At 51.9% G+C, this 70992-nt stretch overlaps 1 protein-coding gene and 1 long non-coding RNA gene across 5 annotated transcripts in view; both read left to right on the forward strand.

Annotated features, from left to right (window-relative positions):
• The window catches only part of LOC137310093 (uncharacterized), a 7319-nt gene extending 4266 nt beyond the window's left edge, over positions 1–3053 (forward strand). Inside the window, exon 4 of the long non-coding RNA XR_010960048.1 lies at positions 332–3053. This is a non-coding gene — a long non-coding RNA (uncharacterized lncRNA). The remainder of the gene's footprint in view (positions 1–331) is intronic.
• Positions 3054–4440: 1387 nt separating this feature from the next.
• On the forward strand, positions 4441–29640 carry LOC137310096 (protein spinster homolog 1-like). 4 transcript variants are annotated; one of them, XM_067978052.1, is made up of 10 exons: positions 4441–4791; positions 6699–6803; positions 8509–8627; positions 13292–13439; positions 17072–17255; positions 18053–18278; positions 23398–23591; positions 25492–25576; positions 26170–26367; positions 29031–29640. In XM_067978052.1, exons 1-10 carry the CDS (start codon positions 4574–4576, stop codon positions 29195–29197), a joined length of 1644 nt encoding a protein of 547 aa, XP_067834153.1. In that variant the 5' UTR covers positions 4441–4573; the 3' UTR covers positions 29198–29640. The 4 variants fall into 4 exon arrangements, with proteins under 4 accessions (XP_067834153.1, XP_067834154.1, XP_067834155.1 ...); XM_067978053.1 differs by having other exon boundaries at positions 17093–17255; XM_067978054.1 differs by lacking the exon at positions 6699–6803 and having other exon boundaries at positions 29031–29638.
• Positions 29641–70992: the final 41352 nt, after the last annotated feature.

Consider the following 70992-nt stretch of genomic DNA (forward strand, 5'->3'; position numbering starts at 1 on the left):
GCCCATCATTTGAAGAAATGCTTCCTGACATCACCCTGCCAACGGCCTAGCTCTAATTTTAAGCTTGTTCTGGACTCCCCGGTGTCGTCCTTTCTCTGTGAGATGAAGGAGCTGATGTGTCCTCACACTGCTGTCCCCGGCTACACCAGCCGCCCTCTGCCCTCCTGCTGAGATTGTGGGCTTAATGCTGACCAGGAGCAGTTTTGTGTTCCTGATCTCTGCCTTTTAGAGTCCGTCCAGACTCCATGCTGGAGCTGTGGGATAAGGGGGGTATGTTATGACTTTTATTGGTGGTGTTTGCCTCACTGACTCTCTGCCCGTTCTGTTGCAGACGTTGTGATCTCCACAGCCTGTCACCCAACAGAGAACATCATTGCATCAGCAGCACTGGAGAACGACAAGACAATCAAACTGTGGAGGAGTGACTGTTAGAAAGCAGCGTCTCCGCTTTGCGAACTGTATGGTGCCCTGTCCCAGCCTGCCTGACACAGGGACGGACCCCTCGTACTCCCGACGTCTGAGACCGTGCCGACCCTGCCCGAAGCAGTGACACGGAAATACGGACCTAGTGGGAGCATCGGAACAAATCCCGTTTTTACTGCGGATTCATAACACTTGGCAAATTATTGTACGCTCAAATACACACACACCTGACTAAAGTTTTTTTTTTTAAGTGACCAAATCACTTGTGGCTTTTCCCCTTCCTCCATTCTTGTGAAAACTCCTTTTTTTAAAAGCAGATTTAGTTGTTGTTAGTGGAATGTTTTTGTAAAGTTGGTGTTGATGGCTGGCTGAGAGTTTAAATTAGCCAGTCAGCCATCTTTTGTCTTTTAAATTCCCATTTTTTGTGTCTTTGTCTCCAGAAGCCCCTCCTTCCCCCAATGCTGCTCTGGCCATGGCCCAGGGTGACTGACTCTTGACCTCCGACAGTCCTGCTGCCAGTGTCTGGTTTGCCAAGCCCTGCCTCAGCTAAGATAGAGTGTGCTAAACATACCCTCCCCGCTGATTGTGGACAAATCTCTCCCACCAGTATTCAACCCCCGCAGCAGTATGACCAACGCTCCCGCTATCCTGGGAGTGACCTGTGGGCGGAGTATTTTCGGGAGTTGGTGCTACAGGCGTTGAAGGCTGGCCACTGCCGAGGGTCCCTACTGGACGCCCCGGCTTCTGTCCAGACAGGCGTCTGGTTTCATCCCCCACCCCTTGTACAGTGTTGATAGAGGTTCAGTTGTAAGGCTGCCCGCCACAGGTCCCCAGGGTAGGGGAGCTCGATGCTACCAGTAGACCTAAGCGACCAAAGGGAGGACTTCCGACATCCCCAGCTCTCTTGCCTGTGTCGCGTGTGATGAGTTCTCCAGCACTAATTCCTGTAACAGTCGGCATTTCTCCGCGTGGTTCTGTCTCTCCCCTCCCCTGTGATAGGTTACAGCACCCAGTGATGCAGGTGGCCCTTTCACCAGAGGTCAGGGGTCAGACCTGCTCTGCTCTGTGCCCCCGTTTCGATGTGTATGCGAATAATTGTGATCTGATCTCCAGAGTGTAGCCCCTAATGAGCAAAGCCAGCTTCACCCAGCAAGTATTCCCTGACACTCCCTTGAAGGGGAGAGGTAATTACATTTTTAATTCAGTGACGGCCTGATTTTAGCGTTCCAGGTCAGTACTTTGGATGTTTTGGTGGGTCGGTGCAGCTCCCAGTGTGGTACTGAGTAACACAGAGCAGCAGGCCCCAGGTTCAGTCCCCACTCTGTTCGCTGATCGTGGGTGAGATCGGAATTGTGGCTACGATTCACCTACGTGTCCCTGAGCTAAGGAAGGAAATAAGTCAGGCAGGGTTCCTGCTGCTGAGCAGAGCCTTCAACTCCCGCAAAGTTCATCTGTGGAGGTTGGGTGAGGATAGAGCTCAGTAATGAGAACTCCTAGAGTTAAATAACCTGCTCACATATCTCCCCTTTGTGACTAATGGTGGCCTCGGTGAGGTAACGGAGGGGACCTGTGGGACCCGCACCCCAGTGGGAGTCGGTGCCTGTGGGACCCGCACCCCAGTGGGAGTCTGTGCCTGTGGGACCCGCACCCCAGTGAGAGTCGGTGCCTGTGGGACCCGCACCCCAGTGGGAGTCGGTGCCTGTGGGACCCGCACCCCAGTGGGAGTCGGTGCCTGTGGGACCCGCACCCCAGTGGGAGTCGGTGCCTGTGGGACCCGCACCCCAGTGGGAGTCGGTGCCTGTGGGACCCGCACCCCAGTGGGAGTCGGTGCCTGTGGGACCCGCACCCCAGTGGGAGTCGGTGCCTGTGGGACCCGCACCCCAGTGGGAGTCTATTTTTCTTTCCCTTGAGAGCCTTTGTCTTCTGAAACTGACTTTGGTGCCGGTGCATGGTTCCAATTACACCGACCACTCTCCCATATAAACCTTTATGGTGATCAGAACAAGCATCCCCGATAGCCCTGGTCCTGTCCACACACACTCTGTCGATGGAATCACCAGGTAGAGTTGACAAGCACGGATCACTGGTTGGGTTTCCCTCTGAGCCCAGGGGTGCAGGACCTTTGAAATCAGCTAACGTCACAGTGCAGGACCTGGGAGCTTCCTGGTCTGTCCATCTCGTTGAGCAAACTGGTGCAGCCACTGGGGGAGATTTATTGCAGCCTCTGAATTGGTGGAAGTTGAGTGTTTGAATGCAGGAAGATATCGGGAGTGAATTGGGAGATTGCAAAGGCTGGGTGGAAATTAATGCTGAAATGTCATTTTCCCGAACCTTTCCCTCTGATCTCCAGCGATGACCACGTTCCCTGGACATGCCTTGTACAGGGCCTTGCAACTGTGGAGCCAGTATCTTACAATATTTCAGTTTGTTTGAGTTACTGACAGTACTGTGTAATAAATAGACTCTGTGGAAATACTTCCCATTACCTCTGAATAGTGTAATAGTAGTGATGGTTTCTTCTGGAGTATTCGAGTCAAAGACCTTTCAGTTGTTTGAGGTTTTGGTGTAATTTCCGCCCCCACCCCCACCCCGATTCCCTGTTAATACAAGAGGTTTGAACATAATAAAAACCCCGTGTTGTTTGTATTTTTTGGGTTGGGGGCGCAGCAACGTTTCAACTGGAAGCTGAGATTGCAGGACATCGTGTAATGGAACATCAAACTCCCAACACCCTCTTCAAATTCCTATCAACACCCACTATTGTCAGCAAAAAGCATTTTGAACTGTATAACACTGGGGTACAGTACTGGTGGGTCCAGGTCTGTCACTGTATGACACTGGGGTACAGTACTGGTGGGTCCAGGTCTGTCGCTGTATGACACTGGGGTACAGTACTGGTGGGTCCAGGTCTGTCACTGTATGACACTGGGGTACAGTACTGGTGGGTCCAGGTCTGTCGCTGTATGACACTGGGGTACAGTACTGGTGGGTCCAGGTCTGTCGCTGTATGACACTGGGGTACAGTGTACTGATGTCTCCCAGGCAGCAATGACTGGGCTCAGAGCTTCCTGGAGTCGGACTGCAGCTTGACTAAATCTATGGGGTGGGAGATGAGGTCCATTTGTCACTGCTGCTCCCCACTCTGATGGCAGACTGAGAGTCTGACCCCTCCAGGAATCGCAGGATGGAGCCTGTCCGTGACTGAGAGTTGTGTAAAATGATGGGGGCAGTGGGTGTTATGGGTTAGTAAAAGGTCTGGAGGATAAGAATATAAGAAATAGGAGCAGGAGTAGGCCATTCGGCCCCTCGAGCCTGCTCTGCCATTCAATCAGATCATGGCTGATCTTCGATCTCAACTCCACTTTCCTACCCAATCCCCATATCCCTTGATTCCCCTAGTGTCCAAAAATCTATCGATCTCAGCCTTGAATATACTCAACGACTGAGCACCCACAGCCCCCTGGGGTAGAGAATTCCAAAGATTCACAACCCTCGGAGAAGAAATTCCTCCTCATCTCAGTCTTAAATGGCCGACCCCTTATCCTGCGACTTTGCCCCCTAGTTCCAGACTCTCCAGCCAGGGGAAACAGCCTCTCGGCGTCTACCCTGTCAAGCTGTCAAGGGATTGTGAGGTGCTAAGTATATCCTATAGCCCTCTGATATTTACAGTGATGTCCTCAGACCCTTTTGGTTGTGTAACCTCATTCTCAGGTGCTCGGTACATGTGGGAAGTTGCTCATGGCTGGCTTATTCTGTGTGGGGGGGCGGGGTCTCTCGGCCGACTGACTCTGGGGATGGTGTCGCAGCTGTCTGACATTCTCTGGGGGCCTTGCAGCTGACTGACTGACTCTGTGGGGGTCTCCCAGCTGACTCTGGGTCTCTGTGACTATCACTTATTTCTGGAGTTTTTGTATTTGGTTCTAGAAAGATAAGGAAGTGAAAATGACATCAAACCTCAGTGTTTCAGTAACTGTTGGGCTCCTCTTGCAGCTGCTGTCATTTTGGGGAACTGTTTTACACAGAACTGTGAGTCTTGGTTTGACGGTTTAGTGTTGGAAAGTGTGGGCTTACGTAGATTGGGCGAGTAGTTCCAGTCTAACCTGCTCGGGACATTTATTTACAGCCTCGGCCAGTGCTCGAGTGGTGGAAGATGAGAGCTCTGGGTTTCTGCCAGGCTGGTCCCTACCCGGTCTATGTCCTCTGCTGCATCCTGCTGACCTACCTCCTCAACCAACTTGATCGCTACATTCTGGCCATTGTAATCCAGCCCCTGGCCCAGGACGTTCACTTTGGGGACAGGAGTTGTCTTCCAAGGGGGAGTGTGGAGCAGGGAGAGGCGCAGTGTCACAATGCCAGCTCCCAGGAGAGGTGAGTACAGTCGGCTGGGTGTGGGACATGGAATGGGGCATTGATCCCTTGGGAATGAGGCATGAACTCCACCTCCCTGGAATAGGGGAATGGGATTTGGAGGGAAAGAGTGAGTGGGGAATGGGAGTTGGGGAGAGAGGGAGACAGGAATGGGGGTCAGGGGAGAGAGAGATGGTGTTGGGGGGTGAAAGAGACGTGATTGGACATCATGTGATTAAACTCCAGGAATCCCTCCAATCAGAGTTGGTGACCCTAGTGATTGACGTGTGCAGGTAGAGATGCAGGTGTCAGCAATATTTGGGCAGTAGATCCTATCACAGCTCTCGTACAGCAAACCATCCCAAACTCTGTACAAGTGGGGTTCATATCCGAGCAGGAGTGGGGGAGGATGGGATGGGTATGGTTAGGCACGGATTTGTTAAGGGAAGGTCGTGTCTGACTAACTTGATTGAATTTTTTTAAGGAGTTTACAAGGAGGGTTGATGAGGGTAACGCGTCTGATGTAGTCTATATGGATTTTAGCAAGGCTTTTGACAAGGTCCCACATGGCAGACTGGTCAGAAAAGTAAAAGCCCATGGGATCCAAGGGAGAGTGGCAAGTTGGATCCAAACTTGGCTCAGTGGCAGGAAGCAAAAGGGTAATGGTCGACAGGTGTTTTTGTGACTGGAAGGCTGTTTCCAGTGGGGTTCCGCAGGGCTCGGTGTGATATATATCAGTGATTTAGACTTAAATGTAGGGGGCATGATTAAGAAGTTTGCAGATAATACAAAAATTGGCCATGTGGTTAATAGTGAGGAGGAAAGCTGTAGACTGCAGGAAGATATCAATGGACTGGTCAGGTGGGCAGAAAAGTGGCAAATAGAATTCAATCCGGAGAAGTGTGAGGTAATGCATTTGGGGAGGGCAAACAAGGCAAGGGAATACACAATAAATGGGAGGATACTGAGAGGTGTAGAGGAAGTGAGGGACCTTGGAGTGCATGTCCACAGATCCCTGAAGGTAGCAGGACAGGTAGATAAGGTGGTTAAAAAGGCATACAGGATACTTTCCTTTATTAGCCGAGGCGTAGAATATAAGAGCAGGGAGGTTATGCTGGAACTGTGTAAAACATTGGTTAGGCCACAGCTTGAGTACTGCGCACAGTTCTGGTCACCAGATTACAGGAAAGATGTGATTGCACTAGAGAGGGTGCAGAGGAGATTTACGAGGATGTTGCCAGGACTGGAGAATTTTAGCCATGAGAAAAGATTGGATAGGCTGGAGTTGTTTTCTTTGGAAGAGAGGAAGCTGAAGGGAGATTTAATTGAGGTGTATAAAATTATGAGAGGCCGAGATAGAGTGGATAGGGAGGATCTATTTCCCTTAGCAGAGGGGTCAGTGACCAGGGGGCATAGATTTAAAGTAATTGGTAGAAGGATGAGAGGGGAGTTGAGGAGAAATGTTTTCACCCAGATGGGAGTCTGGAACTCACTGCCTGAGAGGGTGGGAGAGGGAGGGTTTCAGGGTGGGTTGGGCATGTACGCTGGATGGGGATTTGTTGATGAGGACCTGGGTTTTGAATCTGCTGTGCTGGGGCGGGGGCGGTGGGGAGGGGGTGTGGAGTTCTGGATATATTGAAGTTTCGAGAGGTCTGGGATGGAGAGAGTGATGAAGTCGAGGTGACAATGGATGTGGTTGAAGTTTGAAGAGCGGTGGAGTCAGGGTGAGCAGGTAATCTGGAGAGACTGTCAGTCTCAGTGATCAACTGGGGGAGTTGGGGTGTGAAACAGAGTTCAGAGTTGGGCAGGGGTCTGGTACGGACCAACCAGGCCAGGATGAGAAGGGATGCAGCTCACTCCAGGCAGAGGGAAGGGTTTGTGAAAAAGAGAGGTTTATTTTAATGGGGTTTTTCAACCGACTGAAATAGAAACTGGAAATACCCCTGGAGTCTGGAGTCGGAGCCGGTGAACGAGGCAGTTGTTCAGTTCCATGTGTCGAGCAGCCACCACAGACACAACTCAGGAAACTGGAGGTTAGTGACGACGGGATGATGGTCTCGGATCCAGGACACCCAGTAAGAAAGAAAAAGAAAGACTTGTATTTATACACTGTTTCCCACAACCTCGGGACGCCCCAAAGTGCTTTACAGCCAATGAAGTACTTTTGAAGTGTAGTCACTGTAGGAATTGCACACAGCAAGATCCCACAAACAGCAATGAGATAAATGACCAGATCACCTGTTTTAGTGATGTTGGCTGAGGAATAAATATTGGCCCCAGGACACCAAGGAGAACTCCCCTGCTCTTGTTCGAAATAGTGGCCGTGGGATCTTTCACATCTACCTGAGAGGGCAGACAGGGCCTCGGTTTAATGTCTCATCCGAAAGACGGCACCTCCGACAGTGCAACACTCCCTCAGTACTGACCCTCCGACAGTGCAACACTCCCTCAGTACTGACCCTCCGACAGTGCAACACTCCCTCACTACTGACCCTCCAACAGTGCGGCGCTCCCTCACTACTGACCCTCCGACAGTGCGGCGCTCCCTCAGTACTGACCCTCCGACAGTGCAACACTCCCTCACTACTGACCCTCCAACAGTGCGGCGCTCCCTCACTACTGACCCTCCGACAGTGCGGCGCTCCCTCAGTACTGACCCTGCGACAGTGCTGCGCTCCCTCAGTACTGACCCTCCGACAGTGCGGCACTCCCTCAGTACTGACCCTCCGACAGTGCGGCGCTCCCTCAGTACTGACCCTCCGACAGTGCGGCGCTCCCTCAGTACTGACCCTCCGACAGTGCGGCACTCCCTCAGTACTGACCCTCCGACAGTGCAGCGCTCCCACAGTACTGACCCTCCGACAGTGCGGCGCTCCCTCAGTACTGACCCTCCTTCAGAGCCTGGACAAATCTTCGTCTCACTACTTTCTGTTTAAAGGCCTGATTGACTTTACTACCTTTGCTAGACCCGACAGAGTGTGTGTGTGAGTGTGAGTGTGTGTGAGTGTGTGTGTGTGTGTGAGTGTGTGTGAGTGTGAGTGTGTGTGAGTGTGAGTGTGTGAGTCCCTGTTTATTATCTCCCTGTGTTCACAAGGATGGCCTGGGCCAGACTATCCTTACTGAGAACAAACACTTCTGCAATGGAAAATGAGCTAAATAAAATGGGCAGGACAGTGGCAGATGAAATCCAATGCGGGTGGGCGGGGATCCCAGGCACTGGGCAGGTGGGGGTCCCGGGCACTGGGTGGGTGGGTGTCCCGGGCTCTGGGCGGGTGGGTGGGTGTCCCGGGCTCTGGGCGGGTGGGTGGGTGTCCCGGGCTCTGGGCGGGTGGGTGGGTGGGTGGGTGTCCCGGGCTCTGGGCGGGTGGGTGGGTGGGTGGGTGTCCCGGGCTCTGGGCGGACGGGCGGTGGGTGGGTGTCCCGGGCTCTGGGCGGACGGGCGGTGGGTGGGTGGGTGTCCCGGGCTCTGGGCGGGTGGGCGGACGGGCGGTGGGTGGGTGGGTGTCCCGGGCTCTGGGCGGACGGGCGGGTGGGTGGGTGGGTGGGTGTCCCGGGCACAGACTGAGTGAAATTGAAAGAGTTGTTTGTAAATTAAGCTCCCACTTGTGGAATGTTGTTTTGGGGGAGGGGAGATTCCTGGAGCAGAAGGAAACTCGAATTGGAAGTGAATGAAACAGAGAGGCTGAGAATTCAGTGAGTTTTACTCTTTATCTGATCAAACCTCCCATTGTCTCCCAGCTGCCTGTCCCTCCAGAATGAGAATGAGACTCGATATTGTCAGTGGGACTATGATGGGAACGGATGGCAGTATCAGATCATGGCAGGTCCCGTCTTCATCCTCATTTTCACCTTCACAGGTCAGTGTCCCGATGGATTCAAATGTCTCCAGCCAGCTCACCGAGTCCATCTAAATACAGCACTGTTCGGACAACTGACATTTGGAACAGGTGTCTGTCTCCGCGTCTGTCCCTGTGCCCGCGTCTGTCCCTGTGTCCGCGTCTGTCTCTGTCTCCGCATCTGTCTCTGTGCCCGCGTCTGTCCCTGTGCCCGCGTCTGTCTCTGTGCCCGCGTCTGTCCCTGTGCCCGCGTCTGTCTCTGTGTCCGCGTCTGTCTCTGTGCCCGCGTCTGTCTCTGTACCCGCGTCTGTCCCTGTGCCCGCGTCTGTCTCTGTGTCCGCGTCTGTCCCTGTGTCCGCGTCTGTCTCTGTGTCCGCGTCTGTCTCTGTGCCCGCGTCTGTCTCTGTCTCCGCGTCTGTCTCTGTGCCCGCGTCTGTCTCTGTGTCCGCGTCTGTCTCTGTGTCCGCGTCTGTCTCTGTGTCCGCGTCTGTCTCTGTGCCAGCGTCTGTCTCTGTGTCCGCGTCTGTCTCTGTGCCAGCGTCTGTCTCTGTGTCCGCGTCTGTCTCTGTGCCAGCGTCTGTCTCTGTGTCCGCGTCTGTCTCTGTGCCAGCGTCTGTCTCTGTCTCCGCGTCTGTCTCTGTGCCAGCGTCTGTCTCTGTGCCCGCGTCTGTCTCTGTGTCCGCGTCTGTGTCAAAAGAACATAAGAAATAGGAGCAGGAGTAGGCCATTCGGCCCCTCGAGCCTGCTCTGCCATTCAATCAGATCATGGCCGATCTTTGACCTCAACTCCACTTTCCTGCCTGATCCCCATATCCCTTGATTCCCCAGAGTCCAAAAATCCATCAATCTCAGTCTTGAATATACTCAACGACTCAGCATCCACAGCCCTCTGAGTGAAGAAATTCCTCCTCATCTCAGTCTTCCATGGCCGACCCCTTATCCCGAGACTATGCCCCCTAGTTCTAGACTCTCCAGCCAGGGGAAGCAACCTCTCAGCATCTACCCTGTAAAGCCCCTTTCGAATCTTATATGTTTCAATGAAATCGCCTCTCATTCTTCTAAACTCCAGAGAGTATAGGCCCATTCTACTCAATCTCTCCTCATAGGACAACCCTCTCATCCCAGGAATCAATCTAATGAACCTTTGTTGCACCGCCTCGAAGGCAAGTATATCCTTCCTTAGATAAGGAGACCGAAACTGTACACAGTACTCCAGGTGAGGTCTTACCAAAGCCCTGTACAATTTGAGCAAGACTTCCTTACTCTTATACTCCAACCCCCTTGCAATAAAGGCCAACATGCCATTTGCCTTCCTAATTGCTTGCTGTACCTGCATACTAACTTTCTGTGTTTCTTCTACGAGGACACCCAAATCTCTCTGAACATCAACATTTAATAGTTTCTCACCATTTAAAAAATATTCTGTTTTTCTATTCTTCCTACCAAAGTGAATAACCTCACTTTTCCCCACATTATACTCCATCTGCCACCTTCTTGCCCACTCACTTAACCTGCCTATATCCCTTTGCAGACTCTCTGTGTCCTCCTCACAGCTTACTTTCCCACCTAGCTTTGTATCGTCAGCAAACTTGGATACATTACACTCGGTCCCTTCATCTAAGTCATTAATATAGATTGTAAATAGCTGAGGCCCAAGCACTGATCCTTGCGGCACCTCACTAGTTACAGCCTGACAACCTGAGAATGACCCGTTTATCCCTACTCTCTGTTTTCTGTCCGTTAACCAATCCTCAATCCATGCTAATATTTTACCCCCAACCCCATGAGCCCTTATCTTGTGTAACAACCTTTTATGTGGCACCTTATCGAATGCCTTTTGAAAATCCAAATACACTCCATCCACTGGTTCCCCTTTATCTACCCTGCTAGTTACATCCTCAAAAAACTCTAATAAATTTGTCAACCGCGATTTCCCTTTCATAAAACCATGTTGACTCTGCCTAATCATATTATGATTTTCTAACTACGGACGACTGATGTCAGGCTAACTGGCCTGTAGTTCCCTGTTTTCTCTCTCCCTCCTTTCTTGAATAGCGGGGTTACATTTGCTACATTCCAATCCGCTGGGACCGTTCTAGATTCTAGGGAGTTCTGAAGATCAGAACCAATGAATCCACTATCTCTGCAGCCACCTCTTTTAGAACCCTCGGATGTAGGCCATCAGGTCCAGGGGATTTATCAGCTTTTAGTCCCATTAGTTTCTCCAGTACTTTTTCTCTACTGATATTAATTGTTTTAAGTTCCTCACTCTCATTAGTCCCTTGGTTCCCCATTATTTCTGGTTTGCTCTTTGTATCTTCTACTGTGAACAGATACAAAATATTTGTTTAATGTCTCTGCCATTTCCTTATTCCCCATTGTAATTTCCCCTGTCTCAGCCTCTAGGGGACCAACGTTTACTTTCGCTAACCTCTTCCTATTTATTTACTTGTGTAAGCTCTCACAATCTGTTTCTATATTTCTTGCTAGTTTACTTTCAGATTCTATTTTCTCCCTTTTTATCAATTTTTTGGTCGTCCTTTGCTGGTTTCTAAAACTCTCCCAATCCTCAGGCTTACTACTCTTCTTGGCAACATTATAAGCCTCTTCTTTTAATCTAATACTATCCTTAACTTCTTTAGTGAGTCACGGATGGATCACTTTTCCCGTGGAATTTTTATTTCTCAATGGGTACAGTTCCTGAAGGTGCTGACTCTCCCTGGGGTACAGTTCCTGAAGGTGCTGACTCTCTCTGGGGTACAGTTCCTGAAGGTGCTGACTCTCCCTGGGGTACAGTTCCTGAAGGTGCTGACTCTCTCTGGGGTACAGGTCCTGAAGGCGCTGACTCTCTCTGGGTACAGTTCCTGAAGGTTCTGACTCTCCCTGGGGTACAGTCCCTGAAGGTGCTGACTCTCCCTGGGGTACAGTCCCTGAAGGTGCTGACTCTCCCTGGGGTACAGTTCCTGAAGGTGCTGACTCTCCCTGGGGTACAGTTCCTGAAGGTGCTGACTCTCACTGGGGTACAGTTCCTGAAGGTGCTGACTCTCTCTGGGGTACAGTTCCTGAAGGTGCTGACTCTCTCTGGGGTACAGTTCCTGAAGGTGCTGACTCTCTCTGGGGTACAGTTCCTGAAGGTGCTGACTCTCTCTGGGGTACAGTTCCTGAAGGTGCTGACTCTCTCTGGGGTACAGTTCCTGAAGGTGCTGACTCTCTCTGGGGTACAGTTCCTGAAGGTGCTGACTCTCCCTGGGGTACAGTTCCTGAAGGTGCTGACTCTCCCTGGGGTCCAGTCCCTGAAGGTGCTGACTCTCTCTGGGGTCCAGTCCCTGAAGGTGCTGACTCTCCCTGGGGTACAGTTCCTGAAGGTGCTGACTCTCCCTGGGGTCCAGTCCCTGAAGGTGCTGACTCTCTCTGGGGTCCAGTTCCTGAAGGTGCTGACTCTCTCTGGGGTACAGTTCCTGAAGGTGCTGACTCTCCCTGGGGTCCAGTCCCTGAAGGTGCTGACTCTCTCTGGGGTCCAGTCCCTGAAGGTGCTGACTCTCTCTGGGGTACAGTTCCTGAAGGTGCTGACTCTCTCTGGGGTACAGTTCCTGAAGGTGCTGACTCTCTCTGGGGTCCAGTCCCTGAAGGTGCTGACTCTCCCTGGGGTACAGTTCCTGAATGTGCTGACTCTCACTGGGGTACAGTCCCTGAATGTGCTGACTCTCACTGGGGTACAGTTCCCCTGAAGGCGCTGACTCTCACTGGGGTACAGTTCCTGAAGGTGCTGACTCTCTCTGGGGTACAGTTCCTGAATGTGCTGACTCTCACTGGGGTACAGTTCCCCTGAAGGCGCTGACTCTCATTGGGGTACAGTCCCTGAAGGTGCTGACTCTCTCTGGGGTACAGTTCCCCTGAAGGTGCTGACTCTCACTGGGGTACAGTTCCTGAAGGTGCTGACTCTCTCTGGGGTACAGTTCCTGAAGGTGCTGACTCTCCCTGGGGTACAGTCCCTGAAGGTGCTGACTCTCCCCGGGGTACAGTCCCTGAAGGTGCTGACTCTCTCTGGGGTACAGTTCCTGAAGGTGCTGACTCTCTCTGGGGTACAGGTCCTGAAGGTGCTGACTCTCCCTGGGGTACAGTTCCTGAAGGTGCTGACTCTCCCTGGGGTACAGTCCCTGAAGGTGCTGACTCTCTCTGGGGTACAGTTCCTGAAGGTGCTGACTCTCTCTGGGGTACAGTTCCTGAAGGTGCTGACTCTCTCTGGGGTACAGTTCCTGAAGGTGCTGACTCTCCCTGGGGTACAGTTCCTGAAGGTGCTGACTCTCCCTGGGGTACAGTTCCTGAAGGTGCTGACTCTCCCTGGGGTACAGGCTCCACACTCACTGTCTGCCTGCCTGCATCTCACCCAGGTGGCTGCATGTGCTTGTCAGTAAACCTTTAACTCTGGAGGGCATCGCAGCCGATCCCAACATCCATACCCAGAGTTTCCAGCTCCGGCGGGCGATCGGGAGCAGGAACCCTCGCTGAATTCACCCTCAGTGATGACGGAGCAGGAACTGGACGTGGGCCTCTCTCCCTGGTTCGTATCGCCTGGTCCCACACAGTTTGATTGAAGCTCAGTGTGTGTGTGTCCGAGTTGTGGTGTTGGGATCCGAGGAACAGTGGGTTTAATGCCAGGTTTCTGTGGGGTTTATTTGCTTCAGGGATTTTCATTGGATTTGTTGCTGATTCTGTGAATCGGAAGAATTTTTTGGCTGTCAGTCTCTTCCTCTGGAGCCTCATGACGCTGCTGATGGGATTCGCGAAGCATTACTGGCACCTGGTGCTACTGCGCTTTGGGCAAGGGATCAGGTAATGCCCCTCCCCTCGGTCTCGTCTTACCCTCACTGAACCTTGTGTGTGGCACCGATTGCCAATCCCAGTCCCAGCCTGTGATCATCACATTCTCAACACATTCCCCACTGTTTTGTTTAATGAGTGGAGTTTGGAACAGGGCTCAGATGGTGCAGGTCTGGGTCAGTGATTCCCCACACGGTACGAACATACGAACATATGAATTAAGAGCAGGAGTAGGCCATTCGGCCCCTCGAGCATGCTCTGCCATTTGATAAGATCATGGCTGATCTGATTGTGACCTCAACCCTACTTTCCTGTCTACCTACTATAACCTTTGACTCCCTTGTTAATCAGGAATCTATCTAACTCCGCCTTAAAAATATTCAGTGACCCTGCCTCCCCCGCTCTCTGGGGAAGGGAGTTCCACAGACTCACGACCCTCTGAGAGAAAAAATTTCTCCTCATCTCTGTTTTAAATGGGAGATCCCTTATTTTTAAACTGTGCCCCCGAGTTCTAGTCTCTCCCACAAGGGGAAACATCCTCTCAGTATCTACCCCTTCTCGTCCCCTCAGGATCTTATATGTTTCAATAAGATCACCTCTCATTCTTCTAAACTCCAGTGTATACAGGCCCAACTTGTCCAACCTTTCCTCATAAGATAACCCCCTCATCCCAGGAATCAGTCGAGTGAACCTTCTCTGAACTGCCTCCAAAGCAATTATGTCCTTTCTTAAATAAGGAGACCAAAACTGCACACAGTATTCTCGATGTGGTCTCACCAATGTCCTGTACAACTGTAGCAAAACATCTCTACTTTTATATTCCATTCCTCTTGCAATAAATGACAACATTCCATTTGCCTTCCTAATCACTTGCTGTACCTGCATACTAACTTTTTGTGATTCATGTACTAGGACACCCAGATCCCTCTGTACCTCAGAGTTCTGCCATCTCTCTCCATTTAAATAATATACTGCTTTTCTATTCCTCCTGCCAAAGTGGACAAGTTCACATTTTCCCACATTATACTCCATCTGCCAAATTTTTGCCCACTCACTTAACCTATCGATATCCCTTTGCAGACTCCGTCTGTCCTCTTCACAACTTACTTTCCCACCTACCATTGTATCATCAGCAAATTTAGCAACAATACATTCGGTCCCTTCATCCAAGTCATTGATATAGATTGTAAATAGTTGAGGCCCAAGCACTGATCCCTGTGGCACTCCACTCGTTACATCTTGCCAACCTGAAAATTACCCATTTATGCCTACTCTCTGTTTCCTGTTAGCTAACCAATCCTTTATCCATGCTAATATGTTACTCCCTACACCATGAGCTCTTATTTTGCGTAGCAGCCTTTGATGTGGCACCTTGTCAAAAGCCTTCTGGAAATCCAAGTACACCACATCCACAGGATCCCCTTTATCCACGTTGCTTGTTACTTCCTCAAAGAACTCTAATAAATTAGTCAAACACGATTTCCCTTTCACAAAGCCGTGTTGACTCTGCCTGATTGCACTGAGATTTTCTAAGTGCCCTGCTATAACCTCCTTAATAATAGATTCTAACATTTTCCCAATGACAGATGTTAAGCTAACTGGCCTGTAGTTTCCTGCTTTCTGTCTCCCTCCTTTCTTGAATAGAGGAGTTACATTCGCTATTTTCCAATCTGATTTTCTCTCGTACTCTAATTTCTCCCTTATTATTCTTTTAGTCATTCTTTGCTGTTTTTTATATTCCGTCCAATCTTCTGACCTGCCACTAATCTTCATGGAATTGTATGCTTTTTCTTTCAATTGATACTATCTAACTTCCTTAGTTGGCCACGGACGGTACGTCCTTCCCCTAGAGTCTTTCTTTCTTACTGGAATGTATCTTTGCTGAGTGTTATGAAATATCTCATTAAATGTCTGTACTGCATCTCTACTGACATATCCCTTAACCTAATTTCCCGGTTCACTTTAGCCAGCTTTGTCTTAAGTTTGCATGCTCTCCAGCTCAGTGTCCCCGGGGGGGGCTACAGCTAGGAGGGGAGCCCAGGAGTAGCTGAGCCTCCCCTGCACCCCATGCAGAAAGGGGCTGGAATTTAACTGTGTTCAGTGTTTATACCATGTGTAAGGACAAAATAAAGTCAGGAGTTGGTACGGGGGGAGTTGGGTGCTGGGTGCTGGGTACTGGGTGCTGGTTGTTGGGTGTTGGGTGTTGGGTGCTGGGTGTTGGGTGCTGGGTGTTGGGTGCTGCGTGTTGGGTGTTGGGTACTGGGTGTTGGGTTCTGGGTGTTGGGTGTTGGGTGCTGCGTGTTGGGTGTTGGGTGCTGGGTGTTGGGTACTGGGTGCTGGGTGTTGGGTGCTGCGCGTTGGGTGCTGGGTGTTGGGTGCTGGGTGTTGGGTGTTGGGTGCTGGGTGTTGGGTGCTGCGTGTTGGGTGCTGGGTGTTGGGTGCTGGGTGCTGCGTGTTGGGTTTTAGGTGCTGGGTGTTGGGTGCTGGGTGTTGGGTGCTGGGTGCTGGGTGTTGGGTGCTGCGTGTTGGGTGCCGGGTGTTGGGTGCTGGGTGTTGGGTGTTGGGTGCTGCGTTCTGGGTGTTGGGTGTTGGGTGCTGCGTGTTGGGTGTTGGGTGCTGCGCGTTGGGTGCTGGGTGTTGGGTGCTGGGTGCTGGGTGCTGGGTGTTGGGTGCTGCGTGTTGGGTGCTGGGTGTTGGGTGCTGGGTGTTGGGTGCTGCATGCTGGGTGCTGTGTGTTGGGTGCTGGGTGCTGGGTGCTGAGCAGGAACTAAGCACAGTCTGTGCTGGGTGTTAGCTGACCACAGCTGGTGCAGATGTTGGAGTGCTATATTTGGCCTCAGTGTCCCCAAGTTTGGGAGAGGGAATCTCGGCCCGGGCTCTTGCCCCGATCACTCTTCCCCCGGGTCATATGTGCGTGGATGTCGGGTGAAAACAGCATTGGGTTTGGCTCTGATCCCAGGGCCTTGGAGAGGGTGCAGAGGAGATTTACTGGAATGGTTCCAGGGATGAGGGACTTCAGTTATGTGGAGAGACTGGAGAAGCTGGGATTGTTCTCCTTAGAGCAGAGAAGGTTAAGGGGAGATTTAATAGAGGTGTTCAAAATTATGACAGGTTTTGAGAGAGTGTCATATCATTGTAGGTACAGCACAGGAGGAGGCCATTCAGCCCATCATGCCTGTGCCGGCTCTTTGAACGAGCGATCCAATTAGTCCCACTCCCTCTGCTCTTTCCCCATCGCCCTGCAAATCTTTTCTCTTCAATTATTTATCTAATTCCCTTATGAAAGTTACTTTTGAAAGTAAATAAGGAGAAACTGTTTCCAGTGGCAGGAGGGTCGGTAACCAGAGGACACAGATTTAAGGTAATTGGCAAAAGAACTAGAGGGGAGATGAGGAGATTTATTTTACGCAGCGAGTTGTGATGATCTGGAATGCGCTGCCTGAAAGGGCGGTGGAAGCAGATTCAATAATAACTTTCAAAAGGGAATTGGATAAATACTTGAAGGGAAAAATTTGCAGGGCCATGGGGAGTGGGACTAATTGGAGAGCTCTTTCAAACAGCTGGCAGAGGCACGATGGGCCAAATGGCCTCCTTCAAGAGTCTCTGAAGTTGAGGATGGTGTGAGTTTTGCTCTTGGTTTTCAGGTCTTGTGTCCTGTTTCACAGTGAGGCTGGATGCACACCGTTTGCAGTCAGTCTGATCGTCGACTATTTCCCAAAGGCAGTCCGAGGCTCTGCCGTTGGCTTCTACAACTGGGGGATCTACGCCGGCTACAGCATGTCCTACGCTGTCGGGAACTACGTCACCAGGGCAAACATCCTGGGGCAGGTAAGCTGCATCTCCAGACCTGCCGGACTCCCCCTGGCCCCAACAACCTCCACCAGCCCCACCCCCACCCCTGGAACAATTCCCTGTTCTCTCAGCGAGGCTCAAATGGAGCCTCTTTGTGAGACCACAGACTGCAGAAAGATTAGGACACGAATGTCCAAAATGGACAGGACAGCAGGGCAGGGCATTGAAACAACCTTATAAACCAAGCTCCCAGGACGGTCTCTCGAGACATTAATCCCAGGCCCCGTCCGCCCTCTCAGGTGGGTGTAAAAGATCCCACGGCCACTATTTCAAAGACGAGCAGGGGGGAGTTCTCCCCAGTGCCCTGGGCAAATATTTATCCCTCGACCAACATCACTAAAAACCAGGTGCTCAGCTCATTTATCACGTTGCTGTTTGTGGGATCTTGCTGTGCGCAAATTGGCTGCTGCATTTCCTACATTACAACAGTGACTATATTTCAAAAGTACTTGATTGGCTGTAAAGTGCTCTGAGATGTCCTGAGGTTAGGTACCTCATTGAGAAGGAGGGACATTGAGGTCGTCCACAGCCTGGCTTCAGACAGATAACAGCCGAGGCCAAACTGGTCATCACTGGTCAAAGCCTGGGAGGCTGTGAGATGCAACGGTCACTATTGAGAGGATGAGAAAAAATAAAATAGGAACAGGAAAGAGCAGAGAAACCAACTGAGAGAGTGGCCGGGATCAATAACTCAGGTTTTTCCAGCTTTATCTGTTTTGATTTGAGGGACATTGAGGAATGGTTATAGTCCTGGATTTTCTGCTTTGCCCCAGGGCTGGAGATGGGCTTTCTTCCTCAGCGCGATCCCAGGATTTCTTGTCAGCACCATCATCCTGTTGACAGTTCGAGAGCCCTCACCAGTGGAGGGAAGTGATGAAGATTCGAAAACTGCCTTAACCCACAGGCTCACTCTTCGACAGAAAGTGCTGCGGGGCCTGAGACCGTTCCTGAGACCCCCCCTTCTGCTCCTTTGTCTCGCCGGCTCTGTCAGGAATGCAGGTAAATGAGAGGAAAAGAACAGACAAAGCTGCATTTACACAACACCCGATCACATTGCAGGAACACCCCGAAACCTTAACATCAACTCAAACGCTTCATTGAACCACAGAATGTTCCAGCACACCCAGTCTAATCCCACTCTCCCCCTCACTCCCCGTCCCCTTTAATATCCCACCCAGTCTAATCCCACTCTCCCACTCACTCCCCGTACCCTTTAATATCACACCCAGTCTAATCCCACTCTCCCCCTCACTCCCCATACCCTTTAATATCCCACCCAGTCTAATCCCACTCTCTCCCTCACTCCCCGTCCCCTTTAATATCCCACCCAGTCTAATCCCACTCTCTCCCTCACTCCCCGTCCCCTTTAATATCCCACCCAGTCTAATCCCACTCTCCCCCTCACTCCCCGTACCCTTTAATATCCCACCCAGTCTAATCCCACTCTCCCTCTCACTCCCCACACCCTTTAATATCCCACCCAGTCTAATCCCACTCTCCCTCTCACTCCCCACACCCTTTAATATCCCACCCAGTCTAATCCCACTCTCCCCTCACTCCCCACACCCTTTAATATCCCACCCAGTCTAATCCCACTCTCCCCTCACTCCCCGTCCCCTTTAATATCCCACCCAGTCTAATCCCACTCTCCCCCTCACTCCCCGTACCCTTTAATATCACACCCAGTCTAATCCCACCCTCCCCCTCACTCCCCGTACCCTTTAATATCCCACCCAGTCTAATCCCACTCTCTCCCTCACTCCCCGTCCCCTTTAATATCCCACCCAGTCTAATCCCACTCTCTCCCTCACTCCCCGTCCCCTTTAATATCCCACCCAGTCTAATCCCACTCTCCCCTCACTCCCCACACCCTTTAATATCCCACCCAGTCTAATCCCACTCTCCCCCTCACTCCCCGTACCCTTTAATATCCCACCCAGTCTAATCCCACTCTCCCCTCACTCCCCGTACCCTTTAATATCCCACCCAGTCTAATCCCACTCTCCCCTCACTCCCCGTCCCCTTTAATATCCCACCCAGTCTAATCCCACTCTCCCCCTCACTCCCCGTACCCTTTAATATCCCACCCAGTCTAATCCCACTCTCCCCTCACTCCCCGTACCCTTTAATATCCCACCCAGTCTAATCCCACTCTCCCCTCACTCCCCGTCCCCTTTAATATCCCACCCAGTCTAATCCCACTCTCCCCTCACTCCCCGTACCCTTTAATATCCCACCCAGTCTATTCCCACTCTCCCCTCACTCCCCGTACCCTTTAATATCCCACCCAGTCTAATCCCACTCTCCCCCTCACTCCCCGTACCCTTTAATATCCCACCCAGTCTAATCCCACTCTCCCCCTCACTCCCCGTACCCTTTAATATCCCACCCAGTCTAATCCCACTCTCCCCTCACTCCCCGTACCCTTTAATATCCCACCCAGTCTAATCCCACTCTCCCCCTCACTCCCCGTACCCTTTAATATCCCACCCAGTCTAATCCCACTCTCCCCTCACTCCCCGTACCCTTTAATATCCCACCCAGTCTAATCCCACTCTCCCCCTCACTCCCCGTACCCTTTAATATCCCACCCAGTCTAATCCCACTCTCCCCCTCACTCCCCGTACCCTTTAATATCCCACCCAGTCTAATCCCACTCTCCCCCTCACTCCCCATACCCTTTAATATCCCACCCGGTCTAATCCCACTCTCCCCTCACTCCCCGTACCCTTTAATATCCCACCCAGTCTATTCCCACTCTCCCCTCACTCCCCGTACCCTTTAATATCCCACCCAGTCTAATCCCACTCTCCCCCTCACTCCCCATACCCTTTAATATCCCACCCGGTCTAATCCCACTCTCCCCTCACTCCCCACACCCTTTAATATCCCACCCAGTCTAATCCCACTCTCCCCTCACTCCCCATACCCTTTAATATCCCACCCAGTCTAATCCCACTCTCCCCCTCACTCCCCGTACCCTTTAATATCCCACCCAGTCTAATCCCACTCTCCCCCTCACTCCCCATACCCTTTAATATCCCACCCGGTCTAATCCCACTCTCCCCTCACTCCCCGTACCCTTTAATATCCCACCCAGTCTATTCCCACTCTCCCCTCACTCCCCGTACCCTTTAATATCCCACCCGGTCTAATCCCACTCTCCCCTCACTCCCCACACCCTTTAATATCCCACCCAGTCTAATCCCACTCTCCCCCTCACTCCCCGTACCCTTTAATATCCCACCCAGTCTAATCCCACTCTCCCCTCACTCCTCATACCCTTTAATATCCCACCCAGTCTAATCCCACTCTCCCCCTCACTCCCCGTACCCTTTAATATCCCACCCAGTCTAATCCCACTCTCCCCCTCACTCCCCGTACCCTTTAATATCCCACCCAGTCTAATCCCACTCTCCCCTCACTCCCCACACCCTTTAATATCCCACCCAGTCTAATCCCACTCTCCCCTCACTCCCCATACCCTTTAATATCCCACCCAGTCTAATCCCACTCTCCCCCTCACTCCCCGTACCCTTTAATATCCCACCCAGTCTAATCCCACTCTCCCCCTCACTCCCCGTACCCTTTAATATCCCACCCACTCTAATCCCACTCTCCCCCTCACTCCCCACACCCTTTAATATCCCACCCAGTCTAATCCCACTCTCCCCTCACTCCCCATACCCTTTAATATCCCACCCAGTCTAATCCCACTCTCCCCTCACTCCCCATACCCTTTAATATCCCACCCAGTCTATTCCCACTCTCCCCTCACTCCCCACACCCTTTAATATCCCATCTATTTTAACCAGTCTGTTTGAAGAGTTTTTTTTCTAATCTTGCCTTTGATTATTTTTGTGATAATCTCATTTTGTCCTTGTCACTCGCTTGCTGTCCTGCTTGTTATGCAGTCAAATGTGGCAGCCATTTTTACACAGCAAGATCCCATGAATGGTTGTGAGATGACTGACAGTTAATAAGATTATTGGTTGTTTCACTGTGGAATTTACAGAGACAATTGGGAAGCATCCCAGAGTGACAGGGAGCCTGGTGTGACAGTCCCAGAGTGACAGGGAGCCTGGTGTGACAGTCCCAGAGTGACGGGGAGCCTGGTGTGACAGTCCCAGTGTGACGGGGAGCCTGGTGTGACAGTCCCAGTGTGACGGGGAGCCTGGTGTGACAGTCCCAGAGTGACGGGGAGCCTGGTGTGACAGTCCCAGAGTGACGGGGAGCCTGGTGTGACAGTCCCAGAGTGACGGGGAGCCTGGTGTGACAGTCCCAGTGTGACGGGGAGCCCCAGTGTGACAGTCCCAGTGTGACGGGGAGCCCCAGTGTGACAGTCCCAGTGTGACGGGGAGCCTGGTGTGACAGTCCCAGTGTGACAGGGAGCCGTGGTGTGACAGTCCCAGCGTGACAGGGAGCCTGGTGTGACAGTCCCAGTGTGACAGGGAGCCTGGTGCAACAGTCCCAGTGCGACAGTCCCAGTGTGACACAGAGCCCCGGTGTGACAGTCCCAGTGTGACAGGGAACCCTGGTGTGACAGAGCCCTGGTGTGACAGTCCCAGTGTAACACAGAGCCCCGGTGTGACACAGAGCCCCACAGAGCAGTAAAGTCCCACGTTCCATCTCTGATCAGTGTTGAGTCACATGATGTCACCCATGGCAGGGGTAGGGGAGCTATAATTGGTCTCAGAACCCTGGGTTTGGGAGGGGTCAATTCTGGGGCTCTTGATCGACTATCGGTGGAGATTGGACAAGAACGGTATTGGACAGTATTATAAAATGGCCACTTGAGTGAGATCTTGGCGGGGTGCCCACGACCCATGGAACTTATACCCCAGTGAGAGTCAGCGTCCTTAGGGGAGAAAGGGGGGAAATTGGAGGGGTGCAGGAGGTTTGGGGATTTAATGTCTGAGATTCCTCCTCCCTTTCCCAGCTTGTTCCTCCTTTGTCCACTTTCTCACTCCCTTCCTCTCATACTTGCTCGGACTGCATCCTGCTCCAGGTTTCAGGGAGTGCGAGGGTTAATAACGAGATAGACCGTGCATGTTACCCCCAAACCTTTCATACTCTCAAACCTCACCACTAGAAACTCAACCCCAGCAGACATCCCAGAATCTCCCCTGCCCAGCTCAAGACTTTAACACCAACCTTAGGATGTGGTGCTGGTATTGCACCTTGACCTTCGCTGGTGAAGACTGAACCAATGTTGCCTCTAACAATGTTTCACTTCAGGGACCAGTGCCCCACAGTTAGAGAGCACTGAGACCAGCTCCAGACCTGTGCTCTTTTACGCTTATTAATGGCCCAAACTTTATTTAACAATGGGGTTGTCCCTGTAATCCATTTGGAGCTCCTGCACAATGCTACAGATACTTTGCACCCATGTGAAATGGGTTCTGTACAGCAAGGCTTGCCTTGGTGGAGCAGGTCAGCAGCATCTGGAAGAAAAGATTCAGATCCTTGGAATGATTGAAGGAGCGTGGATGCACAGTCCAGTCTAGTTATCTGAAATTATTGTTGCCTGCTCCATCTTACACTACACTGCCCGGCAGATGGGTCTTGAGGTGGAGAAGGCAGGAGGAGAAACTAATAGCAAAGAACCACCCAAATCTGAGTCAGACGTCCTGTCTACACAAGGAGCTGGTTCTGATTGAGGACACGTTTAGTTAAGTGTCTGAAATGTTCTTTGCACAAAAGTCATCTGCACACGTCCAGTACCCCAACCCTACATGAAGGCCCATAAATACCATTGTATTTCTCCACAGTCGTGTGGTGTGGTGGTTCTGTTACTGAACCCAACTGGTTCACTAACGTCCTTTAGGGGAGGAAACCTGCCGTCCTTACCCGGTCTGGGCCTATAGGTGACTCCAGTCCTCACACCAACATGGTTGACTCTGAACAGCCTTCTTTGAAGTGACCCAGCAAGTCTCTCAGTTGTAACAAATTCTCAGGGCAACTAGGGATGGGTGAGAATGAATTTTAAAAATGGTGAAAGGTTAGTGCACAGTCTGACCTCTGCTATCACGGGTCACGGCACAGCTGGCTGATGCAGTGGTTTAGGCAAAGCAACATTTGGCACCTGAACTCATGGACTGTATTTTACTGGTTTCAGGGGGATATGTTTGGGCCTACAACACTCAGGTGTATTTCAATCTGTACCATAGCGGTGTGGATGTGGGCCGCTGGTTGTCATGGATACCGCTGGTCGGAGGCTGTTTAGGCGCTGTCACTGGAGGGTTTATTTCGGATCAAATGGTCAAGAGAAGTGGCCTATACGCAAGGGTCTGGGTCTTGGTCTTCAGTCAGGTGAGTGGCTCGTGTCCTGTGACCTCGAACTCCTTCACTGCCCCTGTATGACAGCTGTCAAACCTCTGGACCCACAGAGAGTTCCTGCACAGGGTTTAGGTGGGAGAATAACCCGCCCAGTCCGCTTCATCAATGTCAGCCATCGCTCACTCTCGCCTCCGAGTCAGAAGGTCGTGGGTTCGAGTCCCACTCCAGAGACTTGAGCACAAAATCTAGTCTGACACTCCCAGTGCAGTACTGAGGGAGCGCCGCACTGTCGGAGGGTCAGTACTGAGGGAGCGCTGCACTGTCGGAGGGTCAGTACTGAGGGAGCGCTGCACTGTCGGAGGGTCAGTACTGAGGGAGCGCTGCACTGTCGGAGGGTCAGTACTGAGGGAGCGCTGCACTGTCGGAGGGTCAGTACTGAGGGAGTGCTGCACTGTCGGAGGGTCAGTACTGAGGGAGCGCTGCACTGTCGGAGGGTCAGTACTGAGGGAGCGCTGCACTGTCGGAGGGTCAGTACTGAGGGAGCGCTGCACTGTCGGAGGGTCAGTACTGAGGGAGCGCTGCACTGTCGGAGGGTCAGTACTGAGGGAGCTCTGCACTGTCGGAGGGTCAGTACTGAGGGAGCGCCGCACTGTCGGAGGGTCAGTACTGAGAGGGTGCTGCACTGTCGGAGATGCTGTCTTTTGGATGAGATGTTAAACCGAGGACCTGTCTGCCCCTCTCAGGGTAAAATACAGTCCATGAGTTCAAGATCCCATGACACTATTTGAAGAAGAGCAGGGGGGAGTTCTCCCCGGTGTCCTGGGCCAATATTTATCCCTCAACCAACACCAAAAAGAGATTATCTCATTGCTGTTTGTGGGATCTTGCTGTGCGCAAATTGGCTGCTGCGTTTCCTACATTACAACAGTGACTACACTTCAAAAGTATTTAATTGGCTGTAAAGCTCTTTGAGACGTCCTGAGGTGGTAAACGAGTTTTATAAACGCAAGTCTTTCCTTGGTACAGACGAGGAGAGTCACGTGATGGTGACTCGGTGACCCCTGGTGCAGAGAACGTGTGGGGTGATGCCGGGATTGGGCTCGGCTCTGGTCAGCCCCACCTCTCCCCCCCCCCTCACCACCCCCACCCCACCTCTCCCCCCTCCCTCACCCCCCACCCCACCTCTCCCCCTCCCTCACCCCCCACCCCACCTCTCCCCCCCCCTCACCACCCCCACCCCACCTCTCCCCCCCCCCTCACCCCCCACCCCACCTCTCCCCCCTCCCTCACCACCCCCACACCACCTCTCCCCCCCCCTCACCACCCCCACCCCACCTCTCCCCCCCCCTCACCACCCCCACACCACCTCTCCCCCCCCCACCTCACCACCCCCACCCCACCTCTCCCCCCTCCCTCACCCCCACCCCACCTCTCCCCCCTCCCTCACCCCCACCCCACCTCTCCCCCCCCTCACCCCCCACCCCACCTCTCCCCCCTCCCTCACCCCCACCCCACCTCTCCCCCCCCACCCCACCTCTCCCCCCCACCCTCACCCCCCACCCCACCTCTCCCCCCCCCCTCACCACCCCCACCCCACCTCTCCCCCCTCCCTCACCCCCCACCCCACCTCTCCCCCCCCCTCACCCCCCACCCCACCTCTCCCCCCTCCCTCACCCCCACCCCACCTCTCCCCCCCCTCACCCCCCACCCCACCTCTCCCCCCCTCCCCCACCCCCCCCTCCCCCACCCCACCATGGTTAATATTTACTCGGGAGAGATATCCGATGCCTGACGGAACCTTTCCCCCTCCCCCAGTGCGAGTCAGAAGAGGGGAAAGGACACGGGGAAAATGATTAAAAGCAAAATGTGATGAGTAAGTGTTTATTTTGGGGAGTTGAAGGCCTCGAGTTCTCACCGTGTCTGTTCCCTGCAGGTGGCAGCGGCTCCTTTCCTGGCTGGAGCTCTGTGGCTTAATCCTCCCGTCTGTTTCCTCTCTTTAATCCCCGCCAATATAATCGGTGAGTGTCTGCTCCGTATTAACTCGCTGATGGGATGAGTGTATCGGACATGTGGTTTTGGGTGGGGGGGGGGGGGGGGTCAGGGGGTGGGGGTCAAAGGGCGGGGGGTCAGGAGGAGCAGGGTCGGGGGAGGGTGGTCAGGGGTTGTGGGTCAATTAGCAGGGGTCAGGGGCGGAGCATAGGGATGGGGTCGGGGTGCGGGTCAACGAGGGGGGTCAGGGGGCAGGGGTCGGGGTGCGGGTAAATGGGCAGGGATCAGGGAGCAGGGCGTAGGGATGGGTGTCAGGGGGCGTAGGACGGGGGGCAGGGGTCGGGGTGTCAGGGGGCGTAGGACAGGGGGCAGGGGTCGGGGTGTCAGGGGGCATAGGACAGGGGGTGGGGGTTTTAGGCGACTTCCTCTTGCAGCTCACAAGTGAAGACTGGCCCTTCGATTGGTGCTGCAAGAGACCCTGGGGTCTCAGAGAGGGTCAACAGAAGGCGAACAACTGGGGTGACAGATGTTATTGTCGGGTTGTGGTGAGATTCTGTGCTCTCTGTGTGTGAGGTGAGTTTCATTGTTCCTGTGAGTGACCGTTTCCCTATTTGCCGCCCAGGTGAGATGGGGATTGGGGTCACATTAACCATCATCGTGGAGCTGGTCTCCCCCTCGATCCGGACCCCCGCCGTGGCCATCTACATCTTCATCATTTCCAACATTGGAGGGAATGCTCCGTTACTTGTCACTCCACTGACCAAACTTTGGACCCTGCGAGTCGCACTGCTGGCCCTGTGTCCTGGGATGTATGTCGCTGGTATGTGACCGAGTGACCTTAACCATCGAGAACTTCCCCCAGCGCCCTGAGAATGTGACCTTTGCATTTATTTCCAGTCAAATTCTGTCAGGCAATTCTGTCTGGAGCACCGGGTATCTCAGGCCGTGGGATTATTGACAATATCAAACCACAAACATCTCCATCCATGCAGAATGGTAAATTCCACTCCGTCCTCCCCCTCCATCTCCACCCCCTGTCCCCTCCGCCCCCTCCACTTCTCCCTCCCCTCCTTGCCCTCAACCTCCTCCCCCTCCACCCCTTGTCCCCTCCACCGCCTCCACTCCCTCCTCCCCTCCTCCCACTCCACCCCTCCATCTTCACCACCTCCCCCTCTCCCATCTACCCTCTCCTCCCTCCATCCCCTCCACCCCCTCCACCCCCACCCCTCCCCTATCCCCTCCACTCCTCCTCCCTCCATCCCCTCCCCCTCCATCCCTTCCACCCCCTACATCTAAACCCACTCCCCTCCAACTCCACCCCCTCCCCCTCCACCTCCACTCCCTGATCCCCCTCATCCCCCTCCACCCCCTCCCCCTCTCCCCTCCACCCCCTCTCCCCTCCACCCCCTCTCACCTCCAGCCCCTCCCTCCATACCCTCCCCTCCCCCTCCACCCCCTCACCCTCAATCCCCTCCACCACCTCTCCCTCCACGCTCTCCTCCTCTCCCCGCCAACCCCTCCTCCCTCCAACCCCTGCCCCTCCACCCCCTCCCCTCCCTCTCCCTTTTTATTTATTCGTTCATGGGATGTGGGCGTCTCTGGTGAGGCCGGCATTTATTGCCCATCCCTAATTGCCCTTGAGAAGGTGGTGGTGAGCCGCCTTCTTGAACCGCTGCAGTCCATGTGGTGAAGGTTCTCCCACAGTGCTGTTAGGAAGGGAGTTCCAGGATTCTGACCCAGCGACGATGAAGGAACGGCGATATATTTCCAAGTCGGGGTGGTGTGTGACTTGGAGGGGAACGTGCAGGTGGTGTTGTTCCCATGTACCTGCTGCCCTTGTCCTTCTAGGTGGTAGAGGTCGCGGGTTTGGGAGGTGCTGTCGAAGAAGCCTTGGGGAGTTGCTGCAGTGCATCCTGTGGATGGTACACACTGCTACCCTCTCCGCTCCCCTCCCTCTCCACTGATTCCACTGGGATTCTGCCCCTTGCGTCTGCCACTTAAAGTCCAGTCTGGGGGGGCGAGGGGGGGCGCCTGAGAGGGTGAGTTTTCCACCAGCCCCCCATTAAGGGGGCGTGACTGGGGGAGTTTCTGGGCTACGATGGTGTGGCGGTTCTGTTACTGGACTAATAATCCAGAGACGTGAGTTCAAATCCCACCGTCGGCAGTTTTAGAATTTGAAATCAGTTTTAAAAATCTGAAAATAAAAAGCTGGTCTCAGTAAAAGTGACCGTGAAACTGTCGGATTGTTGTAAAAATCCCAACTGGTTCACTAATTTCCTTCCGGTCTGGGCCTATATGTGACTTCAGTCCCACACCATGGTAGTGGACTCTTAACTGCCCCCTGATGTGTCCCCTCAGTTGGAGCAACTTTCCCCCCTGTCGGAACCAGCAGATCAGAGCGAGCGGTTCTGAAAATAGGGTCGATGGAGAGAAACTATTTCCTCTGGTGGGGGGTGTCCAGAACAAGGGGGCAGAACCTTAAAATTAGAGCCAGGCCGTTCAGGGGTGATGTCAGGAAGCACTTCTTCACACAAAGGGGAGTGGGAATCTGGAACTCTCTCCCCCAAAAAGCTGTTGAGGCTGGGGGTCAATTGGAAATTTCAAAACTGAGATTGATTGATTTTTGTTGGGTGAGGGGATTAAGGATTACGGAACCAAGGCGGGTAAATGGAGTTAAGATACAGATCAGCCATGATCTAATCGAATGGCAGAACAGGTTTGAGGGGCTGAATGGCCTCCTCCTGTTCCTGAGTGCCTTACAGTCTGGAACAGACTGCCCAATCATTTAAATGACCACAATCCCAGGATTTGGGAGGGGGGGTCTGTCATATTCCTGGACAGACTGGGTTCCGTCCCACCAGGATTCCTGGAATTTCAGCCCCCCCCCACCTCAGGTCTCTCCGATCTCCCTCTCTGTTTCCATTTGGGGCTCATGGCCCTCGCCCCTCCCTATCTCTGTAACCTCCTCCAGCCCCTACAACCCTCCGAGATCTCTGCGCTCCTCCAATTCTGGCTTCTTGCCCATCCCCGATTTCCATCGCTCCACTATTGGCGGCCGTGCCTTCAGCTGCCTGGGCCCTGAGCTCTGGAATTCCCTCCCTAAACCTCTCCGCCTCTCTCTCTCCTCCTTTAAGACGCTCCTTAAAACCTCCCTCTTTGACCAAGCTTTTGGTCACCTGTCCTAATGTCTCCTTATGTGACTCGGTGTCAAAGTTTGTCTGATTTACGCTCCTGTGAAGCGCCTTGGGACGTTTTACTCCGTTAATGGCGCTGTATAAATGGGAGTTACATAGAATGGACAGGACAGAAACAGGCCATTCGGCCCAACAGGTCAGTGCTGGTGTTTATACTCCACACGAGCCTCCTCCCTCCCCTCGTGTGTTTATCTAGCTTCCCCTTTCACTGTTCTTTTTCCCTGAATGCTGCCCACAGCCCCCTACCTTGCTGCTTCTGCTGATATTGAGTCATTGTCCCTTGTTTCAGGTTCTCTGCTCTTCCTGCTGACTCTCTTTGTGCTGCGCTGGGATCAGAAGCCGGTCTCCGATGAGGAATCACGTCCACTGTTGGGGTCTGAAAGTTCGCTGACCGACCACGGATCAATGGACCAATGGGAGTGTCGGAAAAACAGCCGAGACCTTCAACAGGAGTGAGGTCTCCGGGGGGGTCGGGGGAGGAGGTCAGGCCCCTGAAACCCTCTGCCGGGGGGGTCTCAGGAAGGGACTTTCCCCACTGTCCTCGGCCCGAGTTGCTGCAGTACGTGAGGGTCGTGTGGACTGCAGCAAAGTTGTTTCTCTGTTACTCGGGGAGATATAAATGAATTTGATGCAAGATTTTTAAATGGTTTTATTAATTGTACAGTGAGTGTCATCATAGGAACACAGGAACAGGAGTAGGCCATTCAGCCCCTCGTGCCTGCTCCGCCATTTGATAAGATCATGGCTGATCTGTGATCTAACTCCATATACCTGCCTTTGGCCCATATCCCTTAATACCTTTGGTTGCCAAAAAGCTATCGATCTCAGATTTAAATTTAGCAATTGAGCTAGTATCAATTGTCGTTTGCGGAAGAGAGTTCCAAACTTCTACAACCCTTTGTGTGTAGAAATGTTTTCTAATCTCACTCCTGAAAGGTCTGGCTCTAATTTTTAGACTGTGCCCCCTACTCCTAGAATCCCCAACCAGCGGAAATAGTTTCTCTCTATCCACCCTATCCGTTCCCCTTAATATCTTATAAACTTCGATCAGATCACCCCTTAACCTTCGAAACTCCAGAGAATACAACCCCAATTTGTGTAATCTCTCCTCGTAACTTAACCCTTGAAGTCCGGGTATCATTCTAGTAAACCTACGCTGCACTCCCTCCAAGGCCAATATGTCCTTCCGAAGGTGCGGTGCCCAGAACTGCTCACAGTACTCCAGGTGCGGTCTAACCAGGGTTTTGTATAGCTGCAGCATAACTTCTGCCCCCTTGTACTCCAGTCCTCTAGATATAAAGACCAGCATTCCATTAGCCTTATTGATTATTTTCTGCACCTGTTCTTGACACTTCAATGATCTATGTACCTGAACCCCTAAGTCCCTTTGGACATCCACAGTTTTTAACTTTTTACCATTTAGAAAGTACCCTGTTCTATCCTTTTTTGATCCAAAGTGGATGACCTCACATTTGCCTACACTGAATTCCATTTGCCACAGTTTTGCCCATTCACCTAATCTATCAATATCCCTTTGTAATTTTATGTTTTCATCTGCACTGCCTACAATGCCACCAATCTTTGTGTTATCGGCAAACTTAGACATGAGACTTTCTATGCCTTCATCTAAGTCGTTAATAAATATTGTGAATAATTGAGGCCCCAAGACAGATCCCTGCGGGACTCCACTAGTCACATCCTGCCAATGTGAGTACCTTCCCATTATCCCTACTCTCTGTCGCCTTTCGTTCAGCCAACTTCCTAACCAAGTCCGTACTTTTCCCTCGATTCCATCAAAGTAAGTTGGAAATTTGGAGCAGAGTTCAAACCATCACAAACAAAGAGTGTTGAACAAAACACAGGATAATGATGGGCGGGAAAAGACCAGCTGGTCCATGGAGCCCGCCAGAGCCCCCTCCCCCACCTGTCCCCTCCTCCCCATCCCCACCTGATCCATCCCCCCACCCCCATCTGTCCCCTCCCCACATCCCCACCTGTCCCTCCCCCACCTGTCCCCTCCTCCCCATCCCCACCTCTCCCTCCCCCACCTGTCCCTCCCCACATCCCCACCTGTCCCCTCCCCACATCCCCACCTGTCCCTCCCCACATGTCCCCTCCCCACATCCCCACCTGTCCCCTCCCCACATCCCCACCTGTCCCCTCCCCACATCCCCACCTGTCCCCTCCCCACATCCCCACCTGTCCCCTCCCCACATCCCCACCTGTCCCCTCCCCCACCTGTCCCCTCCTCCCCATCCCCACCTGATCCATCCCCCCTCCCCCACCTGTCCCCTCCCCACATCCCCACCTGTCCCCTCCCCACATCCCCACCTGTCCCCTCCCCCACCTGTCCCCTCCTCCCCATCCCCACCTGATCCATCCCCCCACCCTCATCTGTCCCCTCCCCCATCCCCACCTGTCCCTTCCCCCCACCCCCACCTGTCCTCCTCCTCCTCCCCACCCCCACCTGTCCCCTCCCCCACCTGTCCCCTCCCCCCACCCCCACTACTCTCTGGGGAATGTAGAATTGTCTGAATCCCAGTCTATTCCCACCCTCCCACAGTTTAAACTCGTGTCTCTGGATCCTCCCCAATCTGTTAAACTGGAAATATCCATCAATAGGGACACGATCCAGCCCTTTCCTTATTTTATAGACCTCTGTCAGGTGACCCTTAAGTCTACGCTGTTCGAAAATACAGTCCGAGTCGGCCATGACACTGTCAGAGTGTATCCTGGTCTCATGGTCCTTCAAACAGCAGGTCTCGGACATGGTCTGCGTCTCTGGCCAGTGGTCTGACTACCTCCTCACTCAGGGAATGAAGCGCAGAGTCCGAGAGACGAGGGGTTCTGAGCGCTGAGGGTCACTCCCTGATCGAGGGGGCAGGTCCAGGGCTTCCACTGACCTCGAGTGACCGACTGCTGCGCTCCCGGAGAGTCCTCTCTCCTCGGGTACGTGAGCCCGACCCTCGGGTGGCACTGGGGTCAGTCTCTGCCCCCCCCCCCACCAGCCCCGGGACATCCGCTGACTCCACATGGCCCAGGGAATGAGCCTGGGATCTTCCCGGTGAGCCGACCAATCCCGTCCCCACCCAGTTACTGGGGGCGACTCCCGTTATTGGTAATCACATTGGCAGATAATTATCCCCCTGGATTTACCCCCGATCTCACTGATTGCGTGGGGGAGGGGGGAATCTCGGGTAATGTTCGGGGGAGGGGGGAATCTCGGTTAATGTTCGGGGGAGGGGGGATTCTCGGTTAATGTTCGGGGGGGGGGATTCTCGGTTAATGTTCGGGGGAGGGGGGATCTCGGTTAATGTTCGGGGGAGGGGGATTCTCGGTTAATGTTCGGGGGAGGGGGATCTCGGTTAATGTTCGGGGGAGGGGGATCTCGGTTAATGTTCGGGGGAGGGGGATCTCGGTTAATGTTCGGGGGGGGATTCTCGATTAATGTTCGGGGGAGGGGGGAATCTCGGTTAATGTTCGGGGGGGGGGATTCTCGGTTAATGTTTGGGGGAGGGGGATCTCGGTTAATGTTCGGGGGGGGGGATTCTCGGTTAATGTTCGGGGGAGGGGGATCTCGGTTAATGTTCGGGGGGGGGGGATTCTCGGTTAATGTTCGGGGGAGGGGGATCTCGGTTAATGTTCGGGGGAGGGGGATCTCGGTTAATGTTCGGGGGGGGGGATTCTCGGTTAATGTTCGGGGGGGGGATTCTCGGTTAATGTTCGGGGGAGGGGGGATTCTCGGTTAATGTTCGGGGGAGGGGGATTCTCGGTTAATGTTCGGGGGAGGGGGATCTCGGTTAATGTTCGGGGGAGGGGGGAATCTCGGTTAATGTTCGGGGGGGGGTCTGAACACTAGCGACCCACACTGATTAAAGCCATTGTCACTGAACCCCCTATAATGGTCCGCGGAGTGTATTTAAGGCGGAGGCTGCAATGGGTTGAGACATAATTACCCTGCAGTGGGGACAAGAGCTATTCGACTGGGTGATGGCCCTGTCGGGGGGTGAACGCTCAGGCTGCTGAGAGTCCTGATGTTTTCAATTGTTAGTTAAAGCAAAATAATTAGAAACTTGGCGCTGCAAAATCCTGCAGACACCGGAAATCTGGAACAAAAACAGGGAATGCTGCAAATACTCAGCAGGTCAGAGTGACTCTGGAGAGAGGGGAAATGTTGAGGTTTCAGACATAGGAACAGGAGGAGGCCATGGAGACACACAGAGACACACACACACACACACACACACACAGACAAACACATAGACAAACACACACACACACACACACACACAGACAGACACACTCTCACACACACACACACACACAGACAGACACACACACTCACACAGAGACACACAGACACAGACAAACACATAGACAAACACACACCCACACACACACACTCACACAGACACAGACACACTCACTCACACACACACACACACACATTCACAGACACAGACACTCACAGACACAGACACACACACATACGTGTGCACACGCACAGACACACGCATGTGTACACACAGACACGCACACACAGACATGTGTACACACAGACACACGTGTGCACAGACACAGACACACACGTGTACACACACACGCTCACACATGTACACACACAAACACGCACAGGTTGGGAAAGACGGCGTGTGAACCACTAACAGAGTGAGGACTTTCAACTGGGAATTTGGTGAGTGTGGGAATTAGATGCTGGAAGGAGTTGCAAAGTGATTTAAACCAAGGAACTATAGAGTAAGACTGAGCGGAGCCGCACTGGAAATCAAATCAAGGCAAGGAGGAGTGCTGAGGGTAATTCAGTAAGTATTTAGTTCATTGGTTAGTGTTTGTTTTTTAGTGGTTGGTGTTTTGGTGTCAGATAAACAGTAAATTGCCTTAAAGCTAAACAAAGAGTTTAAGTAACTGTTACTAACATGGCAGGACAGCTGGGGCCCGTCACATGCACATCCTGTGCCCTGTGGGAACTCCAGAACATTTCGTGTGTCCTGGAAAACCACATGTGCAGGAAGTGCCGCCAACTGCTGGAGCTCGAGCTCAGAGTTTCTGAGATTGGGGACGGCTGGTGTCACTACAGTGAATACGGGAAGCTGAGAATTTTGTGGATAGCACGTTTCAGGAGGTGGTCACCCCACAGGTACAGAGAGTTCAGGCGGAGAGGGAGTGGGTGACCACCACACAGACCAGGAGGGACAGGCAGGCAGTGCAGGAATCCCCTGGGAGTGTGGCACTCACTAACCAGTATTCAGTGTTGAATCCCAGTGAGGGTGATGACACCTTGGGGGAGTTCAGACAGGAGCAAATCCATCGCACCCTGGAAGACTCGGCCGCACGGGGGGCAAAAGAAATGCAGTGTTTATTGGGGAATCGATAGTCGGGGGGACAGACAGGCGTTTCTGCAACCTCCGAGGTGAGTCCCTCATGGCGTGTTGCCTCCCTGGTGCCAGGGTAAAGGACATCACGGAGATGGTGCAGAACATTCTGTGGGGGTAGGGGAACAGCCAGAAGTCGTGGTCCATGTGGGAACCAATGACATGGGAAGGAAAAGGGTTGAGGTCCTGCAGTCAGAGTTTCAGGAGCTAGGGAGGAAGTTAAAAAGCAGAATCTCAAAAGTGGTAATCTGGATTACTCCCAGTGCCTCGCTCGAGTGGGTACAGGAATAGTAGATTAAAACAGGTTAATGTGTGGCTGGAGAATTGGTGCAGGACGGAGGGCTTCAGATTCCTGGGGCATTGGGACCAGTTCTGGGGCAGGAAGGATCTGTTCAAGATGGACGGGTTGCACCTCAACAGAGCTGGGACCAAAGTCCTCGCGGGGAGGTTAACTAGTGCTGTGGGGGAGGGTTTAAACTAATTTGGCAGGGGGATGGGCACCAGGATGAAACATTAGAGGAGAAACAAGGTGCACAGAGGACTGGGAGGGACAGATATCCCTAGAGTAAAGAATAGTTCAGAAATAGGAGGGATCAGACAGGGGGCAAATGCGAGGCAGTCTAGGATGAGTTTGGAGTGCATGTGTGTAAATGCACGTAGCAGGTAAATAAGGTTGGTGAGTTGCAGGATCAAGTCGCCACATGGGACTATGATATAGAGGCAATAACAGAGACCTGGCTCAAAGAAGGGGAGGATTGGGTACTTAATATTCCTGGCTACAAGGTATTCAGGAAAGATAGGGAAGGAAAGAAAGGAGCGGGGGATGGAAGTATTGATCAAAGAAACGATAATAGCACTGGAAAGGGAAGATGTATTTTTGGGGTCAAAGGCAGAATCTATTTGGTTAGAATTAAGGAATAATAGAGGGGCTATTACATTACTGGGCATATTAAAGGCCACCAAATAGTGGGAATGAACATTGGAACATAGGAACAGGAGTAGGCCATTCAGCCCCTCGTGCCTGCTCCGCCATTTGATAAGATCATGGCTGATCTGTGATCTAACTCCATATACCTGCCTTTGGCCCATATCCCTTAATACCTTTGGTTGCCAAAAGGCTATCTATCTCAGATTTAAATTTAGCAATTGAGCTAGTATCAATTGCCGTTTGCGGAAGAGAGTTCCAAACTTCTACCACCCTTTTTGTGTGTAGAAATGTTTTCTAATCTCACTCCTGAAAGGTCTGGCTCTAATTTTTAGACTGTGCCCCCTACTCCTAGAATCCCCAACCAGCGGAAATAGTTTCTCTCTATCCACCCTATCTGTTCCCCTTAATATCTTATAAACTTCGATCAGATCACCCCTTAACCTTCAAAACTCTAGAGAATACAACCCCAATTTGTGTAATCTCTCCTCGTAACTTAACCCTTGAAGTCCGGGTATCATTCTAGTAAACCTACGCTGCACCCCCTCCAAGGCCAATATGTCCTTCCGAAGGTGCGGTGCCCAGAACTGCTCACAGTACTCCAGGTGCGGTCTAACCAGGGTTTTGTATAGCTGCAGCATAACTTCTGCCCCCTTGTACTCTAGTCCTCTAGATATAAAGGCCAGCATTCCATTAGCCTTATTGATTATTTTCTGCACCTGTTCATGACACTTCAATGATTTATGTACCTGAACCCCGAGGTCCCTTTGGACATCCACTGTTTTTAACTTTTTACCATTTAGAAAGTACCCTGTTCTATCCTTTTTTGATCCAAAGTGGATGACTTCACATTTGTCTACATTGAATTCCATTTGCCACAATTTTGCCCATTCACCTAATCTATCAATATCCCTTTGTAATTTTATGTTTTCATCTACACTGCTTACAATGCCACCAATCTTTGTGTTATCGGCAAACTTAGATATGAGACTTTTTATACCCTCATCTAAGTCATTAATAAATATTGTGAATAATTGAGGCCCCAAGACAGATCCCTGCGGGACTCCACTAGTCACATCCTGCCAATGTGAGTACCTACCCATTATCCCTACTCTCTGTCGCCTTTCGCTCAGCCAACTTCCTAACCAAGTCCGTACTTTTCCCTCGATTCCATGGGCTTCTATCTGAGCTAACAGTCTCTTATGTGGGACCTTATCAAATGCCTTCTGGAAGTCCATATAAATAATATCCATTGACATTCCCCTGACCACTACTTTAGTCACCTCTTCAAAAAATTCAATCAGGTTTGTCAGGCACAACCTACCTTTCACAAATCCATGCTGGCTCTCTCTGATTAACTGAAAATTCTCGAGGTGTTCAGTCACCCTGTCCTTAATTATAGACTCCAGCATTTTCCCCACAACAGATGTTAGGCTAACTGGTCTATAATTCCCTGGTTTCTCTCAGCTTTCTTAAAAAGCAGAGTGACATGTGCAATTTTCCAATCTAGAGGGACAGTTCCTGAATCTAGAGAACTTTGAAAGATTATAGTTAGGGCATCTGCAATGTGCTCACCTACTTCCTTTAAAGCCCTGGGATGGAAACCATCTGGTCCTGGGGATTTGTCACTCTTTAATGCTATTATTTTCTTCATTACTGTTGTTTTACTTATGTTAATTTTATCGAGTCCCTGTCCCCGATTCAATATTAGTTTTCTTGGGATTTCCGGCATGCTATCCTCTTTTTCTACTGTAAATACTGACGCAAAGTAATTGTTCAACATGTCCGCCATTTCCCCATTGTCAATGACAATATCCCCACTTTCAGTTTTTAAGGGGCCAACACTGCTCCTGACCACCCTCTTTTTCCTAATATAACTATAAAAGTTCTTCGTATTGGTTTTGATATCCCTTGCAAGTTTCTTTTCATACTCTCTTTTTGTAGCTCTTACTATCTGTTTTGTGACTCTTTGTTGATCTTTGTATCTTTCCCATTCGTCAGGATCTGTGCCATTTTTTGCCTTTTTGTATGCCCTTTCCTTCTGTCTTATACTGTCCCTTACCTCTTTAGTTGTCCATGGCTGTTTTTTTTGGCAAGTGGAGTTCTTGCCCCTCAGGGGTATAAACCGGTTCTGTATCACAAGGAGATAGAGGAGAACATTTGCAGGCAAATTACAGAAAGATGCAAGAACCATAGAGTAGTGATAATGGGGGACTTCAATTATCCCAATATAGACTGGGATAGTAACAGTGTAAAGGGCAAAGAGTGCGAGGAATTCCTGAAATGTGTTCAAGAGAACTTTCCGGAACAATGTGTTTCCAGCCCAACGAGGAAGGAAGCCGTGCTCGACTGGTTCTGGGGAATGAAGTGGAGCATGTTTCAGTGGGGGAGCATTTGGGGAACATTGATCACAACATCATTAAGTTTAGAATAGTTATGGAAAAGGACAAGGAACAATCAAGCATCAAAATATGTAATTGGAGGAGGGCAAATCTTAGTGATTTTGAAAAGGGATCTTGTCCAATTGGATTGGAATCAAACATTGTCAGGTAAAACAGTAATTAAACAATGGGAGGCCTTCAAGGAGGAGATGGTTCGGGTACAGAGTAGACTCAGTCCCACAAGGAGGAAAGGAAGGGCATCCAATCCTAGAGCTCCCTGGATGAGTAAAGATAGAGAGATTATGATTCTATGATTAAAATGAAACAGAAAAAGGAGGCTTATGAGAAATGTCAGGTTCATCAGACAGTAGAGAACCAGGCTGAATACAGAAAGTACAGAGGAGATCCAAAAAAAGGGAATAAGAGGGGAAAGGGAGAGTATGAGAATAGATTAGCGGCTAACGTAAAAGGGAAACTAAAAGTCTTTTATAGACATATAAATAGTAAAAGGGTAGTCAAAGGAAGGGTGGGACTGATTAGGGACAAAAAGGGAGATCTTCTTGTGAAGGCAGAGGGCACGGCTGAGGCACTAATGAACACTTTGCATCCGTCTTCATAGAGAAGAGGGTGCTGCCATTGTAGCAGTAAAGGAGGAGGCAGCAGCGATATTGGATAGGATCAAAAAGATAAAGAGGAGGTACTTAAAAGATTGGCAATACTCAAAGTAGAAAAGTCACCCGGTCCGGATGGGATCCATCCCAGGTTACTGAGGGAAGTAAGGATGGAAATTGCGGAGGTTCTGGCCACAATCTCCCAATCCTCCTTAGATACGGGGGCAGTGCCAGAGGACTGGAGGATTCCAAATGTTACATCCCTGTTCAAAAAAGGGGAGAGGGATAAACCCGGTAATTACAGGCCAGTCAGCCTAACATCGGGGGTGGGAAACTTCTAGAGACAATAATCTCGGACAAAATTAATTGGCACTTGGAAAACTATGGGCTAATAAATGAAAGTCAGCACGGATTTGTTAAAGGACAATTGTGTTTGATTAATTTGGTTGAGTTCTTTGATGAAGTAACGGAGAGGGTTGATGAGGGGAGTGCGGTTGATGTTGTGTACACGAACTTTCAAAAGGCATTTGATAAAGTGCCACATAATAGACTTGTTAACAAAATTCAAGCCCATGGGATTAAAGGGACAGTGACAGCGTGGATACAAAATTGGATATAGGACAAAAAGCAGAGAGTGGTGGTGAATGGTTGTTTTTCAGACTGGAGGGAAGTTTACAGTGGTGTCCCCCAGGGGTCAGTATTAGGACCATTGCTCTTTTTGATAATATATTAATGACCTGGACTCGGGTATACAGGGTATAATTTCAAAGTTTGCAGATGACTTGAAACTCGGAAATGTGGTAAACAGTGAGAGGGATAGTAACAGACTTCAGGAGGACAGAGACAGACTGGTGAAATGGGCAGACACATGGCAGATGAAATTTAATGCAGAGAAGTGTGAAGTGATGCATTTTGGTAGGAAGAATGAGGAGAGGCAAAATAAACTAAATGGTACAATATTAAAGGGGGTGCAGGAACAGAGAGACCTGGTGGGGTGGGGAACATACAAAAATCTTTGAAGGTGACAGGACAAGTTGTGACGGCTGTTAAAAAAGCATATGGGATCCTGGGCTTTATTTATAGAGGCATAGAGTACAAAAGTAAGGAAGTTATGCTAAACCTTCATAAAACACTGGTTAGGCCCCAGCTGGAGTATTGGGTCCAATTCTGGGCACCGCACTTTAGGAAGGATGTGAAGGCCTTAGAGAGGGTGCAGAGGAGATTTACTAGAATGGTTCCAGGGATGAGGGACTTCAGTTATGTGGAGAGACTGGAGAAGCTGGGATTGTTCTCCTTAGAGCAGAGAAGGTTAAGGGGAGATTTGATCGAGGGGTTCAAAATCATGAGGGGTTTTGATAGAGTAAATAAGGAGAAACTGTTTCCAGTGGCAGGAGGGTCGGTAACCAGAGGACACAGATTTAAGGTAATTGGCAAAAGAGCCAGAGGGGACAAGAGGAAACATTTTTTTACGCAGCGAGTTGTTCTGATCTGGAATGCACTGCCTGAAAGGGTGGTGGAAGCAGATTCAATAATAACTTTCAAAAGGGAATTGGATAAATACTTGAAAGGAAAAAATGTTCAGGGTTATGGGGGAAGAGCAGGGGAGTGGGACAAATTGGATAGCTCTTTCAAAGAGCTGGCACAGGCACGATGGGCCGAATGGCCCCCTCCTATGCTATACCTACTGTGATTATGACACCCACACACACACACACACCCACACACACACCCACACATACACCAATGCCAAGCCACATTCTCACAGACAGACTTTCAAACTGGGGTCACTGGAAATCCCTCCCAAATTGAGCAGCCCGACTGCTGCCCTGTGAGGCCAGCGATTTGGCTCGGACCCTCTGGCCCTGCGTGTCATACAAGATTCTGAGGGGACTCGATAGGGTCGATGCTGAGAGGATGTTACCCCTCATGGGGGAATCTAAAACTAGGGGGCATAGTCTCAGAATAAGGGGTCGCCCGTTTTAAGACGGAAATGAGGAGGAATTTCTTCTCCCAGAGGGTCGTGAATCTTTGGAATTCTTGACCCCAAAAAGCTGTGGAGGCTGAGTCATCGAATACATTCAAGGCTGAGTTAGACAAATTTTTGATCAGCGAGGGAGTCAAAGGATATGGGAAAAGGGCGGGAAAGTGGAGTTGAGGTAAAAATCAGATCAGCCATGATCTCATTAAATGGCGGAGCAGGCTCGAGGGGCTGAACGGCCTACTCCTGCTCCTATCTCTTATGGTCTTATGGGTTGGAGTATAAGAGTAAGGAAGTCTTACTACAATTGTACAGGGCTTTGGTGAGACCTCACCTGGAGTACTGTGTACAGTTTTGGTCTCCTTATCTAAGGAAGGATATGCTTGCCTTAGAGGCGGTGCAACGAAGGTTCACTAGATTGATTCCTGGGATGAGAGGGTTGTCCTATGAAGAGAGATTGAGTAGAATGGGCCGATACTCTCTGGAGTTTAGAAGAATGAGAGGCGAGCTCATTGAAACATATAGGATTATTAGGGGGATTGACAGGGTAGATGTTTCCCCTGGCTGGAGAGTCTAGAACTAGAGGGCATGGTCTCAGGATAAGGGGTCGGCCATTCAAGACTGAGATGAGGAGGAATTTCTTCACTCAGAGGGATGTGAATCTTTGGAATTCTCTACCCCAGAGGGCTGTGAATGCTGAGTCATTGAATATATTCAAGGCTGAGATTGATAGATTTTTGGACTCGGGGGGAATCAAGGGATATGGGAATCGGGCGGGAAAGTGGAGTTGAGGTTGAAGATCAGCCATGATCTGATTGAATGGCGGAGCAGGCTCGAGGGGCTGAATGGCCTACTCCTGCTCCTATTTTTTATGTTCTTATGTGTCTGGTCTCCTCACTGGACGATCACCATCTCCAACAAGAGAGAGTCTAACCACCTCCCCTTGACATTCAACGGCATTACCATCGCCGAATCCCCCACCATCAACATCCTGGGGGTCACCATTGACCAGAAACTTAACTGGACCAGCCATATAAATACGGTGGCTACAAGAGCAGGTCAGAGGCTGGGTATTCTGCGGCGAGTGACTCACCTCCTGACTCCCCAAAGCCTTTCCACCATCTACAAGGCACAAGTCAGGAGTGTGATGGAATACTCTCCACTTGCCTGGATGAGTGCAGCTCCAACAACACTCAAGAAGCTCGACACCATCCAGGACAAAGCAGCCCGCTTGATTGGCACCCCATCCACCACCCTAAACATTCACTCCCTTCACCACCGGCGCACAGTGGCTGCAGCGTGTACCATCCACAGGATGCACTGCAGCAACTCGTCAAGGCTTCTTCGACAGCACCTCCCAAACCCGTGACCTCTACCACCTAGAAGGACAAGAGCAGCAGGTACATGGGAACAACACCACCTGCACGTTCCCCTCCAAGTCACACACCATCCCAACTTGGAAATATATCGGCCGTTCCTTCATCGTCGCTGGGTCAAAATCCTGGAACTCCCTACCTAACAGCAAAGTGGGAGAACCGTCACCACATGGACTGCAGCGGTTCAAGAAGGCGGCTCACCACCACCTTCTCAAGGGCAATTGGGGATGAGCAATAAATGCTGGCCTTGCCAGCGAGGCCCACATCCCATGAACGAATAAAAAAATATTGTGATGACAAGCCTGTCATGCGGCACTTTATCAAAAGCCTTTTGAAAGTCCATATACACAACATCCACCGCATCGTCCTCATCGACCCTCTCTGTTACCTCATCAAAAAACTCTCAAGTTAGTTCAACACGATTTGCCTTTAACAAATCCGTACTGGCTTTCCCTAATCAATCCACACTCGTCCAAGTGACTGTTAATTCTGTCCCGGATTATCGTTTCTAAAAGTTTCCCCACTATCGAGGTTAAACTGACTGGCCTATAGTTACTGGGTTTATCCTTACACCCTTTTTTGAACAAGGGTGTAACATTTGCAATTCTCCAGTCCTCCGGCACCACCCCCCGTATCTAAGGATGTTTGGAAGATTATGGCCAGTACCTCCGCAATTTCCACCCTTACTTCCCTCAGCATCCTTGGATACATCCCATCCGGGCCGGGTGACTTATCTACTTTAAGTACAGCTAGCCTTTCTAGTACCTCCTCTTTATCAGTTTTTAGCCCATCCAGTATCTCAACTATATCTTCCTTTACTGAGACTCTGGCAGCATCTTCTTCCTTGGTAAAGACAGAAGACTTTTGGATTCCCTTTTATGTTGGTCGCCAGTCTATTCTCATTCTCTCTCTTTGCCCCTCTTATTTCCTTTTTCACTTCCCCTCTGAACTCTCTATATTCTGCCTGGTTCTCACTTGTGTTATCAACCTGACATCTGTCATATGCCCCTCTTTTCTGCTTCATCTTACTCTCCATCTCTTTCATCATCCCGGGAGCTCTGTCTTTAGTTGCCCTCCTTTCCCCCTCGTGGGAATGTGCCTAGACTGTACCCGAACCATCTCCTCTTTAAAGGCCGCCCAATGTTCAAATACAGTTTTGCCTGCCAATCTTTGATTCCAATTTACCCGGGCCAGATCTGTTCTCATCCCATTAAAATTGGCCCTCCTCCAATTGAGTAATTTTACTTTAGAGTAGTCTGTGTCCTTTTCCAAAGCTATTCTGAACCTTATGATACTATGATCGCTGTTCCTTAAATGCTCCCCCACTGACACTTGCTCCACTTGGCCCGCCTCATTCCCTAGAACCAAGTCCAGCAATGCCTCCTTCCTCATTGGGCCAGAAACACACTGGTTAAGGGAGTTCTCCTGAACACATTTCAAAAGTTCCTCCCCCTCTTTGCCCCTTATATTATTATTACTATCCCAGTCTATATTAGGATAGTTGAAGTCCCCCAGTTATCACCACTCTATGGCTTTTGCACCTCTCTGTAATTTCCCTGCAAATTTGTTCCTCTATCCCCTTCCCACTAGTTGGTGGCCTATAGAATACACCCAGTAGTGTAATGGCACCTCTATTGTTTCTGAACTCTAACCAAATAGATTCTGTCCTTGACCCCCTCCAGGACATCCTCTCTCTCCACCAATGCTCAGGACTCTGAGCTCTTCCTGTTCCATTATTACCACAGCTCTCTCTGCACTGAATGTGAGGCATGAACCTCAGGGAGGAACACACTCGATGGGGTCTGGTAGTGTAGGGGTTATTTTACTGGAGTAAAAAAACAAAGACGTGCATTTCTATCACGACGTTCATGACCTCAGGACGTCCCAAAGCAGTTTACAGCTGAAGAAGACTTTTGGATTCACTTTTATGTTTGCCGCCAGTCTGTGCTGCAGCTATGCAAAACCCTGGTTAGACCGCACCTGGAGTACTGTGAGCAGTTCTGGGCACCGCACCTTCGGAAGGACATATTGGCCTTGGAGGGGGTGCAGCGTAGGTTTACTAGAATGATACCTGGACTTCAAGGGTTAAGTTACGAGGAGAGATTACACAAATTGGGGTTGTATTCTCTGGAGTTTCGAAGGTTAAGGGGTGATCTGATCGAAGTTTATAAGATATTAAGGGGAACGGATAGAGTGGATAGAGAGAAACTATTTCCGCTGGTTGGGGATTCTAGGAGTAGGGGGCACAGTCTAAAAATTAGAGCCAGACCTTTCAGGAGTGAGATTAGAAAACATTTCTACACACAAAGGGTGGTAGAAGTTTGGAACTCTCTTCCGCAAACGGCAATTGATACTAGCTCAATTGCTAAATTTAAATCTGAGATAGATAGCTTTTTGGCAACCAAAGGTATTAAGGGATATGGGCCAAAGGCAGGTATATGGAGTTAGATCACAGATCAGCCATGATCTTATCAAATGGCGGAGCAGGCACGAGGGGCTGAATGGCCTACTCCTGTTCCTATTTTCCTCTGTACAGCCATTTAACTTTTGACGTGTGGTCATTGTTGTAATGTAGGAAACGCTGTGGCCAATTTGCGCACAGCAAGATCCCACAAACAGCAATGTGATAATGACCAGATAATCTGTTTTAGTGATGTTCCTCTTCGAAATAGTGTCATGGGATCTTTTACATCACCTAAAAGGGCAGACGGGACCTCAGTTTAATGTCTCATCCAAAAGATGGCACCCCCGACAGTGCAGCGCTCCCTCAGTACTGCCCCTCCGACAGTGCAGCGCTCCCTCAGTACTGACCCTCCGACAGTGCAGCGCTCCCTCAGTACTGACCCTCCGACAGTGCAGCGCTCCCTCAGTACTGACCCTCCGACAGTGCGGTGCTCCCTCAGTACTGACCCTCCGACAGTGCGGCGCTCCCTCAGTACTGCACCATGAGTGTCAGCTTAGATTCTGTGCTCAAGCCTCTGGAGTGGGACTAGAACCCACAGCCTTCTGATTTGGGGAGCGAGAGAGCTGCCCGCTGAGCCGTGGCCAACACCCGGTAATCCAGCGAACATGAGTTCAAATCCCAGCAAGGAACTTCGAGAATTCAGTTTTTTAAAAATCTGGTCTCAGTGAAAGTGACCTTGAAACTGTCGGATTGTCGTAAAAACCAAACTGGGTCACTAATGTCCTTGAGGGAAGGAAACCTGCCGTCCTGACCTGGTCTGGGCCTATATGTGACTCCAGACCCCACACCAACCTTGCCCGTGCCGCCCAGCGCCCGAGACTCGTGCGGACAGTGAGATGGGCCGATTGCAGTACAGGGGGCCGGACAGTAGGTGGCAGCAGCTACTGCCGGTCAGTTTACGGCTGAGGGAGTGAACTGGCTCCTGACCTCTCTGAACCTTGACCCCAATCTGCACCCTGCCTTCCTGGGTCAGAGAGGTCAGCAGATTCGGCCAATAGCAATTCTTCACCAGGTAACAATTTGACGGAAATGGGGTGGGGAAAGAAGAATTAAAACCGGACCAAATAAATACAGATCTCAGAATCAATCAGCACATAAACCCTGAGAGAAACACAAGATCCGACTCTCACTGGGGTACGGGTTCCACAGACACTGACTCTCACTGGGGTACGGGTCCCACAGACACTGACTCTCACTGGGGTACGGGTCCCACAGACACCGACTCTCACTGGGGTACGGGTTCCACAGACACTGACTCTCACTGGGGTACGGGTTCCACAGACACTGACTCTCACTGGGGTACGGGTCCCACAGACACTGACTCTCACTGGGGTACGGGTCCCACAGACACTGACTCTCACTGGGGTACGGGTTCCACAGACACTGACTCTCACTGGGGTACGGGTCCCACAGACACTGACTCTCACTGGGGTACGGGTCCCACAGACACTGACTCTCACTGGGGTACGGGTCCCACAGACACTGACTCTCACTGGGGTACGGGTCCCACAGACACTGACTCTCACTGGGGTACGGGTCCCACAGACACTGACTCTCACTGGGGTACGGGTCCCACAGACACTGACTCTCACTGGGGTACGGGTCCCACAGACACTGACTCTCACTGGGGTACGGGTCCCACACTGAGCTGAGCAAGCCGCACCTCACCTGAGGCAACAGGAGCTCTAGAAAAAAGGGCCTTGAGCAGAATCCGGTGCATCAATGTGATTCACGGGTATGTTTTTGTCAAGTCCCCACTCCAGGGACCGAGGGAGCGCTGCACTGTCAGAGGGTTAGTACTGAGGGAGAGCTGCACTGTCGGAGGGTCAGTACTGAGGGAGCGCTGCACTGTCGGAGGGTCAGTACTGAGGGAGAGCTGCACTGTCGGAGGGTCAGTACTGAGGGAGCGCTGCACTGTCGGAGGGTCAGTACTGAGGGAGAGCTGCACTGTCGGAGGGTCAGTACTGAGGGAGCGCTGCACTGTTGGAGGGTCAGTAGTGAGGGAGCGCCGCACTGTTGGAGGGTCAGTACTGAGGGAGAGCTGCACTGTCGGAGGGTCAGTACTGAGGGAGCGCTGCACTGTTGGAGGGTCAGTAGTGAGGGAGCGCTGCACTGTTGGAGGTGTTGTCTTTCAGATGAGACGTTAATCCGAGGCCCTGTCTGCCCTCTCAGGTGGACGTAAAAGATTCCACGGCCAGTATTTCGAAGAAGAGCGGGGGGAGTTCTCCCCAGTGTCCTGTTCAATATTTATCCTCAACCAACATCACTAAAAAACAGAATATTTGGTCATTATCACGGTGCTGTTTGTGGGAACTTGCTGTGCGCAAATTGGCTGCCACATTTCCTACATAGAATCATAGAATATTACAGCACAGAAGGAGGCCATTCAGCCCATCGTGCCTGTGCCGGCTCTTTGAAAGAACTGTCCAATTAGTCCCACTCCCCCTCCTCTTTCCCCAGAGCCCGGCAAATTTTCTCCTTCATGTATTTATCCAATTTACTTTTGAAAGTTTTTGTTGAGTGAGTCTGTTACTATCCCCCACATTATTAACTACATTTCTGAGTTTTGTGTCATTTGCAAACTTTGAAATTATACCCTCTATACCCGAGTCCAGGTCATTAATATCTATTGAAAAGAGCAATGGTCCTAATACTGACCCCTGGGGGACACCACTGTAAACTTCCCTCCAGTCTGAAAAACAACCATTCACCACCACTCTCTGCTTTCTGTCCTATATCCAATTTTGTATCCACGCTGTCACTGTCCCTTTAATCCCATGGGCTTGAATTTTGTTAACAATCTATTATGTGGCACTTTATCAAATGCCTTTTGAAAGTCCATACTCACAACATCAACCGCACTCCCCTCATCAACCCTCTCTGTTACTTCATCAAAGAACTCAACCAAATTAATCAAACACAATTGTCCTTTAACAAATCTGTGCTGACTTTCATTTATTAGCCCATAGTTTTCCAAGTGCCAATTAATTTTGTCTGAGATTATTGTCTCTAGAAGTTTCCCACCCCCGACGTTAGGCTGACTGGCCTGTAATTACCGGGTTTATCCCTCTCCCCTTTTTTGAACAGGGATGTAACATTTGGAATCCTCCAGTCCTCTGGCACTGCCCCCGTATCTAAGGAGGATTGGGAGATTGTGGCCAGAACCTCCGCAATTTCCACCCTTACTTCCCTCAGTAACCTGGGATGGATCCCATTACATTACAACAGTGACTACACTTCAAAAGTATTCCATTGGCTATAAAGTGCTTTGGGATGTCCAGAGGTTGTGAAAGGCGCTGTATAAATGCAGGTTGTTCCTGTAAGAGAGTGGGTCGAGTGTCCCTGAGTTCCTGCAGTGAGTTGGAGAGTTGTCTGTCAGCAGGGGGTCTGAGCAGTAATTTCGCAAGATTTGGCTAAACACGAGTTTACAAGAATTACCCAACCTCCAGAAACCCTCCACATCAAACAAGGGAGGAGGAGGGAGTTTGAAAGGTCATTTCACAGTGTTGTCTGAGCAAAGGCTTGTCCAATGTTAAAGGGCCGCGACCAAAACAATTCCCGGTCGGTCCAGCGCCAGCGGCCGTGCCTGGGACAGGGACAGACTGCTCCTCACTCTCACTCTCTGCAGCGCTGTCACCCGTCCCCAGGCAGAACACTTCAAACCACCTCAACCAAAACAACCCACCCAAACCACAGCCAGCGGTGAGCCGGCAGCTCCAGACGCAACCTGAACGGGAACCGAGAGCAGAGGGGGAGCGGGGCAGGGGGGCTGGGGGGAGAGAGCAGGCGTGTTGGGGGTAAGGGGAGCCTCGTCTATCTGGGGATCTATTTTCTTTCCACCACAAATAACATTTTGTGAAGTGACTGCACAGTTAGAAAAGGTCAAACATGCAAATTCCCCAAACAATCAATAACCGTCTTTATCTCCGCCGTCTGTTTGCTTCCGATGAAAAAACTTTGTGGCAACACAGGAGCCAGAAAATAAACCCAGGTAAGGGGGACAATTCACTCCCGTCTGCTAGAGTACAGCCCATGGGACCCGTACCCCAGTGAGAGTCAGTGTCTGTGGGACCCGTACCCCAGTGAGAGTCAGTGTCTGTGGGACCCGTACCCCAGTGAGAGTCAGTGTCTGTGGGACCCGTACCCCAGTGAGAGTCAGTGTCTGTGGGACCCGTACCCCAGTGAGAGTCGGTGTCTGTGGGACCCGTACCCCAGTGAGAGTCAGTGTGTGTGGGACCCGTACCCCAGTGAGAGTCAGTGTCTGTGGGACCCGTACCCCAGTGAGAGTCAGTGTCTGTGGGACCCGTACCCCAGTGAGAGTCAGTGTCCGTGGGACCCGTACCCCAGTGAGAGTCAGTGTCTGTGGGACCCGTACCCCAGTGAGAGTCAGTGTCTGTGGGACCCGTACCCCAGTGAGAGTCAGTGTCTGTGGGACCCGTACCCCAGTGAGAGTCAGTGTCTGTGGAACCCGTACCCCAGTGAGAGTCAGTGTCTGTGGGACCCGTACCCCAGTGAGAGTCAGTGTCTGTGGGACCCGTACCCCAGTGAGAGTCGGTGTCTGTGGGACCCGTACCCCAGTGAGAGTCAGTGTGTGTGGGACCCGTACCCCAGTGAGAGTCAGTGTCTGTGGGACCCGTACCCCAGTGAGAGTCAGTGTCTGTGGGACCCGTACCCCAGTGAGAGTCAGTGTCTGTGGGACCCGTACCCCGTGTCGATAAAGTTCCACACAAAAGATTAATGGCAAAAATAAGATCGCACAGAATTGGAGGCAACTTATTGACTTGTGTTGGTAATTGATGGGGAGGTGAGAGACAGAGAGTGAGGATACTCTGATTGGCAGGATGTGACTAGTGGTGTCCCCCGGGGATCTGTACTGAGGCCACAGCTTCTCACTGTATTTATAAATGACTTGGATGAAGGAATAGAGAGCAGGATATCCAAGTTTGCTGACAGCACTAAGTGAGATGACACACGGACATGGACACAGACACAGACACGGACAGTCACAGACACAGACACGGACACAGACAGTCACAGACACAGACACGGACACAGACAGTCACGGACACAGACACGGACAGTCACAGACACAGGCACAGACAGGGACATGGACACAGACAGTCACAGACACAGACACAGGCACGGACAGTCACAGACACTGACCCAGACACAGACCTGTATGGGGGTGGGGGGTACAGTCTCTATTGTCGGGGTTCAGGGTTACATCGTACCCTCTGCCTGTGGTTTGAAGGGAGGGAGTGGGTCAACAGCTGACCCCACACCTCTCCTGACATCTCGAATCAGGACAGTGAGTCATGGCCTGGATGACAAGTGTCATTTTTTCTGCCGTTGCAGTTCCTCATCCATTAAATCACCAGAGAGTAACAACAGAATGAGGAATCAGAGGTTCAAACATCTCACTTCCTCATTCCCAGAACCACAGGCTCCAAACCCTCCTCACTCAGGTCACTTTGATTTGAAATTTGTTTCTGCATTTTGAGGAAGTTTTTGGACAATTATAACTTTTATTTGCTTCTCCTTCGAATTTGATTTTGCCCCTCCCCCTCACTGTTCCTGAGCCCGCACAGGGTATTCGACTGTGAGGGCGTCAAGCCTGAGCTTGATCCTATCCAATACGCTGAAATAGAAATTACAACATAGAAACAGGCCATTCCGCCCATCCAGTCCATGCCGGCATTTACCCTCCACACAAAGACTCGGTTTAACGTCTCATCTGAATGAAAACACGTCCGACAGTGCAGGACTCCCTCAGTACTGACCCTGCGACAGTGCTGCGCTCCCTCAGTGCTGACCCTCCGACAGTGCAGAACTCCCTCAGTACTGACCCTCCGACAGTGCGGCTCTCCCTCAGTACTGACCCTCCGACAGTGCGGCGCTCCCTCAGTACTGACCCTCCGACAGTGCGGCACTCCCTCAGTACTGACCCTCCGACAGTGCGGCGCTCCCTCAGTACTGACCCTCCGACAGTGCGGCGCTCCCTCAGTACTGACCCCCCCCCTCCGACTGTAGTGCACTGAAGGGTCAGCCTGGTTTATGGACTCAGATATGCCTGAGCTGAGCTCTATGTTTGGGGCTCACTCCCCCACCGGGTGAGGTCGGGTAACTCGGCACAGGTTGGTGACATTGCCTCGGCTCCTGCTCCGTGTGTTCAGGTGGTTTAAATACTGATATACTCAGAAATGCTGAATGTCTTTTTATTTAAAGTCGAGCTCGTGACCCCTGTGTATTTGCTAATCTTTGTGACTGTTTTGCCCGGCCTGGGATGGGGTTTGTTTGCTGATTGATTGAAATCCCTGCCGACTCCCTCCCGGGGAGTGTCCATGTCAGCACATGTGGTGCATTCTGGTGGTTTTGAAATGTCGCCAGAAGGGAGTGAGAAAGAGGAACAGTGTCCTGTTAATCAGAGAGCTCAGTCTGTGCCAGGATCTCACTTCACCAACAGCAAACGGGAGCCTGCTCCTGACTCGTCCTCCTGAGGTGATCGGAGGTGATCGGAGGTCAGTGGGGAAACAAGACTCACTCCCCTCAACCTTCAAACAAGATCCCCACTGAAACTGATCAAATCTGTCGACTCAACATTATAAACCGGGCTGAAACTGGATTCGAGTGGAAAATAAACGTCTGGAGTAGTGTGTCAGCCGTGGCCGACTGGGTAACACTCTGAGTCAGAAGGCCGTGTGTTAAAATCCCCTCTCCAGCACAAAATCCAGGCTGACGCTCCCGGTGGGGGAGTGAGCCCCAAACATAGAGCTCAGCTCAGGCGTATCTGAGTCCATAAACCAGGCTGACCCTTCAGTGCACTACAGTCGGAGGGGGGGGGTCAGTACTGAGGGAGCGCTGCACTGTCGGAGGGTCAGTACTGAGGGAGCGCCGCACTGTCGGAGGGTCAGTACTGAGGGAGCGCCGCACTGTCGGAGGGTCAGTACTGAGGGAGCGCTGCACTGTCGGAGGGTCAGTACTGAGGGAGCGCTGCACTGTCGGAGGGTCAGTACTGAGGGAGCGCCGCACTGTCGGACGGTCAGTACTGAGGGAGCGCCGCACTGTCGGACGGTCAGTACTGAGGGAGCGCCGCACTGTCGGAGGGTCAGTACTGAGGGAGCGCTGCACTGTCGGAGGGTCAGTACTGAGGGAGCGCTGCACTGTCGGAGGGTCAGTACTGAGGGAGCGCTGCATTGTTGGGGGGTCAGTACTCGTAGAATCATAGAAAGTTATGGCACAGAAGGAGGCCATTCGGCCCATCGTGCCTGTGCTGGCTGAAAAAGAGCCACCCAGCCTAATCCCACTTTCCAGCCCTTGGTCCGTAGCCCTGTGGGTTTCGGCACTTCAGGTGCACATCCAGGTACTTATTAAATGAGTTGAGGGTTTCTGCCTCTCCCACCCTTTCAGACAGTGAGATCCAGACCCCACCACCCTCTGAGGGAAAACATTTCTCCTCAGCTCCCCTCCAAATCTTCCATCAATTATTTTAAATCTCTGCCCCCTGGTCACTGACCCCTCTGCTAAGGGAAATAGATCCTCCCTATCCACTCTATCTAGGCCCCTCATAATTTTATACACCTCAATCAAATCTCCCCTCAGCCTCCTCTGTTCCAAAGAAAACAACCCCAGCCTATCCAATCTTTTCTCATAGCTAAAATTCTCCAGTCCTGGCAACATTCTCGTAAATCTCCTGAGATACTGTACTGACGGAGTGCTGCACTGTCGGAGGGGCAATACTTTTCTTTATTCATTCCTGGGATGTGGGCATTGCTGTCAAGGCCAGCATTTATTGCCCATCCCTAATTGCCCCAGAGAAGGTGGTGGTGAGCCGCCTTCTTGAACCGCTGCAGTCCGTGTGGTGAAGGTTCTCCCACAGTGCTGTTAGGAAGGGAGTTCCAGGATTTTGACCCAGCGACGATGAAGGAACGGAGATATATTTCCAAGTCAGGATGGTGTGGGACTTGGAGGGGAACGTGCAGGTGATGTTGTTCCCATGTGCCTGCTGCTCTTGTCCTTCCAGGTGGTAGAGGTCGCGGGTTTGGGAGGTGCTGTCGAAGAAGCCTTGGCGAGTTGCTGCAGTGCATCCTGTGGATGGTACACACTGCAGCCACACTGCACTGGTAGTGGAGGGAGTGAATGTTTAGGGTGGTGGACGGGGTGCCAATCAAGCGGGCTGCTTTGTCCTGGATGGTGTCGAGCTTCTTGAGTGTTGTTGGAGCTGCACTCATCCAGGCAAGTGGAGAGTATTCCATCACACTCCTGACTTGTGACTTGTAGATGGTGGAAAGGCTTTGGGGAGTCAGGAGGTGAGTCACTCGCCACAGAATACCCAGCCTCTGACCTGCTCTCGTAGCCACAGTAGTTATGTGGCTGGTCCAGTTAAGTTTCTGGTCAATGATGACCCCCAGGATGTTGATGGTGGGGGATTCGGTGATGGTAATGCCGTTGAATGTCAAGGGGAGGTGGTTAGACTTTGCAGATGATACAAAGATGGGAGGGAAAGTAGAGAGTGAGGAGGACATAAAAAACCTGCAAGGGGATATAGACAGGCTGGGTGAGTGGGCGGAGATTTGGCAGATGCAATACAATATTGGAAAATGTGAGGTTATGCACTTTGGCAGGAAAAATCAGAGAGCAAGTTATTTTCTTAATGGCGAGAGACTGGAAAGTACTGCAGTACAAAGGGATCTGGGGGTCCTAGTGCAAGAAAATCAAAAAGTTGGTATGCAGGTTCAGCAGGTGATCAAGAAAGCCAACGGAATGTTGGCTTTTATTGCTAGGGGGATAGAATATAAAAACAAGGAGGTATTGCTGCAGTTATATAAGGTATTGGTGAGACCGCACCTGGAATACTGCATACAGTTTTGGTCTCCATACTTAAGAAAAGACATACTTGCTCTCGAGGCAGTACAAAAAGAAGGTTCACTCGGTTAATCCCGGGGATGAGGGGGCGGACATATGAGGAGAGGTTGAGTAGATTGGGACTCTACTCATTGGAGTTCAGAAGAATGAGAGGCGATCTTATTGAAACATATAAGATTGTGAAGGGTCTTGATCGGGTGGATGCAGTAAGGATGTTCCCAAAGATGGGTGAAACTAGAACTAGGGGGCATAATCTTAGAATAAGGGGCTGCTCTTTCAAAACTGAGATGAGGAGAAACTTCTTCACTCAGAGGGTGGTAGGTCTGTGGAATTTGCTGCCCCAGGAAGCTGTGGAAGCTACATCATTAGATAAATTTAAAACAGAAATAGACAGTTTCCTAGAAGTAAAGGGAATTAGGGGTTATGGGGAGCGGGCAGGAAATTGGACATGAAGCTGAGTTCGGATCGGTCAATGCCCTGTGGGTGGCGGAGAGGGCCCAGGGGCTATGTGGCCGGGTCCTGCTCCGACTTCTTGTGTTCTTTAGATTTGTGGTTGGGATCAGATCAGCCATGATCTTATTGAATGGCGGAGCAGGCTCGAGGGGCCGATTGGCCTACTCCTGCTCCAATTTCTTATGTTCTTATGTTCTTATGTTCTCTTGTTGGAGATGGTCATTGCCTGGCACTTGTCTGGTGTGAATGTTACTTGCCACTTATGAGCCCAAGCCTGGATGTTGTCCAGGTCTTGCTGCATGCGGGCTCGGACTGCTTCATTACCTGAGGGATTGCGAATGGAACTGAACACTGTGCAATCATCAGCGAACATCTCCATTTCTGACCTTATGATGGAGGGAAGGTCATTGACGAAGCAGCTGAAGATGGTTGGGCCTCGGACACTGCCCTGAGGAACTCCTGCAGCAATGTCCTGGGGCTGAGATGATTGGCCTCCAACAACCACTACCTTCTTCCTTTGTGCTAGGTATGACTCCAGCCACTGGAGAGTTTTCCCCCTGATTCCCATTGACTTCAATTTTACTAGGGCTGCACTGTCGGAGGGTCAGTACTGAGGGAGTGCTGCTCTGTTGGAGGGTCAGTACTGAGGGACGCTGTACTGTCGGATGGTCAGTACTGAGGGACACTGTACTGTCGGAGGGTCAGTACTGAGGGACGCTGCACTTTCGGAGGGTCAGTACTGAGGGAGTGCTGCAGTGTCAGAGGGTCAGTACTGAGGGAGCACTGCACTGTTGGAGGGTCAGTACTGAGGGAGTGCTGCAGTGTCAGAGGGTCAGTACTGAGGGAGCACTGCACTGTTGGAGGGTCAGTACTGAGGGAGCGCTGCAGTGTCAGAGGGTCAGTACTGAGGGAGCACTGCACTGTTGGAGGGTCAGTACTGAGGGAGCACTGCACTGTTGGAGGGTCAGTACTGAGGGAGCGCTGCACTGTTGGAGGGTCAGTACTGAGGGAGTGCTGCAGTGTCAGAGGGTCAGTACTGAGGGAGCACTGCACTGTTGGAGGGTCAGTACTGAGGGAGCGCTGCAGTGTCAGAGGGTCAGTACTGAGGGAGCGCTGCACTGTTGGAGGGTCAGTACTGAGGGAGCGCCGCACTGTCGGAGGGTCAGTACTGAGGGAGCGCTGCAGTGTCAGAGGGTCAGTACTGAGGGAGCGCTGCACTGTTGGAGGTGCCATACTTCGGATGAGATGTTGAACCAAGGCCCCGACTGCTGGTTACATTGAGTCTACAGCACAGAAACAGGCCATTCGGCCCAACTGGTCTATCCCGGTGTTTATGCTCCACACGAGCCTCCTCCCTCCCCTCTTCATCTCACCCTATCACCATATCCTTCTATTCCTCTCTCCCTCATGTGTTTATCCAGCTTCCCCTTCAATGTATTTATGCGATTCGCCTCAACTGGCAACTTGTTCAGGTGGTTGTAAAGGATCCCATGGCATTTTTCGAGGAGCGGGGGTGGTCTCTCCGGTGTCCTGGAGCCAATATTCCTGCATCAACCAACACCACCAAAAAACAGATTAATCAGTCAATCATCCAATTGCCTTTGGTGCGATTCTGCTTTGTGAGGAATGGCTGTGAGGGGAATGATGTAAATGCCTTTGTTTCTATTTTTCCTCCATGTAATAAAACAAAAAGCAATAAATCTGAGCCCTGCGTCTGTGGGATTGCTCTGCTCTCACGTTCCTTGTAGATTTGCTTGTGTCAGTGGCCATGAGTGAGGATGTACATGAGGTACTTGTCCCCTGGGCCCCCATCTCCTGACCACAGCCAATCTTTTCATAAATCTCTCATCGAGCTGAGGAGTTTAATGAGTGATTGTTGATGTAACAGCCCCGGATCAGCATCACATTCTGCCCTGATTTTACAACCCACTTCATGCTTCCTGTGGGTGACGGGGTCAGGGGTCGAACCGAGGCCTTCCACGTGCCCTTTGAACTCTCATTTTATTTACTTTATTGTCTCAGCCAAACTCTGAGACTATTTTTAATGGATTTAAAAGGGCTCCGAAAGTGAGTGCAGCCCAGGCTGCAGAATAACCTCAGCTCTGGTCACCTGAGTGATGGGTAAAAGTTTACAAGAGGCTGGTGGAGAAATTGAAATGGCTCTTCTTTAAATCAGAGCTGCCGAGAGTAAATCATTGTGCTGGGGTACGGGTTCCACAGACACTGACTCTCACTGGGGTACAGGTTCCACAGGCACTGACTCTCACTGGGGTACGGGTCCCACAGACACTGACTCTCACTGGGGTACGGGTTCCACAGACACTGACTCTCACTGGGGTACGGGTCCCACAGACACTGACTCTCACTGGGGTACGGGTTCCACAGACACTGACTCTCACTGGGGTACGGGTCCCACAGACACTGACTCTCACTGGGGTACGGGTTCCACAGACACTGACTCTCACTGGGGTACGGGTCCCACAGACACTGACTCTCACTGGGGTACGGGTTCCACAGACACTGACTCTCACTGGGGTACGGGTCCCACAGACACTGACTCTCACTGGGGTACGGGTTCCACAGACACTGACTCTCACTGGGGTACGGGTCCCACAGACACTGACTCTCACTGGGGTACGGGTCCCACAGACACTGACTCTCACTGGGGTACAGGTCCCACCGGCACTGACTCTCACTGGGGTACGGATTCCACACACACTGACTCTCACTGGGGTACGGGTCCCACAGACACTGACTCTCACTGGGGTACGGGTCCCACAGACACTGACTCTCACTGGGGTACGGGTTCCACAGACACTGACTCTCACTGGGGTACGGGTCCCACAGACACCGACTCTCACTGGGGTACGGGTCCCTGAACCCATTCCTCTTGTTACCTCTTTGTCCACATTCAAAAGCCTCCTCACCTTCCCTAACTCTCTCCCAACTCCTGGTTATTGTCTGATTCGACCTTGTGAAACACCGTGGGACATTTTGCCACATTAAGAGTATTGTATAATTTCTGTCAGAGACTAAACATAGTATGAAAAAGGCACAAAGCATAAATGAAAATTGAGTATGAGAGAGAGAGACAAAGAGAAAGAGAGAAAGAGAGAGAGACAGAAAGAAAGAGAGCGAGAGAGAGAGAGAGTGACAGAGAGAAAGAGAGAGAGGAGAGACAGACAGACAGAGGCAGAGAAATAGTGGGAGAGATGGAGAGCTAGACAGACAGAGATAGAGAGAGAGAGAAAGACAGACAGAGAGAGGTTGAGAAAGAGAGACATAGAGAAAGAGAGAAGCAGACAGGGAGAGGCAGAGAGAGAGATAGAGAATCAGTGAGAGATGGAGAGAGAGACAGAAAGAGAGAGAGAGGGTGAGAGAGAGAGGATAATGCACAGAGACAGAGAGACAGATAGAGACAGAGAGGGAGATGGAGAGAGATGAATGGAGAGAGAGAGACAAAGAGTGGGAGACAGACAGAGGCAGAGAGAGACAAAGAGAAACAGTGAGAGAGACGGAGAGACAGACAGAGGTAAAGTGGAAGAGACAGAAAGTGAGAGAGACAGAGAGAAAGAGGGACAGACAGATAGAAGCTGAGAAAGAGAGACAAAGAGAGAGAAACAAAGATAGAGAATTAGACAGACAGAGGGAGAGAGAGCGACAGAGAGAGAGAGACAGAGAATGAGAGTGACAGAGAGAGACAGACAGACAGAGGGAGAGCGATAGAGAGAGAGAGAGACAGAGAAAGAGAGAGAGAGAGACAGAGAATGAGAGAGACAGACAGAGAGGGAGAGAGAGCGACAGAGAGAGAGAGAGAGAGACAGAGAATGAGAGCGACAGAGAGAGAGACAGAGAGAGAGAGAGAGAGAAGCAATGTTTTTAATTGGGATGTTCAGCTCCCTGTGGGTGAGTGGCAGTTTAGCCGATTTGGACCCCGTTGTTGAGTTAATCCCCGTTGAGGACAGTTTCTGATTCAGGTTTTTACACTGGTCCTTGTTCACCTATTAACCCACTCCCCTTACCCCAAACCTCGTTCAAATGGCTAATCAGCTTGTAAAAACCCTGGGGTTGTGGGAGATCGGCAAATGCTGAGAATACATTGCAAGTTCAGCAGCTTGCGGAGAGGGGCAGGCAGCTCATTGCCTTAACTTCCAGAGGACGAGTCCCAGCAAAACATTGTCTCTCCGACTCTGATGGAACCTGAGTAGTTTTGTGACACTTTCTATTTTATTCTGGTTCCTGAATTCCCAGTTTTGTCTCTTTTAATATCGTTTAAAAATCCCTTTCCTTGGCCCAAGTCAGAGGGCTTTTTCCCTGGGATATTGTGGAGTTTCACTTGGAGACAGGAGACAGGTCTGTCTCTCAGGAGCTCAGTGCAGCAGGAGCTGGACGGCAGGCCAGACTTCCCATAAACGATCATCTGCAGAGGAGTTCCTGAGACTGATAACCAGGGAACTTCTGTTAAACCTGTATTACCCTTGGTTAGACCACACTTGGAGCACTGTGAACAGTCCTGGTCACCATATTATAGAAAGGATGTAGAGGCACTGGAGAAGGTGCAAAAAAGATTTACTAGGGTGATACCAGAACTGAGAGGTTATAACTATCAGGAAAGATTGAACAGGCCGGGGCTCTTTTCTTTAGAAAAGGGAAGACTGAGGGGTGACCTGATCGAGGTCTTTAAGATTATGAAAGGGTTTGATCAGGTAGATGTGGAGAAAATGTTTCCACTTGCGGGGAGTCCAGAACAAGAGGCCATAAATATAAGATAGTCACTAATAAATCCAATAGGGAATTCAGGAGAAACTTCTTTACCCAGAGAGTGGTGAGAATGTGGAACTCACTCCCACAAGGAGTAGTTGAGGTGAATAGTGTGGATGGATTTAAGGGGAAGCTGGATAAACACAAGAGGGAGAAAGGAATAGAAGGATATGCTGATAGGGTGAGATGAAGTAGGGAGGGAGGAGGCTCGTGTGGAGCATAAACACCGGGATAGACCAGTTGGGCCGAATGGCCTGTTTCTGTGCTGTAACTCTGTGTAATTCTGTGTGCCTGTAAATTGAGTGACTCTGTCCTTTGTGCTCTCTCCTGGTTGTTCCTTTTTCCCTTTCACACTCACCCCTTCACCAAGTACAGAGGTGAGGTTGGGACTGAGCTGACAGATGTTACTGTCCTGGCCCTGGGGCCCTGAGCAGGTGCAGCTCCTGCCATTAATGTTTAGTCTCGTCTCTCGCCGTTATTCTCATTTGCCCTTTGTATCGGTCTGTCACACGGGAAGAAGAACACAAAGCCCACCCAGTGATACGGGGGGGGGAGGTCTGCCCTGTGTACAGGCGGGCGGGCGGGGGGTGGGGGTAAGATGGATGGGATCTTTGCTGCCAGACCCTGGAATCACATTATGGGAAGAGAGAGGTTGGAATTATTAACCGTGGGGAATGGGGGAGGAGAGAGGGTCTGTGTAAAAGATGGTCGTCAGTCCTTGTCAGGGGGGAGGCCGTTAGTCATCGCTGGGTGACAGGGTGAGTATGGGAAAGGCAAGTCGGTTAAAAGAGCTGCCTCCACTCCCCAAACACAAGAGTCTCTCTGCACAAAGGCACTTTGCCTCTCAGAGCTTTGACCGATTGTGACCCTCGGGCTCTGTGACTTTTGTACAGTCACAGAAACGACAGATAATTAGTGGGGGAGGGGTTCCTTCGAGAATATCTGACATTGTCGCAGCAAACAGAGAAAGGAGGGGGGGATGGGGATTCGAAAATCACATCCCGGGCCAGGAACACCTCCATTTTAAAATTCCCATCCTTATTTTCAAATCCCTCCATGGCCTCGCCCCTCCCAATCTCTGTAACCTCCTCCAGCCCCACAACCCTCCGAAATCTCTCCGTTCCTCCAAATCTGGCCTCTAGCACATCCCCGATTTTAATCGCTCCACCATTGGTGGCCGTGCCTTCAGCTCCCTAGGCCCTATGCTGTGGAATTCCCTCCGGAGGGTCAGTACTGAGGGACCTCTGCACAGTCGGAGAGTCGGTACTGAGGGACCTCTGCACAGTCGGAGGGTCAGTACTGAGGGACCTCTGCACAGTCGGAGAGTCAGTACTGAGGGACCTCTGCACTGTCGGAGGGTCAGTACTGAGGGACCTCTGCACAGTCGGAGGGTCAGTACTGAGGGACCTCTGCACAGTTGGAGAGTCAGTACTGAGGGAGCGCTGCACAGTTGGAGGGTCAGTACTGAGGGAATGCTGCACTGTCAGAGGGTCAGTACTGAGGGAATGCTGCACTGTCAGAGGTCAGTACTGAGGGAGCGCTGCACTGTCAGAGGGTCAGTACTGAGGGACCTCTGCACTGTCAGAGGTCAGTACTGAGGGAGCGCTGCACTGTCAGAGGGTCAGTACTGAGGGAGCGCTGCACTGTCGGAGGGTCAGTACTGAGGGAATGCTGCACTGTCAGAGGGTCAGTACTGAGGGAATGCTGCACTGTCAGAGGTCAGTACTGAGGGACCTCTGCACAGTCGGAGAGTCAGTACTGAGGGAGCGCTGCACTGTCGGAGGGTCAGTACTGAGGGAGCGCTGCACTGTCAGAGATCAGTACTGAGGGAGCGCTGCACTGTCGGAGGGTCAGTACTGAGGGAGCGCTGCACTGTCGGAGGGTCAGTACTGAGGGAGCGCTGTACTGTCGGAGGGTCAGTACTGAGGGAGCGCTGCACTGTTGGAGGGTCAGTACTGAGGGAGCGCCGCACTGTCGGAGGGTCAGTACTGAGGGAGCGCCGCACTGTCGGAGGGTCAGTACTGAGGGAGCGCCGCACTGTCGGAGGGTCAGTACTGAGGGAGCGCCGCACTGTCGGAGGGTCAGTACTGAGGGAGCGCCGCACTGTCGGAGGGTCAGTACTGAGGGAGCGCTGCACTGTCGGAGGGTCAGTACTGAGGGAGCGCTGCACTGTCGGAGGGTCAGTACTGAGGGAGCGCTGCACTGTCGGAGGGTCAGTACTGAGGGAGCGCTGCACTGTCGGAGGGTCAGTACTGAGGGAGCGCTGCACTGTTGGAGGGTCAGTACTGAGGGACCTCTGCACAGTCGGAGGGTCAGTACTGAGGGAGCGCTGCACAGTTGGAGGGTCAGTACTGAGGGACCTCTGCACAGTCGGAGGGTCAGTACTGAGGGAGTGCTGCACTGTTGGAGGTGCCGTCTTTTGGATGAGACGATAAACCGAGGCCCCGTCTGCCCTCTCAGGTGGATGTAAAAGATCCCACGGCCACTATTTCGAAGAAGAGTGGCGGGTAGATCAGGAGCAGGAATCCTGGCTGATTTCCCCTCCCTCTAACTCAGGGGTCACTGGGCGGTCGTTACCGCAACAGTTGCTGAAAACCAACTAATTTCCCAGGCACTGGGACACAATCTGTGAACTCAGGACGTCCCAAAGTCCATTAAGACGCCTACAGCCAATGAAGTACTTTTGAAGTGTAGTCACTGTTGTAATGTAGGAAACGTGGCAGCCAATTTGTGCACAGCAAGATCCCACAAACAGCAATGTGATAATGACCAGATAATCTGGTTTTAATGATGTCGATTAAGGGATAAATATTGGCCAGGACACCGGGGAGAACTCCCCCTGCTCTTCTTCAAAATAATTTCATGGGATCTTTTACATCTACCTGAGAGGACAGACGGGGCCTCAGTTTAACGTCTCATCTAACAGTGTAGCCCTCCCTCAGTACTGACCCACCAACAGTGCAGTGCTCCCTCAGTACTGACCCTCCGACAGTGCAGCGCTCCCTCAGTACTGACCCTCCGACAGTGCAGCGCTCCCTCAGTACCGACCCTCCGACAGTGCAGCCCTCCCTCAGTACTGACCCTCCGACAGTGCAGCGCTCCCTCAGTACTGACCCTCCGACAGTGCAGCGCTCCCTCAGTACCGACCCTCCGACAGTGCAGCACTCCCTCAGTACTGACCGTCCGACAGTGCAGCCCTCCCTCAGTACTGACCGTCCGACAGTGCAGCGCTCCCTCCGTACTGACCCTCCGACAGTGCAGCGCTCCCTCGGTACTGACCCTCCGACAGTGCAGCGCTCCCTCGGTACTGACCCTCTGACAGTGCAGCGCTCCCTCAGTACTGACCCTCCGACAGTGCAGCACTCTCTCAGTACCGACCCTCCGACAGTGCAGCCCTCCCTCAGTACTGACCCTCCGACAGTGCAGCGCTCCCTCGGTACTGACCCTCCGACAATGCAGCGCTCCCTCAGTACTGACCCTCCGACAGTGCAGCGCTCCCTCAGTACTGACCCTCCGACAGTGCAGCGCTCCCTCAGTTCTGACCCTCCGACAGTGCAGCGCTCCCTCAGTACTGACCCTCCGACAGTGCAGCGCTCCCTCGGTCAGCCTACATTATCTCTGAAATGGGAGTTGAACCCTTGACCTTCTGACTCTGAGGTGAGAGTTCTCCCACTGAGCCGTGGCCGACACACACAGTCTCTCTGTGACAACCATTAGGGGACATCTAAAGTCCAGGCCTGGAGCAGAGTGCAGTCCCACACTGGCTGATGCAGTCACTCAGAGACCCAGCCTGTCAGAGAGGTGAGAATCAGATTCACTTTCTGTGCCCGGGCAGTTTGGCCGTAAATCACAGAGATAAAGACTTGTCTGTGGCAGGTCAGCAGCCTGTCAGTGAGGAGAATGCGAGGGGTCGAGGGGCAGATTAAAACAAGAATATTAATGAGGTGGTGAAACACTGCTCGAAATGGGAATTAGATTGAAATCCTTAAACATCGTTTGTCAGAGGGTGAAAAGGGAATCCAGTCAATGATAAACTTCACAATATGAAATCTATCATTGATTTTAAATATATGTGAAATTAAAAAACAAAACTCGGAGCTTTTCGAATTGAGGAATTGTTTTGTTCGTTGCTGTATCAGTCCCTCGGGTCAGTCAGGAGATTAATGTGTCACTTAGCTCTTGTTAAAAGGAGTTGGGGAAACAGCAGGGAATTCTCCGCACAGCTGAGACAAGAGGGTCAGCAGTTACTGTTTTTTTTATAAACATTCACTCTTTGAAAACTGACTCAAAACGTGGAAATGTGGAGGTCGCAGGAGCAGTGGGAGCGAGGGATTTCATCCCATGTTCAGTCGGTCCGAGAGCTGTCTGCTGAGACCAGCTCCTCCTCCTGCGACTTGCATTTATCCAGCGCCTTTAACGTAGTAAAACGTCCCGAGGCGCTTCACGGGAGCGTAAATCAGACAAAATTTGACACCGAGCCACATAAGGAGATATTAGGACAGGTGACCAAAAGCTTGGTCAAAGAGGGAGGTTTTAAGGAGCGTCTTAAAAGGAGGAGAGAGAGGCGGAGAGGTTTAGGGAGGGAATTCCAGAGCTCAGGGCCGAGGCAGCTGAAGGCACGGCCGCCAATGGTGGAGCGATTAAAATCGGGATGCGCAAGGGGCCAGAATTGGAGGAGCGCAGAGATCTCGGAGGGTTGTGGGGCTGGAGGAGGTTACAGAGATAGGGAGGGGGGCGAGGGCCATGGAGGGATTTGAAAACAAGGATGAGAATTTTAAAATCGAGGCGTTCCCGGACCAGGAGTCAATGTAGGTCAGCGAGCACAGGGGGCGATGGGTGAACGGGACTTGGTGTGAGTAGGATACGAGCAGCAGAGTTTTGGATGAGCTGAAGTTTATGGAGGGGGGAAGATGGGAGGCCGGGCAGGAGTCTGCAGTCACTAACTGACCGTGGGTTTCATCACTGATTAAAATCAGTAAAGTCACTCAACGAGAACAGCAAATCATTTCTCACTCAGATCTGAGGGTGAGGTGAGGTGGGAGGGGTTGGGGGGTGGGTGAGGGTGGGGAGGTGGGGAAGGGGTAGGGGGTGCGGTGGGGGAGGGGAGGGGTTGGGGGGTGGGTGAGTCCAGGGGGAGGGTGGGGGGTGAGGGTGAGGGTGGGGTTGGGGAGGTGGTAGGGAGTGAGGGTGGTGGGGGGCTGAGGGTGAGGGTGGGCTGGGCCCAGACGTGGTGTCAGGCTACGCTGTGAGCCACAATGAACCACGGAATTTCAGGACCAGGTAAGTGAGATGAGCTGGAGCTTTTCCTTATTTATTCGTTCATGGGATGTGGGCGTCGCTGGCGAGGCCGGCATTTATTGCCCATCCCTAATTGCCCTTGAGAAGGTGGTGGTGAGCCGCCTTCTTGAACCGCTGCAGTCCGTGTGGTGACGGTTCTCCCACAGTGCTGTTAGGAAGGGAGTTCCAGGATTTTGACCCAGTGACGATGAAGGAACGGCGATATATTTCCAAGTCGGGATGGTGTGTGACTTGGAGGGGAACGTGCAGGTGGTGTTGTTCCCATGTGCCTGCTGCTCTTGTCCTTCTAGGTGGTAGAGGTCGCAGGTTTGGGAGGTGCTGTTGAAGAAGCCTTGGCGAGTTGCTGCAGTGCATCCTGTGGATGGTACACACTGCAGCCACAGTGCGCCGGTGGTGAAGGGAGTGAGTGTTTAGGGTGGTGGATGGGGTGCCAATCAAGCGGGCTGCTTTGTCCTGGATGGTGTCGAGCTTCTTGAGTGTTGTTTGAGCTGCACTCATCCAGGCAAGTGGAGAGTATTCCATCACACTCCTGACTTGTGCCTTGTAGATGGTGGAAAGGCTTTGGGGAGTCAGGAGGTGAGTCACCTGCCGCAGAATACCCAGCCTCTGACCTGCTCTTGTAGCCACAGTGTTTATATGGCTGGTCCAGTTAAGTTTCTGGTCAATGGTGACCCCCAGGATGTTGATGGTGGGGGATTCGGCGATGGTAATGCCGTTGAATGTCAAGGGGAGGTGGTTAGACTCTCTCTTGTTGGAGATGGTCATTGCCTGGCACTTGTCTGGCATGAATGTTACTTGCCACTTATCAGCCCAAGCCTGGATGTTGTCCAGGTCTTGCTGCATGCAGGCTCGGACTGCTTCATTATTTGAGGGGTTGCGAATGGAACTGAACACTGTGCAATCATCAGCGAACATCCCCATTTCTGACCTTATGATGGAGGGAAGGTCATTGATGAAGCAGCTGAAGATGGTTGGGCCTCGGACACTGCCCTGAGGAACTCCTGCAGCAATGTCCTGGGGCTGAGATGATTGGCCTCCAACAACCACTACCATCTTTCTTTGAGCTAGGTATGACTCCAGCCACTGGAGAGTTTTCCCCCTAATTCCCATTGACTTCAATTTTACTAGGGCTTCTTGGTGCCACACTCGGTCAAATGCTGCCTTGATGTCAAGGGCAGTCACTCTCACCTCACCTCTGGAATTCAGCTCTTTTGTCCATGTTTGGACCAAGGCTGTAATGAGGTCTGGAGCCGAGTGGTCCTGGCGGAACCCAACTGAGCATCGGTGAGCAGGTTATTGGTGAGTAAGTGCTGCTTGATAGCACTGTCGATGACACCTTCCATCACTTTGCTGATGATTGAGAGTAGACTGATGAGGCGGTAATTGGCCGGATTGGATTTGTCCTGCTTTTTGTGGACAGGACATACCTGGGCAATTTTCCACATTGTCGGGTAGATGTCAGTGTTGTAGCTGTACTGGAACAGCTTGGCTAGAGGCGCAGCTAGTTCTGGAGCACACGTCTTCAGCACTACAGCCGGGATGGGATAGTGAGAGAAAACCTGACCCCAGAGACTGACCCCAGGGATTGGACTGACCCCAGGGACTGACCCCAGGGATCGGACTGACCCCAGGGATTGGATTGACCCCAGGGATTGGATTGACCCCAGAGACTGACCCCAGGGATTGGACTGACCCCAGGAACTGACCCCAGGGATTGGACTGACCCCAGGGACTGACCCCAGGGATTGGACTGACCCCAGGGATTGGACTGACCCCAGGGACTGACCCCAGGGATTGGATTGACCCCAGCGATTGGATTGACCCCAGGGACTGACCCCAGGGATTGGATTGACCCCAGGGACTGATCCCAGGGATTGGATTGACCCCAGCGATTTGGATTGACCCCAGGGACTGACCCCAGGGATTGGACTGACCCCAGGGATTGGATTGACCCCAGGGACTGATCCCAGGGATTGGAATGACCCTAGCAATTGGATTGACCCCAGGGATTGGATTGACCCCAGGACTGACCCCACAGATTAGATTGACCCCAGGACTGACCCCAGGGATTGGATTGACCCCAGAGACTGACCCCAGGGATTGGACTGACCCAGGAACTGACCCCAGGGATTGGACTGACCCCAGGGATTGGACTGACCCCAGGGGACTGACCCCAGGGATTGGATTGACCCCAGGGACTGACCCCAGGGATTGGATTGACCCCAGGGACTGATCCCAGGAATTGGATTGACCCCAGGGATTGGATTGACCCCAGGGACTGATCCCAGGGATTGGAATGACCCTAGCGATTGGATTGACCCCAGGGACTGACCCCAGGGATTGACTGACCCCAGGGATTGGATTGACCCCAGGGACTGATCCCAGGGATTGGAATGACCCTAGCGATTGGATTGACCCCAGGGACTGACCCCAGGGATTGGGACTGACCCCAGGGATTGGATTGACCCCAGGGACTGATCCCAGGGATTGGAATGACCCTAGTGATTTGATTGACCCCAGGGATTGGATTGACCCCAGGACTGACCCCAGAGATTAGATTGACCCCAGGACTGACCCCAGGGATTGGATTGACCCCAGGGGGGAATTTTAACCCCATGGGAGGGCTGAGGGTGGGTGGTCGTAAAAATGAATTATTTTTATTTCAAAATGTTCTTTTATTTCATAAATTTAAGAATACACACAGTTCATTGTAAATATCACAATTACAATTCCAGAACGATACAATACGGATCATACACAGTGCGATCCCACTATTACAATTCAAACACAGTACATATTTCCGAATACATTCTGTACAATACACGGTGGGGATGGCCTTACATGGTGGCCTTTCCCCGTAGAGCCTTTGCGTAGGCCGCATCTCGCGTCAGTGCGTCCCGCAGCACGTACTCCTGGACCTGGGACTGGGTCCAGCTGCTCGGGAAGCCCTTGTCACCGTGTTGCTGCGATTTCATTTTCATTCTACTGGAAAAAGGGGTGAATGAATTATTTTTCCAATGCGCCCACTTGCGGGTTTAACGGCGGTGCGTTTGGTTGTGTGCGAGTAACCGACTGACCGGAGGTAGGTCCCTAATTAGTGCAACTGGGCAGCTCATTATTGCAGCAATTAACATTATTATTGAACCATTAATTTGGTCTTTTTAAATTGATTTTAAGAGATTTTCCATATTTGCTCAGGCTGGAAAGAGAGCTGGGTGGGGCGGGGGGAGACAAAACCCGGAAATTAAGGTAACGGGTCGGATTCTGCAATCGCAACTTAATTGAAGGATTAAATCTTCTCTTCCAGTTTTTGCACTCGGCAGGCGGGAAAACAGCCGAGGGGAGATCAGAGTGTCTGGGGTTTGGATTGGAGGGCCGAACCGGGAGGGGGCAATCGCCGGGGGGGGCGATCGCGGGGGGGCGATCATTGGGGGAGGCGATAGTGGGAGGGGAGCGATCGTTGGGGGGGGTAATAGCGGGGGAGGGGGGGGGGGCGATTGTTGGGGGGGGCGATAGTGGGGGAGGCGATAGTGGGGAGGGGGGCGATCGTTGGGGGGGGCGATAAGTGGGAGTGGAGCGATCGTTGGGGGGGGTAATAGCGGGGGAGGGGGGCGATTGTTGGGGGGGGCGATAGTGGGGGGAGGCGATAGTGGGAGGGGGGCGATCGTTGGGGGGGGCGATAGTGGGGAGGGGGGCGATCATTGGGGGGCGATAGTGGGGAGGGGGGCGATCATTGGGGGGGCGATAGTGGGGAGGGGGCGATCATTGGGGGGCGATAGTGGGAGGGGTGATCGTTGGGGGGGCAATAGTGGGGAGGGGGCGATCGTTGGGGGGGCAATAGTGGGGAGGGGGGCGATCGTTGGGGGGGCAATAGTGAGGAGGGGGGCGATCGTTGGGGGGGGTAATAGTGGGAGGGGACGATCGTTGGGGGGGCAATAGTGGGGAGGGGGGGCGATCATTGGGGGGGCAATAGTGGGAGGGGGGCGATCGTTGGGGGGCAATAGTGGGAGGGGGGGGCGATCATTGGGGGGGCAATAGTGGGGAGGGGGGCGATCGTTGGGGGGGGGCAATAGTGGGGAGGGGGGCGATCGTTGAGTTGGGGGGTGATTGTGGGTCCAGCGTGGGTTTCCCCGGGGCTCGTGAATCTCGCCAGCGAAACAGAGGCGAGACGAGCCGGTTCATGAGGTGAGTGCCTTTATTGCACCGTTTGTGGGCCTGGAGGAGCAGGAGCGTCTCCCCACGGCTCACCAAGCTCACCTTATAAACCCTCCATGATCACCACCCCTCCGCGGTCGCCCCCCCTCCGCAATCGCCCCTCCCTCTGCAGTCGCCCCTCCCGCGATCGCCCCCTGGCGATCGTCCCCCCGCAATCGACACCCCCCCACCCTCGCGATCGCTCCCCTCTCTACGGTCGCCCCCCCGCGATCGCCCCCCCCGCGATCGCCCCCCCCCCGGCGATTGCCCCCTCCCGGTTCGGCCCTCCAATCCAAACCCCAGACACTCTGATCTCCCCTCGGCTGTTTTCCCGCCTGCCGGGTGCAAAATCTGGAAGAGAAGATTTAATCCTTCAATAAGTTGCGATTGCAGAATCCGACCCATTACCTCCATTTCCGGGTTTTGTCTCCCCCCGCTCTCTTTTCTGGCCCGAACAAATATTGGACCCCAGACATTCGGACTGACCCCCCTGACCTTTGGACTGACCCCCTGACCTTCAGACTGACCCCCAGACCCTGGGACTGACCCTCAGACCCTGGGACTCAACCCCTGACCCTTGGGCTGACCCCCTTGACCCTTGGGCTGACTGTCTGACTGATGCCAACCTCCAGAACTGACTTCCATTCCCTTGATTGACTCCCAGATCTCGGGACCAACCCTCAGACACTGATTATGACCGTGAAACCACTGACCCCTGACCTTGGAAGTGACAGACCTCGGGACTGATCTTGACGTTTGGACTGACCCCCTGGAGTGACCCTCAGACCTTGAGACAGGGCCTCAGACCTGATCAACTCATTTACTTGTGTTTCTCCCATTTTTCTCCCCTTGTTTCCTCGAAGGCTTTGTCTGGGGTACAGGTTCCTTGGGGCAGGGGTACAGGTTCCCTGGGGCAGGGGGTACAGGTTCCCTGGGGCAGGGGGTACAGGTTCCCTGGGGCAGGGGGTACAGGTTCCCTAGAGCCCAGTTGGCTTTTAGTACCTCCCCCAAGGACCCATTCTAAATGGATGACTCTGGACAATGAATGGCGGTAGGCTATTCAACTATGGGGTGAATCACAGCTGATCCCGATCCTGTCCTTAACTGACATGGACACACACCAGGAGTTACTGGATATGATCTAGAGCAGCAACTCCAGCTGATTCTTCCACCATATCCCAGGGGTGCTGAGGCCCACAGTAGTTCCGACTGCCCCCTCACCCCATCCCTGGCCCCCGGGCCTGAGATTAGCAAAGTGAACACAGCTTGAGGCTAGAACCTGAAACCTGGGACATGGGAACTGGGACATGGGAACTAGCAACGGAGATCTCCCTGCTCTGTATGGTTTAATCACTGGCAGGGTAAACGCACTGAGCCAAATGATTCTCTTCAGAGGCTCCACTTTCCTGCTGGTCACTATTATTGGAGGGTTTGTGGTGTGTCCTGCTGGTCACTTTTACTGGAGGGTTTGTGGTGTGTTCTGCTGGTCACTATTGTCGGAGGGTTTGTGGTGTGTCCTGCTGGTCACTTTTACTGGAGGGTTTGTGGTGTGTCCTGCTGGTCACTTTTACTGGAGGGTTTGTGGTGTGTTCTGCTGGTCACTATTATTGGAGGGTTTGTGGTGTGTTCTGCTGGTCACTATTATTGGAGGGTTTGCGGTGTGTTCTGTTGGTCACTATTATTGGAGGGTTTGTGGTGTGTTCTGCTGGTCACTATTATTGGAGGGTTTGCGGTGTGTTCTGTTGGTCACTATTATTGGAGGGTTTGTGGTGTGTTCTGCTGGTCACTATTATTGGAGGGTTTGCGGTGTGTTCTGCTGGTCACTATTATTGGAGGGTTTGCGGTGTGTTCTGTTGGTCACTATTATTGGAGGGTTTGTGGTGTGTTCTGCTGGTCACTATTATTGGAGGGTTTGTGGTGTGTTCTGCTGGTCACTATTATTGGAGGGTTTGCGGTGTGTTCTGCTGGTCAGTATTGTCAGAGGGTTTGTGGTGTGTTCTGCTGGTCACTATTACTGGAGGGTTTGTGGTGTGTTCTGCTGGTCACTATTGTCGGAGGGTTTGTGGTGTGTTCTGCTGGTCACTATTATTGGAGGGTTTGTGGTGTGTTCTGCTGGTCACTAATATTGGAGGGTTTGTGGTTGTTCTGCTGGTCACTATTACTGGAGGGTTTGTGGTGTGTTCAGCTGGTCACCATTATTGGAGGGTTTGTGGTATGTTCGGCTGGTCACTATTATTGGAGGGTTTGTGGTGTGTTCTGCTGGTCACTATTACTGGAGGGTTTGTGGTGTGTTCAGCTGGTCACCATTATTGGAGGGTTTGTGGTGTGTTCTGCTGGTCACTATTATTGGAGGGTTTGTGGTATGTTCGGCTGGTCACTATTATTGGAGGGTTTGTGGTATGTTCGGCTGGTCACTATTACTGGAGGGTTTGTGGTGTGTTCAGCTGGTCACTATTATTGGAGGGTTTGTGGTGTGTTCTGCTGGTCACTATTACTGGAGGGTTTGTGGTGTGTTCTGCTGGTCAGTATTGTCGGAGGGTTTGTGGTGTGTCCTGTTGGTCACTATTATTGGAGGGTTTGTGGTGTGTTCTGCTGGTCACTATTACTGGAGGGTTTGTGGTGTGTTCAGCTGGTCACTATTATTGGAGGGTTTGTGGTGTGTTCTGCTGGTCACTATTACTGGAGGGTTTGTGGTGTGTTCTGCTGGTCAGTATTGTCGGAGGGTTTGTGGTGTGTCCTGCTGGTCAGTATTGTCGGAGGGTTTGTGGTGTGTCCTGCTGGTCACTATTACTGGAGGGTTTGTGGTGTGTCCTGCTGGTCACTATTACTGGAGGGTTTGTGGTGTGTCCTGCTGGTCACTATTATTGGAGGGTTTGTGGTGTGTTCTGCTGGTCACTATTACTGGAGGGTTTGTGGTGTGTCCTGCTGGTCACTATTACTGGAGGGTTTGTGGTGTGTCCTGCTGGTCACTATTATTGGAGGGTTTGTAGTATGTCCTGCTGGTCACTATTATTGGAGGGTTTGTGGTGTGTTCTGCTGGTCACTATTACTGGAGGGTTTGTGGTGTGTCCTGCTGGTCACTATTACTGGAGGGTTTGTGGTGTGTCCTGCTGGTTACTGTTACTGGAGGGTTTGTGGTGCGTTCTGCTGGTTACTATTACTGGAGGGTTTGTGGTGTGTCCTGCTGGTTACTATTACTGGAGGGTTTGTGGTGTGTTCTGCTGGTTACTATTACTGGAGGGTTTGTGGTGTGTCCTGCTGGTTACTATTACTGGAGGGTTTGTGGTGTGTCCTGCTGGTCACTATTACTGGAGGGTTTGTGGTGTGTCCTGCTGGTCACTATTACTGGAGGGTTTGTGGTGTGTTCTGCTGGTTACTATTACTGGAGGGTTTGTGGTGTGTCCTGCTGGTTACTATTACTGGAGGGTTTGTGGTGTGTTCTGCTGGTTACTATTACTGGAGGGTTTGTGGTGTGTCCTGCTGGTTACTATTACTGGAGGGTTTGTGGTGTGTCCTGCTGGTTACTATTACTGGAGGGTTTGTGGTGTGTCCTGCTGG

The sequence above is a fragment of the Heptranchias perlo genome, unplaced genomic scaffold (genome assembly GCF_035084215.1).
Source record: "Heptranchias perlo isolate sHepPer1 unplaced genomic scaffold, sHepPer1.hap1 HAP1_SCAFFOLD_215, whole genome shotgun sequence".
In the NCBI taxonomy this organism is placed as follows: domain Eukaryota; kingdom Metazoa; phylum Chordata; class Chondrichthyes; order Hexanchiformes; family Hexanchidae; genus Heptranchias; species Heptranchias perlo.

Bases quoted from the DNA above. Each gene is read 5' to 3' on its own strand.
- LOC137310096 (XM_067978052.1), top strand. From the start codon at position 4,574: ATGAGAGCTCTGGGTTTCTGCCAGGCTGGTCCCTACCCGGTCTATGTC. The intron at 18,279-23,397 runs GTAAATGAGAGG...TACTGGTTTCAG, and splicing joins CGGCTCTGTCAGGAATGCAG to GGGGATATGTTTGGGCCTAC. The intron at 23,592-25,491 runs GTGAGTGGCTCG...TGTTCCCTGCAG, and splicing joins GGGTCTTGGTCTTCAGTCAG to GTGGCAGCGGCTCCTTTCCT.